This window comes from Oreochromis niloticus, linkage group LG7 (assembly GCF_001858045.2).
Source record: "Oreochromis niloticus isolate F11D_XX linkage group LG7, O_niloticus_UMD_NMBU, whole genome shotgun sequence".
In the NCBI taxonomy this organism is placed as follows: domain Eukaryota; kingdom Metazoa; phylum Chordata; class Actinopteri; order Cichliformes; family Cichlidae; genus Oreochromis; species Oreochromis niloticus.
Genome location: NC_031972.2, coordinates 23462783 through 23530646, shown reverse-complemented (window position 1 = coordinate 23530646; position 67864 = coordinate 23462783). Strand labels below are relative to the sequence as shown.

The following is a 67864-nucleotide window of genomic DNA, read 5'->3' as shown; positions in this document are numbered from 1 at the left end:
AAAAAGTAATTAATTATAGTTACTAGTTACTTCTTCAAAAAAGTAACTGCGTTAGTAACTGAGTTACAAGATTCTAAAAGTAATTAATTACTTGAAAAGTAACTATTACGTTACTTAAAAAAAAAAAGTTTAACCATGGGGTCCAGGGTATAATTGGCCATTTTTAACTACTTTTGATTTTCCCTACATTTCACCTTTAAAAACTATTTACTTTGTCTTGTTTGGTATTTTCAGCACAACCTCACGTGTCTGAATTTACAGTCATGTTTTCATTTCGACATACTGTATTAACACAATTGATCTAAAATCAGACAAAAAACATAAAATCTGAGTAGAAAAAGTTATATTTTTTCTGTAACAAAACAACCACAAACATGTTTAATGAATCATATTTCATAACTTTAAATGCAAATATAAATTATCAATTTTAAGATCATATGCACAAGTTTTGCAAACAACAAAGTTATTTGCAGCCATTTACCTTTTACCCTTTTTTTTATAACCATTTCGAAGTATTTACATGACAATCAGCTGTTCTGCATTAAATACGATGCCACACAAATTATTTGTGCCACTCCAAAAAAAATAATTTCTGTCCACTACAAAGGAGAACATCACAGCCTGATACCTGCAGGTCTGACAGCAGCAGGTGTATCACTCCTGTTTTTTACCTGGAGACAGCAGTCGCCTCATTGTTCTGACACACAACACAAAACTATCCACAACACTACACAATAACTACACAAGACAACACATGAATTACACACTCCAAACACGCTAAACGTCACAAATCTCTCACATCTCAAAACTCGCTCTCTCTCTTTTTCTGCTCTCTCTCTCTCTCTTTCTCTCACTCCTAAAACTTCCCCCACTTCCTAAACAACCAAATGTCATGTTGCCATTTCATTTTTGATTGGTCGACATGGTACATTTTTCCACCAACACGAAAGGGCTGTTTTTTGTTTTGTTGTCTTTTTTTGGTCATAAGCAGAGAGTGCTTGCTAGCGCTGTCCTTAGACAGTACAGTTGACCCCAATTTCCTTCGGGGTCAACCTTCAGGATCAATAAAGTTTTATTGAATTGAATTAAACGTGACGAAAGTATTCAGAAAAACCCCCCCACTGCGTATATATTGTTTATTATGACTCTGGTTTTACGTGGCCTATCGACACAATTTAAAAACTGGTATATATCACCTTGTTGCTTTGTCATCTTGAAGTGGTCATGTGGTTGGCTTACCACGACTACTTTATTCTTCCTCAGTCAAACAGCAGCACTCATGCGATTGTTTTGCCCCCTAGCTACAGGTGTTGTGCCAAAAAGTGATCGTCAGCCAGAAAGTGATTGCCGCCCGCGGGAGCGCGCGCAGCCGCTTAAAGCTGTAGCGCCCGGATTACTTACAGCTACTTCCGTGCAACTGATATAAGATGCGGTAAGCTGAACACAGCTTCAACCGTCTGTTTGTTGAAAAATAGTAACACGACCGCACCACATTTTCTTGTTAGTAACGGTAACGGCGTTGTAACGATAGAAATAGTAATTAGTTAGATTACTCGTTACTGAAAAAAGTAACGCCGTTAGTAACGCCGTTAGTAACGCCGTTACTTGTAACGCCGTTATTCCCATCACTGGTTGTTATGGTATGCTCATCAAGTCTGCAGAACAGGACAAGGCCTGCTGTCATCAGTGTTGGAGGTTAAATACTGCAAAATAATGTTGTAGTCCATCTACAGGACAATCAGCTGATTATTTCTCCCTTATTAATCATCTCAAAGTTCCATGTATGAATAAACATACATGCATGTGAATGCGTCGCTGCTGTCACAAATACGATACAGTTCTGTCAGAAAATCTGCACTGTTTAAACCTACATGTTACTTATGAGTGTTAATTAATTATACTGATGTTTATCGAAGCAAAGAGCCTAACTCAGACTTTCAAGTTTGACTCCAATGAGTGTCATTTTTTTAATAGAAATGGATCCAGAGACTGGCACGAGTAACTGAGTTGCCTGAACCTGCAGCTGCTGGTTGTGTTAGGTGGATCAAACTACTGAAACTTGCTCTGCTGTTTTGTTTTGTTTTTAGCATACCATACCTCCATAATAATAATCATACTCATAATCAACATCCATTTAATCAATTAGACTGCTTTTGGTGTTAATGTAGAATTAACTTTAAGGAACCAAAACACATGGTCTAGAAAACTGTATTCATTAGTTTGAGATAAACACACTTTTGGGTTATAAATCATTAGCTCAATTCCAAAGAAGTGCATATTTTCATTTTATTATATTATTGGAGTATTTTATGGCTTCTTGATTTAATTTTGCTCCAAATTTGATTAAAATCAAAGAAAAATTCACATAATAGCGAAACATAGGAGCTGAGCGGGCCAAGGGAGGGTGTCACTTGCTGCTGTAATTAAATACAGTGTTTGAACTGTTTTCCAACTTGTTTTCTTTAAAGTGTCCACGTCTTGTTAAGTGTGTGTGTGGACACTCATGCATGTGCAATGTTAACTGTTCCAGGAATCAAAGTAAAATGAGAGGGGGGAGAATCTCGAGCTCTAACGAACCTTAAGTATGCCCCGAAGGACAAGCATCCCCATGTCCCCTCCACATGTAGGCACACTTAGAGCAAAATAACCTGTAGACCATCAGTGAACCACAGAAAGAGAAGAGAAAAACCCGATGCCTGCTCAGGTTTACTGAAAAGTCTTGAGAAAAATTAACTTAACCAAAAGGCTATTGAACTCTGCAAGTAGACCTGGTTCAGAGACACATTGTGCTTTTCATGGTAATTCATATGCATTTTCTGTGCAACATCTCATGGAAACAGTTAAAATAATCACACACAAGAGCACTAAATCATACAAATATAAAACAACAAAGCTGAACCTTTCCTCCAACCAGTGATTTTTGTCTTTAACTAAGATAAACTGAAACTCCAGTTCATGTGTTGCACTTCTTCCTGCAACTTTGGCTGTTGGTAGTGAATAACTGTGAGTTTCCAGTGTGACTGTATACATATGAATTACTGAAAAACGAAACTCGCGTCTCTTAAAATACTCTGTGGAAATCAGGAGATGAATGTCTTGCAAAGTAAAGCTGTAGTGAATCTGAAAAGTGAAAACTGAAAATAGAGACCAAAATAAAAGTTGTGCCTGTTGAAATATGATTAAAGGTCAGGTACCGGCAAGAAGAACCTCATTTTGTTTCCTGATAGTTAATATTTATTTCACCTACTGGTCATTTGTAGATTTCCTAATGTCTTTTTTGCACTTGTAAGTTTAATACTATATACACATATAATACATTTCATAGTAGAGGCTTTTCAGTGCAATGATGTTTTAATTTATGTACATTCAGCCACTTCTTAAAGCTCTAAAAATTCATGGATTTAAATTTAGGCCTTGGTGTGTAGAAATAGTTTGCTTGTTGCTGTTGGGTGGCAGCATGTTGGGATTCCTAAAACTAAAAGCTTACCTGATGATTGAGGTTACTTTTTAAAATCTAATAAGTCAGCTTTGCAGAATGAACACCAAATGGGTCACACAGTGGACCTTGTGGTATTATTTAGGATGTTGCAAGGATTTGTAGTCTTGTACAGTCCCAAATGTGCCTTTGAACACGCATGTGTGTGTGTCTTTTGGTCAAGGTAGGAGTGTGTGAGTCACACTGTGTACAGCTGTGGTCCAGATGAAGGCCACCTGCTCCCTCCATTTGCTTAATTTTCCTGTTACCTCCATCATTTATCCGTTCTCCCAGACATACAAACAACCTTCAATTAGGCCCGTCTTGACTCGCTCCATGCCTTTACACACATACCAACCAGTCTCACAGCGAAATGCATAATAGCAACAGTCCACAGCATGAAACATGTTTTAAAAAATTAAATCAGTTTGAGTTAGAGATGCCAGCATTTTTTTTTTATCCTTCTATTGATCTTCTATTGTCTCGAGTCGACATCCTGTTTCAGTCAAGTTTCTTTTTCTCACTGCAGATCACAGAAAAAGCCACAAAATTTCCAATAAGTCAAATCCAGGACTTTCACCCAGGAGACTAGGGTGAACATCTACTTGGTTAAGTTTGATAAAAATACAAATGAAGGGCATAGGCAAGGAGACAAGAGACCGTTTCAGTTCACTGAAAGTGATACATTTGATTTAGGTTTTAATCCAAGCTTCATTGTGCTATTTGACCAAGTCTGAACCCAGGACTTCAAAAGTGATACAGCCCAGACTGAGATCCCAGACATAATTCTCCAAAAAATCATCCGCACCACCCCAGTTGACACCACTGTGGTTTCTGGCAAGGACCTAAACTTGTGATCCAAGTTATATTAGCACAGACATGCCAAATAGTGGATATTCAACTTGGCAAGGACCTTGTTTGACTAAACTACCCAAGAGATCTTGCATTTGAAAAAAAAAAAAAAAGAGCCAAAAGGAAAAATCAAAAAACAGCTTTAAAAACTGGTATTATTAGTCATATTTTGGTCACTTTTAATATACAGCTTTTGGTTCCCGGCTGTGGCCAGTCTGCATCTTCATTTATAACAGTTATTAACAACAAAGAAGTGTTATTACTTCTTAAAATTGTTTTACTTTGTAAGACACTGTAGCTGGTGCCAATTAACAGTATATTAAGGATTCGAAGTCAGCCAATCAGCTGTTTCCTATTAAATAATGTCTGTATGTTCATTTTGAATTTATTGCCAGTGAGATTAATCAGGAAAGTTGAGGTGGTTTGTGTGTTTGTTTGTGTTACAGATGCTGTGCAAGTTATTTTCCTCACAGAAAATGAACTGTGCTCTAAAAACATGCAGGGTGTTCCCCTTGTCTTTAGTGTGGATGGATATGGCTAAAGACAAATTTGGTTTGGTTTCTCGAACCACAGGACAGTTTGTTTTCTTTTGTTTACTTTGCCAGATTATTGAGAAGAAAAAAATGTTTCTTTGTGCTTTTTGTTACTGACGATAGTTTTTGGAAATCTCAGGCTTCTCTTAATCTTTTAATCATAATATATGACCTAATGATAAAATTCATACGAGCTTTTTAATGTTGAAAACTGTCTAACTGTCATGCAAAAGACTAAAGAGTGGCGAACACCTCCCAATTTTTAAAACTACCTACCCTATCTGGGAGGTTTTTTCTTTATACCAGATCATGCTGATGATTAACCTTGTTAATTGTAAGATGGCCCCTCAGGTGTTATATAAGTATTTTTCAGCTCTTCCTGTGTTTTCATGCTGCTGTCCAAACATTTAGAAACCGTTTTACTGGTATTAAATGCAAAATAAGAATATATTAAAAAGGTTGAATAACCAAACTTCTCAACATTAGCTTTGAAATTTTGTCTTTGTGCTATTTTAAATGGAATTTAGGTTGTAAATTATTTGGAAATCAATATTTTATTCAATTCTGTCTATTTTTTCTACATATTCAAAACAATGCATTTTTATATTTAAAAATCTATTAACAATGTTCATTTGCAGCATTTAAAGCTAGAAACTTGTTGTCACACATGTTATGCATTCCACCAAATTCAACTTTTCCATGAATACTTTTCCAGCCAGGAATGACTGGATGCCTGCGGTTTTCTTCTTCTCATTCAGCCACGGTGGTCGCTAAGTGGACCACACTAGGTGTGCATGTTTCTGTGTGTGCCTGCGTTTGGAGAGATCATGCGTTATGTGTTGTTGAGGCGTACCGCTTGCGTGCTTACACGTCTTTGTGTGTGTGGTAGAGGATGACATCAACCAGCCATATCAAATCTGAGAGTAAATATCTGGCACTGCTTTGCCTAATTTCCCCTCGTCAACCAACCAATCAGCCCCGAGTTTAGTCTTTGTCCTGATTGGTGGAAGAGATGGGATCTGATTTCCTGTAGGTAATGCTAATTGCCCAGCATGCTGTTTTACTTGGGTTTCATCATAGAATTGGTATTCCTAGATCAAGTCTGTATTTTGATCAACTGTTTTCTGTGCTGGCTCCAGTTACCTGAATAAATGTAAAACATTTTACTGGTCCATGACTTTGGCCAATTTTCCTTTTATACAGTTGGTTTAATTCTGCAAAGGAGGCAGGATGCTTTGAGTGCAATTTCCCTTTGTTCTTGCCCGTTCTATCACATTTCACATACTGGTTTAATTATCCTGCATTTAACCTTCCATACAGTCATCAGAACTTACAAAACATCCATAAAGCGTGGTTTACAAAAATTATGGTCCCTGTACGAACCGTGATTCGTTCTGCTTGTTTGGTGTCTTTGGTTTCATGTTTGGCTCAAATTCATTTTATAGTTTTTGATTTTGTTTATTCTTCTCGTGTGCAACACATTTCCTTGTGTACATTTCAGTAACATGGATAAAAATCATCCATCAGCTATTCCAGAAACAATAAGATCTCTTATTATTTGAGTTACTTTTTTTTTTTTTTTAGTAAATTTGCATATTTGATTGCATTTATTAGCTGAAAACAAAAGTTACAGACTGTTGCTTTTTGTAGTAAATGTTTAATGATTAAACATGGTCTTTTGTGAGGAGAAGAAATCAATAAAAGTAGCTGCTGTGTGATGCCAAAAGAAAGGCCGAATGACTGGACACATAGTTTTTATGAAAGCATATTAAGGCACCAAGTCTATAAATGGTATTTCTGTGTTTATCCCTGTTCTCCATTTCAGCCTCTGTACATTCCAGTCAAATGAGGCCTCCCATTGGACCCAGTCAGTAATCAGCCCACTGGCTGGCTGCTGCTGTTCTGTAATAATATTCTAATAAGCAGTGACTGGTGCTTTGATGAAGGTCTGCTACTCCTACTACTGATCTACTGAACTCACTCCTACTAAGGCAATTAAACATAGCTGAAAACAAGAAAATGGACCACCGGCTCCTTTTGCCTTTGCTTTCCCTCTGACCCTCTTTCTTTCCGTTATGCTTTTTGACTCAGTCTTCTTCCTTGTTTTACGCTTTTAAGCGTGTTTCATCATGCATCGCTGATTTCCAGTTTTTTCAGCTTTTTTTTTCCCTCTCTTTTTTTTTCTTTCCTTCATCTCTTTAATTTCATTTTTGTTATTGTTTCTCAAGTCTGATAGAAGCCTACTGCTGAACTGCTGCTCTGATCTCACTCCTACCCGAGCAATTAAATCAAGAGAGGCAACAGTGGGAACATGGACCACCAGTGGGAGAATGGAAGGACAGATTTCATTTTTTTTTTTAACCGCCTCTATTTCCTTTTAAAGTTTGTGATTAACCATTTTCTACAATTTTGTCTTTATTGTAAGCTACTTTTAAATTCTCTGTTATCCTCTCCCTTGAGCTTTGTTCAGGCTCCTCTCCTTCTCCATCCGTCCATCTGTCTCTTTCTCCGTCCCCCCTTACTCCACTTGATTGACTTGAGTGGGTGAAAGAGGACAATTTGTTCTCCCGCAGTCTAAAATTACCTGCCTGTCTGTTTGGATGTGGAGAAGCAAAGATGATTTCTCTCTCCCATCAGTGACCGCGGTTCCTGTCGTTCACATGAAATGTAAGTTGGCCTTCTCTTCGCACAGGTATTTATCTGAATAAACATTGAACCCTGAAATGATGTTAAAGAGCTCCAACGATAAAAGGACTCCACCCGCAACCTTAAAAGCACAGATTTAAATCAAACACTTATATACAATGTAAGTTACTAGCTCATAAAATAAGATTTTAAGTGCATTTGACACATTTTCTTCTTACATTTGTAAGGGGTCAGCATACAGTAGCAGATCATTTGCTTCCTTCTGTGCTCTACATCCTCCTCTGTAACGCCAATAAACCGCACATCCTCTCTCACCATACCATTGGAAATTTAGCAAATGCTCTATTATTCTAAATAATACCATGTCACTATACTATATCATACCCTATAGTACTACAGGGTATGATATACTACTTCCTCACTTTTAACTCTGTTCATTGATCTTCTGGGAGTGTGGGAGAGTCAGTAAGAGATAACCTTATCTTATCATTCATCATCCTCTAATGACTTTTTAGTGTTGGCCCAGGTGCTTTCACACACATTACTGTCCAGGTGATCATAAGAGATCATAAAGTGCTCTGGAAGTGTGTTAGGACATTTCACCAAATAAAGGCCTAGTTAAGGCAAGGTTTATAAAAATGAAGTATTAAAACAATACAGAGGTAAATGTAACTTTTCTAATTCTGTAATGTTCATTGAATGTTCAGATATTGGTGTATAGGAGTGTTCCTGTCAGCTAATATACCTCGTCTGTTATTTTTATGTCCTTTTAAACAATCTAACATGATTTAAACACTTTCCACAGAATGACTGATGGTGCATTTGAGAGCACCAGTAGTCCTCCTCTCTTGCATCCACACATCTGTGCAGAGTCTGGTTACTCATTGCTGCTGTTTCGTTGTTATACACTCGCCAACCACTTCATTAGTTACACCTCGTTAGTAGAAGGCAGAAACCCCATGTGGCTCTCCCATCCCATCACATCCCAAAGGTGCATTGAGATCTGGTTACTACAAAGGACATCTGAGTACAGTGAACTCATTGTCATATTGAATAAACCAGTATGAGCTTTTTGCCATGGGGCGTTATACTGCTGGAAACAGCCATCAGGAGATGGGTACACTGTGGTCATAACGGGATGGACATGGTCAGCGGTGATGCTCAAATAGGCATTTAAACAATGCTCTGTTAGAACCAAAGACTCAAAGAGTGCCAAGAAAGTTGTTATGTGATATATGTACCAAGGAAGTGTTGATATAAGGTTGAATAGATCCATATTTTTATACAGATTGTGACCCTGATAGGAGTTGCACCCAGTGTGGTCTTCTGCTGCTGTAGCCTTCAAGTGTGTTGTACATTAAGTGATGCTCTTCTGCATACCTGGTTCAAGGGAGTGGTTATCTCAGGCATTTTCACCTTAAATCACCTTTCCTTTCCATTGTGATGCTTTGTTTGAACTTCTCAATCATGTCTACATGCTTAAATTCACTTTTGCCCACATTTAAGCATCTAGCCGACTAGTTGTGCACATCCCTATTGATGTGCTTGTCGTCACGAGCAACTGTGAGAAAATCATAAAACGGCCTCTTCTAACTTTGACGAGCCCAAGCACAAAGTTCCTTTGGAGAAAGCTCTGCTGTAATACGGTGTCAGGATTGATGTAGATGTGACAGATGATGTACGTCTCAACTGAGGCTTAGGAAGGTGTGAGTGAGTACGTTTTGGTCTGATTCCCTGGCTGTGTCTGGCATGTGTTCAGCTCCTGTTTCACTGTTCTGTCAGCCCTCATACTGGGGGTCTGGTATTAAACAAAACAAAACAAACATAGCACAGATTCCATTGTGCATATGTGGTTTTTAAACTTGGCTCTTCAGGATCGTTCTAGATTTAATTTTACACATGCAAACACACTCACAAATATTCAATATCCAGATGAAATACCTTTTTTTTTCATGTTTGAAGGTGTATTAATACTGGCACGGCTTGGATTAGGAAAAAGACAGCAGACGGTCTGATTTTACTACTTTGCATTAAAATGCATCGTGGGCTTATACTTTTTCTAGCCCCCAAAGATCAACAGTTATTGTTTTTTGTGTGGTTTTTAAGGCCAGGATTTTGTGGCTACATCTTCCAGTCTCCAGCGTGCCTGGCCTTTTGTGCGGATTCTTCATGTGAAGAATACTTTTCCACCTCACTTGCTGTGCCGCTCGCCTGTTTTCCCAGCTCATTCTTTGGATGGGGAGTGTGTTTTTTCTTTGTCAGTGTGAACATTATTTCATCTCTCCCCCGGCCTGTGGAAACTGTGGCAAAGTGAGGTGACCTGAACTTCAGGCAAACGGAACATGGGCGTGTGTGCTTTTGTGTGGCTTTGTGTGGAATTTCACAATTATTGAACCTTTAAGTCAGTGTAAAATTTGCTGTTCTGCTTGATCTGTTGTGTTGTTGCTCTGTTGTCTTGTTAAGTAGAAACTGGGAGAAAGTGGTGGATGATACAAAAGCGTAATATATGAGGTCATAAAAAAAGATAAAAGAGTTGCACAGTCTCACCAGCTTGTGATTTTATACACATGTACATATGGGTAAAACTTCCATGGTATAACTGCCACATTTGCATTACTATGTGCAAAAAATGGCTCTTTAAAACATCTGAAAAACCAACAGCTCACTGTTCAAATAGTTTGCTAATGGTCACACCATGAAATTGCAGCAATTACATTTTTATCATTTTTATTATTAAGTAAGACCTGCAGAGACAACTCACGATCAGTAAAACTCAGACTTTCCCATAAAATGGACTTGATGACCAGCTACAGTTAGGTGACCATAAATAACGAAAACAACTGGCCATGATTATTCTATAAGGAGAAAACTACTACATCGGTTTTTTGAGGGGATAGCGTTTCATTAGGATACACTGGGTTTTAGTCATAAACAGTGCAGAATAGAATAGAACAGAATAGCCCTTATTGTCATTGTACATGTACAACAAAATTGTAGGTGCTCCACATCAGCTGTGCAGGAATAAAATATAAATAGTAGACAGTAGGAATAAATGGCAAACAGAGAAATATATATATACAAAAATCAGAGAAAGTCACACATTGGAGAACAAATGTGCACAAATGTGTGATTCATGAATATTATCTTACTTGATTTTGTCTGTAAGAAACATTCCCCAGACCATATTTATGAACAAATGATTAAGACTTGGCTAGAGAATTTAAACACATCCTTAAACAGAATATTTGTTTCTGTTCTTCTTCTTCAATAATAGTATTAACTTTGCTAACAGTGATAACAAAGAACACAACATGTTAACCTGAAAGGCGTACTCTTTAACCTTTATAAAACACATTCTGATGGGCGTTATCTTATCGCTCATTAAGAAAGACTTCCATCAATGCTGGAGATCATCACTCGCAGTCAAATTTCTTGGCTTCTCATCTTGGGCTGACAGATCTGAGGGCTACACTACAAAGGAAGTTCAGCACAGTCAGCCTTTCCTTGTGTTAGCTATCTGCCAGTCTGAGATAACGGATATCAGGAGTGTGATTATCAGCTTTCTCTGTTAAGCCGGGCTTTCTGGTCTGTGTGTGCTCATGTGACTTTTCTTCCACACAAAACAATCCATATGAGCCCTCCCTACTCCAATCAGAGAACTTAACAGATGATGATGGTGATAAAATTGCACTATAAAGAACATCAAAAAAATCTAAACATAAAATAGAGCAACAAGATTGATGGTGCAGAAAATTATTATCTTGGGGATTTGGGGAATTAGTGCACAGAACAGTAAAATAAATATTATTTTAACACTGAGCATGAACTTAGAACTTAGTGCTGCACATTAGAAATCTGAGACTTTAAATTGGATTCACTTAATTATTAAATGTTACTGATCTATAACTTAATAAAGGAGACCTGGAAATTTCTTTAGTTTGGTTCAAGATCAAAATTAAATACATTTTGATTGATTGATTGGATAGTGTTGGTGATAAATAACCTAATGATCAATTATCTCATCTGTGATCCAGTAGCTGCAGTTCTAACAGTGTAAAAGAGACTTAGAAGAAGACTAGAATCAAGCGTGGTACATTTATAAATTTCCTGCACTATCAACTGAATGCATGCAGTGACAATACAATGTAAATAATAAAAAAATAAAATCAGTTGGTTTTAACAGAGTACAGCTCAACAGCTTGCACGGATGTGTTCAGAAACAGTTGATTTAGCCAGGTAAAAAGAGCCACTTTTATGGTAACTCTGATTTCATCTTGACATAGCTCGCTAATGCAATAATCTCACATTGTAGGTGCTCCTTGTCCTCCACCTGCTCCCCCCACCATAGTAGTGGGAGAAACAGCTGTAAAAAAAAACACCTCCATGTTTTCATAGCTGTGGACTCACTCAGACCAAAGGGTGGCTGCTAGGCTAATTAATTTTTAAGCTGACATTTGAAAACCTTTACTGCGAGTCGGCTCCAAGCTAGCTGACAGCCTATCAAGGAAGTAATGAGTGTGGCTGCAGCATAAACTGCTGAACATATCAAAACTGACATATTTCAATATTTTCTGCTCATGCAGTAGTTTTTTGACAGTCAGTAGCAGCATCTACAGAACAAGCTCATCTAAATAGACGACTGGCCTGTTGTATATTTATTATGTTTGTTTTTGCAATGCATGCTTTTTATGTGACTTTATGTCATTTAGACCAGCTGTACCCAATCCCTGGGCCGGTCCACCCCCGAGGCTAGGGTGTGAAATTTATGGTTTTCGGGGTTTTTATCGTTATTTTTTCATCATTTTTATCGTTAACTCAGTTTCCCTGGTCTTTTCCCATTTGTTATGAATAAATCTGCTTTTTTTGGTACTGGTACTGGTTTTATTTTGTTGTATTTATCCGCGACACCTTAAAGGCCGGTCCGTGAAAATATTGTCCAACATAAACTGGTCCGTTGCGCAAAAAAGGTTGGTGACCGCTGACTGAGACTGTGAAGGAATTAGTTTAGCTTTATGTTTTGGAGTAGTTTCATATGCAAGACAGTTGTAGGCTTTGCATGCTAATCAGTCTACTGTCAGTGCATTTGATGGTGGGCTTTAGATGAGGGACATTCAAAAAATGTATTCTGGTTTTGCTCTTTTGCCAATTTTTTGCTCCATGACGGATCACGACCTAAATTTCACTCGTTGGGCCTAAAAATGAACAGAACACTGATAATTCATGGTTTTCCATTAGGTTATATACCTTGTGTTTGCTCCAAAGGATCTGTCAATTATCATTATTTTAAATTTGATGGCTTCATATGTAGTGCAGGGGAAGTGCTCGTTTTTTTATAATATTTTACGTAAATTTTAGATTAGGTAGATTTAGGTATCTGCTGATTGCAAAACGACTTTGTTTACAAAAATCTTTTCCCAGATTGTCAGCTTAAAAGTGTCAGGACATAAAATCTAATCAGATTTATTTATTTAGTAAAAAACGATGAAGCGCGAGTGTCTTAATGTGAGTGCTTTCGTGCCTGTGAGTGCATGCGTGTTATCTTAAATGATGTAGCAGGTCCTTGTTGTACTCCAAAAGCAAACACCTCCACACATTTCCCCTGAGGTCCAAATAATAAAGTCACCTGCTAATACAAAGTTTATTAGTCCAGAGAGCCGCCGCAGACTCAGAATCTTTCACGAGTGACGTGTTATTGTTTTTAAAGCTCTGTTTACTCTGCACAGCCCTTCAAACCTAGCCTCTCTCTGGGCTGTGACCCAAAAGGCTTTATTAGCTAGATGAGCGGGTGGCCAAATCTCAGTGTGATTTCGTGCGGGTGTCTGCATGCAGTGTAAGAAACTGTACAGCATTGCTCACTATCTATATATTTACCTCCCTGCTGTGTGTATTATTATACGTGTGCGTTTTACTGTGTGTTTCTGGCCAGCTGCTGTGGCTGTTGGTGTGATTCAATTCATCTCTTAAAATGTTTGTGGGGAGGTGATTATTGCGTTATTTGTTTGTTCCTTTTACAGAGTCTCCAGTGAAAACTAGGCAAGTGTTTATCTCAGCTAGCTATACTTTGACCTGCTGACAGATGCAATGCAGCACTACATTAAATATTTTGTTATTTTTAGAGCTTTAGGTGTTTTACTTACTTACAACAGTCTACATTTTAAGAAAAAACCACAATCAGACACACATTAAAAGAGTTGGAGACTTGTGGCGGGCAGTCATGCTGTCTTCTGAACAAGTTAAGGCCTCACTTATTGTTGTTTATATAAGACAGTAAGCCATGTATTGACTACAATTTTAATGGGTTTTGATGAAAACAGTAGCTTATTACTGTTGCTTTGTGACATTTCTGCACTGACAAAATGCCTGAAAGCTAACTCTGAAAAGCCTTTCCTAGCAACACGATACTTTGAAAGGTTTTTCAGGCAGTTTTTTGGCAGTTTGACATCAATACACAATAAAAATGTGGGTACAACAAATCCTCCAGCTGAATCCCTTCATATTTTGTTTGATCATTCTATGTGATATGACAAATTTTGGAAAAGATGAATACCACCATTCCCACTTTTAAGGAGCAAAGTCTATGTTAGTTAATTACTTACATCATTTCCCAGTTTGTCCATAACTTCACCAGATACAGGATATGGATGCTTTTCTGTTTTTGAGTCATCTCCATAATTTTCCTCATAAGCGCTTTGATCCTTTGCTCATACTGAGGCTGCCGGGTTGTGGCCGGCTCTGAACTTTGGATAGCTTTAGCTTTAGCTACTTTCCCTTTGTTAGCTTCTTTAAAATGTCCATATTCAGCTATATGTTGGTTTAAGTGTCTGATTAGGTTTGTTAGTGTGAATGTTTTCGCTCCGCTAAAGCAGTTTACTTTGGCTACTTCCACACTAACAACTTTTTAAATGTGCTGCTGTGAGTTGCCTTTGCCATTGTGCTCATGTTGTGTATGCCTGAAAAAGACCGGCTCTTATGCTGGTCTGTTTTTCTGTTTTTATGATCGACCTGTTGCTTGCGTCAAATGTGTTATGTCCCATGTGACACAATCTTTGTGGCAGATCCACCGGTCGCGCATCTCTCGATTTTTGTAACTTGGCCCATTTTACTGATATTGCAGTACAGAAGCTCAAAAAACTTTGCAAAAAGCACTCGACACAAGTCTTGGCTGAGTGGACGGTCACTGGTCAGGGCTAAGAACACTGACAATCAGCCAATTCCGGTTGTTGCACGCCCCAAATTCCTTTACTCATCATATCTGTAAAAACTGACACAAATGCACTATCATGAATCTGTATTTGCTTATTCACATGCTTCTTTTACTTTAAATTGTTGCTATAGGTCATAACAACAGCTTGAGCAAACAACCTCTGCTGTCATTTGTTGGGGGCGACTGTATCTGTGTTTACTCTGACACATTTGTGTTATCCTGCAGAGAAATGGAGAAAAAAAAGCTATTCTTCCCAGGCTAGTTTGGAGGTAAGCCCAGACGACATTCTTACTGAACTAGTATGGAATGCTTGATATAGAGATGAGGAAAGAGAGCAGGCTTTGGGACACAAGCGGTGACTCAGTATTTGCTGTTATTGTGGCCTCGTCTGCAGTTTCTTTTGCAGACTTGTTTGTGACCATGCGGGATTACTTGTTCGCATTATACTCGTTCATTACATCTTAAGTGTCTCATAAACTCAAATTGTTTCTCTGTACACAAACAAATACAACACAGACAAGTAATGCAACATTAAATGTTAAAAGAGACCAGTTCTGGGATTTCTCCTCCTTCTAACGTGCGTGCAGCATGTTGCAGCTTTTCTTCACTTAGACTCAGAGACAAAGGTTAAACACTGAAATCAAATTCTCACAAACCTTGTGTGTGAAATAGTGAGTCAAGACTTGCTAACTTTGCTAAGTCAATGTTTGCTCCATTGACAGATAATGAAAAACTGACTTCACAGGCACCCACAGTACCGGAGGAAACTTTAGAGTATGTGGGTACATTCGGGTTCATGTCAACACTGCAGTGAAATAAAGGATGCAAAGTAAAGTTCAAACACAGAAACATTTGGCCTTCAGTTCTTTCTTAATTCATCTGGCTTCAGGCTTTGCAGAAATGTATTCTTGTTGACTATCTGAGCTGTGCAGGCCTTTCAGAATAACACACAGTAATTCTGTTTAGAGTGACTTTTCTCTTCAGTATGGAGCACGTCGGGAGTGATTAAGCCCGCGTTGTGTTGAGTGATTTGTCCACATGCGGTCTGTTTTAAATGCTATAAAATAAATGCCAGATATTTATGATAAGATAGCACACAGTGACCTGCTAGAAACCACCTAACAAATTTAGAGTAAGCTTACACCAGATCTAAAGAGCTGTTATTTTTTTCTGTTGTACCTAAGCGATTTTATCTGTCTCTCTTAGGACTTTCTTTCTCTTCTTTTTCATGTCTCCCACCTTCCCTCCATCTTTGCATTTCTCTCTTTCATGCTCTCTTTCTCTCTGTTTAGTGGGTCAACATGTCCTGCCTCCTCTTCACATTAATTGTTGTCTTGCTGTATCACGCAACCATTCACAGCTGGGATCCATTAAACCTGTGTCTGTGTCTGTACGAGTGTGTGTGTTTACCAGGCCAGGGTAATTCCCCCTCTGTTTTTGATGAACAGGTTGGTCCAAGGCTCCGGGCTGAGTTCTGAAAGATGCTTCACACTTGGTTGACACGCTGGTGTTTGTAGTTTTCCACGCATTGCTTCTGTCTCACAAGCGTCGTGTCAAAGCGGCGGCTGGGAATGCTGGGAACTTGAGGAAACATGAATGTATGGTTTTTTGATGGCCTGCGGTTTATGTTTAAGTGGTGCACGAAACTAGCCTGTCGTGGGCTGCTTGTCCTGAGGGTAAGAGGATAATGTGGAAAACCACATGAAGAGACCACACAAATACATCTGCTATATGTAATATTTAATGCACTGCATTTTGGAATTGTATGTGCTGAAAATGTCTGCATGTTATTTCATATTTTTCTCTTTTTAATTTCATACAGCAGGAGCTTCACTGCAGCAGAAATCCAACAAACACAAAACAGAGGTAAACCCAAATCCAGGACAGATTCAAACTCACCTGAGCCAAAAAAAGACTAATGCCTTTTTTCCGTCAGTACCGGCTTGACTTGACTCAGCTTTTAGGGTCTTACATTATGTGAGAATACCTGGTACCAGGTACTTTTTATTACCCAGTTTGGCAGACTTCATCCCACAAACTGGCCAGTCATTGATGTCACTCGATGAGTCATGAGAGCGACTCCTTTATAGAAATCAAAACCGCCATTTTTGAAACCTGACAACGATGGAAATGGCAACACAAAACTCATCAGCATGGTTCCTGAGTCTGAGATAAAGCCATAGATCGAGCAGCAGCTATACTGTCGCCTAAATGTCCTCCACTGTTGTTTTTGTGTTGCATAACAATGACATCACTAATGTACTAAAAATCGTGTTGAATTGAGCCGAGTGGAAAAGAACTAATGGAATAGAAAATAATTCAACTTAAAATTCAGGGTCAATTGTCCATCTGTTTCTACCACTCTATGAACAAAAGTATTAGGCCACACCTTTTAATCTTTGACTTTGACTTTGCTTTGCCGGGTATATAAAATCAAGCACCTAGCTTTTCAGTCTGCCTTTACAAACATTTGTGAAAGAACGGGTCCTTCTAAAGAACTGACTGAATTCAAGTGTGGTATTGTAGTAAGATGCCACTGACTCAGTACGTGAAATTTCTTCCTTCCTTATTATTCAGTGATCACCTGTAAGTGGTTTTATTGCTAAGTGGAAGCATTTAGCAGCCACAGCAACTCAGCCACAAAGTGGCAGATCATGTAAAGTTACTGTGGGGTTGCTGAGTGCTAAGCCGAATAGTGTGTAAAAGTTGCCAGTGCTCTGCTGACTTAATGGTAAATGGTAAATGGCCTGTATTTATATAGCGCCTTTATGGTCCCTAAGGACCCCAAAGCGCTTTACATATCCAGTCATTCACCCATTCACACACACATTCACACACTAGTGATGGCAAGCTACATTGTAGCCACAGCCACCCTGGGGCGCACTGACAGAGGCGAGGCTGCCAGACACTGGCGCCACCGGGCCCTCTGACCACCACCAGTAGGCAACGGGTGAAGTGTCTTGCCCAAGGACACAACGACCGAGACTGTCCGAGCCGGGGCTCGAACCGGCAACCTTCCGATTACAAGGCAAACGCCCAACTCTTGAGCCACGATCGCCCGACTTAATGACTGCAGAGCTAAAAACTTCCTGTGGCATTAACTGTTAGGAGGCCTGGGTCGTTGACCCAGGGTTTTTGAGTTTGTTATATTGTTTATAATTTCTAGTCTTTGGTTTCTTTGAGTTCTGTCTTATGGTTTATGTCTCTGTCGTCTCTAGTTGCTCTGTCTCCCCTGTCAGCTGTATCCCCTTGTCTAGTTCGCGTCTCTGTGTATCCTTAGTTGCTATATCCCCGTGTCCAGTCACTGTCTGTGTCTGCCCTGGTCCCACGTCTTTGTTCCCTTTGTTATAATGCCTGCCTGTGAGTCTGTGTTATGTTTCCTGTTTTACTTTGAAAGTCCATGTCTCATGTTAGTGTATCTGGTTTTGCGCTCCTTGTCTCGTTAGTCCTGATTTGCCCCAGTTGTGTTTCCCTCCTGTTGCCCATTCCCTGATTGCTCCCTCTGTGTACTTAAACCCTGTGTTTCTTTGAGTCAGTGTCGCGTCGTCCCTCATGCTGTGTGTATCTCCCTGTGGCTCCCTGTGTGTGTTTTGTTAGATTCTTTTCAGTTTAGGTTTTGTAGATTTTCTTTGTTCAGCAATAAATCTGTTTTGAGTTCACCGTTTTGTCTCCGGAGTCTGCACCTTGGGTCCTATTCCTGTCTGCACACAGCCGTAACATGACATTAACGTCAGCACAGAAACTGACGGGCATGGCTTTCCATGGCCAAGCAGCGCTTGTAGGTGTAATACGTGGTCGCATTGTGCTTTTGTATAATGTCCTGCGCCATGACCCAGGTTTTTGAGTTTTTATTTCATTATAGATTTTCAGAAGTGGTTTTGTTCTATTAATGTTTTGGATTCATTGTGCTTATGAGTATTAAATCCTGTTCTTCAGGATTGAGTTTTTCAGATCCCTGTATTATGTTCCTATTGGATTTTTTTTTTTTTTTTATGTCTCTAGTTTAGTTATAAATGACTTCAGGTTTATTAGTTCCTTTCCTGTTCCCTGTAGTCTTTTCTGTGTCTCCTAAAAGTTTGTCATGTCTTCTAGTTTCTTTACCTTTCTGTCTTTGTGCCAAGTTTTTTTTCCCCATGTTCTGTCTATTCCTGTTTTATTTTGATGTCTGTCTGTTCCTTGTATCTTCTGTCTAGTTCTACTTCCTCTGTCTCGTCATCTGTAATTGGCCCCAGCTGTGCTCCCACCTGTTTCCTTTCCATCATTATCCTGTGTGTGTATACAGTGTCTTCCCTTGCTCTATGTCGTGTCTCTTTGACCATAGACCTTAAATATAAGGAGTAAAAGTCACAGAGGAAAATGGAAAATTTCACAGTGCATGCAAATTTGTTTGCTTTCACAATAAACTGCTGACTTACCAGTATGACTGATCTGCAGCTGGACGTTTGTGAAAATTAAGCTGAAAATGGCCTTTAAAATCTACTTTTGTACACCTGTCAGGCTGCCAATGATTGTATTTATAATCAAATACACTAATGTTAGTCTCAAGGGGCTTCTTGGTTTTAGAGAGACACTGTCTGAGAAAAAAGTTTGGTTTTTTTAAAGTTTTTTTTTTTCAATAACTTTATAATTGCAACAAAAATAGGAAAGTACAAAATAATAACTAAACCAGCCAACTGCAGAACAGTCACATGTGCTATTTCAGTTATTTATACCTACTGCTGTAATTTTGATAGGTTAATTGTTTATAGGCTATGTTACCGTCATTAACGTAACATTAGAGAAGACATACTTATCTGATTTGTTACAGCAGGTAAACAAATTAAGCTCAATAAAATAGGCATATAACAAACATGTTTGATAAGTCGGCACAGTAAGGCTCCGTACATATTAATTTTGCCTTAAAATTGGTCTTTGGTTAGTAAAGGTCGTCGAACTGTGTCATTTTGTTTCGATTTTAGTGAAAGTTGCGCATAATGATGCCCTAAGGGGTCATCGTCCCAACTGTGCTTGATGCAAAGGTCATTTTTGTCATTTTATGGGCACTTTTCTCATTTTCACAAGAATCACTGCTCCTTCTAAAAGTATTGGTCAGATTTTAGGGTGACTGCATTCATTTCTCCAGGATATGACTGACTGTGAACCTCTTGACTCCTCAGTAGTTTTTAATTCTCATTAGTTCATGCAGTACAGCCAGTGACTGTTATTTTATTTTTTCTATTGAGTTAAGCAATGCTTGTGCTAATAGATGGTTTCATGTCCACTCATAATCAAGGGGCAGAACTATTAAATGCATTATATCATCATCATCATGATCTTGAATGGGTGGTCGGTTGAGACTCAAAGTAGGAATATCCAGCTGTATAATATTCTCATTACAGACCACGGTTCTGCTTCAGTTTACTCACAGCTTACACACTAGAATATTTATCTTCCTTAAACACATTATCAGATTTGCCAGAATTACACAACATTTTTACCTCCATCCAATTTCAATAAAGTCTTGCTTTCCCTTCATTTACCAACTATTCAATCCCAGTCCCACGTTTCTAAAATCTTCTAAAAGTCTTTATTTGATGTTCAATCTAAGGTTTCTTTTAAACTCACACAGGTATTTGGACAGAAACGGATACGTGAGATGAATTTTAATCACAAAGACAAAAGTTCTTGGCCTCTACCAGTTGGCATTAAGCATTACACCGACCAGATGGTTCTCTAGATTTGCATATTATCACTGTCATATTCTGCCAAAAGACATGCACGTTTACCTATTAGTCAGCCTACATGTATGCGTGTCTGTATGCGTGTCTCTTTTGCGTGTTGCACTAGAGAGGAGCTGGATTTCAAAGATTGAAAACGATACTTAATCAGGGCCCTAACCCTCATTATTCACAAGGATGGATGTGTTGTAAAACATCATTTTCTACTGTACATGCAGCTGCAGTATTTGTGTACTCAAAGTGATACTTGCTACAGATGGATGTGTATTCAGATGTACCTTATCCTCCAGCAGCCTTTGAATACACATGAGAATTTTTTATAAATGGCACTGTGTAATGAAAACTGACATTTAGTTATGAAACAGAATCAGCCAATCACCATTTAGTGTTAAACTGATTATAAAATATTCAGTCATGCCTCAACCTTAGCATAAAATATGCATTCAAATTCCCCGCTTAATCCATGCTATACCATTCTGCACAGCTGTGTGTCGAGCATTCATGCTGGGAACATTAACAAAGCTGCAACAGTCACTGTAGGATTCATCTGTCACCCCCATTTTCAGCTCTGCTTCCATTTCGCTTGAACAACTTTAAGCTTGTGTTCAAACAGGAATTAGGAGGAAGACCACATCAAAACCCTGTGGGGAGCTTCAGTGGTGCGGCGGTGGTTGGACATTTGATTCGCCCAGCTTTGTTAAATTATAGGTCAAACACACCTCAAGGTTTGTGACCACAACCAATTCAAAGGTGGAAACCCCCCGGAGGGTACCTCCCGCACTGTAAATAACACAAGCCTGAAATTTTTCTTTAGCTGTCCTTGTACAACTGTTTGTGGAACACTGCAGTAAAACCTCTGCAGATTCATGTGTTTAGTAAGGTACCTTATTCCTGTGGTGGAAACAGAGAAACAGGCAGGGAGTCCTGTGGTGTTACGGCAGGATGGCATGATTTTTTGTCAATATTTCCCAACCTTGATGGTAATTCATTGTCTTTATCCAGTTTATATGATAACCCTCATGACAATATCTACAGGGGAATTCAAAATATTTAAGAAAAAATATGAGGAGAAATATTGCTTTCACTTTGATATTAACTAATATCTGTTTTTAAATTTCTTTAAAATTCTTGCCTTGCTTCCCCTGTGCCCAGAACACCACTGGTGAAAAATATTAATCTATTTGATTACAACATGTTACTGTTACAATATTATTGCAATAAAATCCTCCCAACAAGTGTCACATCCAATGCAACTGTGAGCTTGAGTTCAATTAATGTTGCTCGATTGCCTGCGCTTTTTTTGCCTCACCAGTTACTGCTGCTAATTAACAGCATAACATGTACAGATTTTAACTGAGTACATCAGTCCCTTAGAGTCCAACTTTTTGAAATGTGTAACATTCAGATCAGATCACAGATCACAAGTTAGATATACAGTATATTTAGGTGGGTTGATTAAAAGCAAGTGTATTAAGGCTAAAACAAATTAAAGAGCACTCTCTATATGAACTTTACCAATTATTGAGTGTGTAGAAGAGGTTGAGTTCCTCTTTTTCAGCCACTGCTGTCAGTATCTTCCTAATCAGCCCAAAAGAATGATTTATTGTTTTCATTCATGAAAATCATTTTCAAATGTGTTGTTTATTTACACTGCATTGTGTCATTCTTGGAAATCCTGGGAACTGGCCTGAAGCTACTGCATAACCAGGCTAGACTGTGATGTAACACACTGCATGTGGTTAAGAAAGGAGTTTGAAGCTGGCTTTTCATGGTTTTATTCCACCAAATGTAAAGTGAACAGATCATGAAATGCTTGTGGCCCAGACATCTGTTGTTGTAAACCCCACCCTGAACTTGTTAAGACCCAGTCCCTGCAGTTGCTGCAGATTTGTATATTCTGTACCTGCTAAAAGCAGGTATCAGAAGACGCGTATATTAATGTTATCATAAAGCGATGGACACACTCAGGTAAGTTCTGCTTTAGTGGTGCTCAGTTGGCACTAAAGTCTAAATGCAGTGTAAGGAGGCGCTCGTTGCAACTGCTGTTTATTAGAGTTACTGTTTCCTTCATGTCAGCTATAAGCAGTCTGGCCATTCTCCTCTGATCTCAGGGATCAACAACGTCATCTTTAAGCTCTCTATTTCAGATCATTCTCTGTAAATCCTAGAGATGGATGTGTAGGAAAATCCCAGTAGATGAACAGTTTCTGAAAAAGTTTAGCCCCACTAACCATGCCACATTCAAAATCACTCAAATCACCTTTCTTCCCCAATTAGATGCTTAGTTTGTACTTTGCGTGATCAAGATGTGCTACTATATATTCTTACATGTATTGCTTTAAGGTAAAATATTTGGTAAGTGAACAGTAAATTAAATGGTTAAGCAGTTGCTAATAAATACTGAAAAGCATCAATAAAGACATCAGGAGTAGCACTTTAATTAGATACTTAAAACAATGCATTGTAGCAAGGCAATAAAAGTATGGAAATATGCTGTAGCCTGAAGCCACACTTAAAAAATGAACATATCATCCTTAGTCAGCTTTTGCCTTTTTCTTCTCTCCCCGAGGTGCCTCATCTTCTACTTTTGAAGTCTTTCCTCAGTTCCTGACTCATATAGAGGGCCAGAGTTTTAAAGCCAAGGTAAGATAAACTCTGAATATAGAGTACATCTGGCTGGAAGAGCTTTGCTAGTAAAACAACAGGAGACAGAAAGGAGAGAGCCAGTAAGATGTCAGGGCAAGGGTAACTGCCAGCAGAGCAGGATGAGCAAGACAGGAAGCTGATTAGAAAAGTATAGAGTTTACAAAAGATGACTAGAACATCGGCCTACGTAGAAACGGGGAAATGGAAATGTAAGTTTTTAAAACTTCCATCACATTGCTTTGAGATTGGATGCCTATTATGTGTCATGTTTTATGTACAATCTTAGTCAGGGTGCCATATATGAGCTAAAATGAAACCCAGTAATGGGGATTTCTCTCCGTATTCACGGACAGACAGGCATCTGGTACAGCATATGAAACTGAAGCTTCGAACAAGCTGAACAACAATTTCCTCTGCATAAACCTTGCCAGCACATTTTTATTCATTTATTTATTTAACTTTCCAGCTGTAGTTTCAAAACTCCAGTAGCTTCTACCGTGTCCGTTTTTCTCTGTAACGTCATCATTACATACATCTCTGTACTAACTGTGACATTTGAAACCCTTTAATTACCAAATAATAATTAAAATGTGGCTTAGTACTTTGTGCTATGCATACAATGGCAGATTACTAACGTTATAACCTGACAGTCCCAACACAGGCACCCTTCTTTCCTCGCATGTTAACGTCTGCGCTCCTGCGGTTATGCATTGCTCTTTTAAGTGCAATGCATGCAATTCAGCTTAAGCTAAAGTAATGTGACTTTAAAACATTTTAGCCTGTGCGACACAGGCTAAAATGTCACAATGTAAATGCCAGCTGTGTCAAAAAATATTAACACATATTTCAGGTTAACAAAACACATTCATGTCTGACTTTAATGCCTTTCTTATTATGGAGTCGGTCCATGCGTAGGTTTTCCTGTGCTTTTGGGTGTCCTCCTCCTTCTTTAGCGTTTTAGGATAGGTAACACTTGTAGGTGTATGCTGCCTCCAGAACAAGTTTTACCTTAGTTCCTACAGTCTGCACAGTACAAAATAAAATCATGTTTTCATTAAATCCTGATTTCAAAAGTATCATTAGCTCTGTTTTATGTCCCGATTTCAGTAAAGCTGCACAAAAGTTGCAATGAAATAGTTTATTTAATCTGTTAGCACTTTGGCCATGGGAAATGAAAGAATACAATCAAAAACAGATAACAAGAGTGACTCATAACATGTTGAGTTGGGATAGATCTGCCTCCTCAAAGGCACATGGAAGTGGAACCTGCAAGCACCGCTTGTTAAATGTTTTTTTTTGACTATGTGTGAATAACCATTGCATGTGTGTTTTGAATGTCGATTATGTGTGTCATTTTCTTTTAGTTTCTTGTACATATACCAATATTTGATGGGATATTCTGGATTACAGTGTGTGTGTGACCAATCCGATGCATTTCATGCAAAAAAAGCCCAACACTGTAGCGCATGCCATATGGAGGTTGTTATGATAAATGACGTTTGTGTTGTTTTGTTTAGCTAATAATACGGGCGCAGCCTTCTTAATTATTAATTATATGTTATTCATGCTGATGTTTAAAGTTCAGTTTTGTTGCTTGTTCATTTAGTTTTTATTTATTTCCCCTTTTCTGCCAGAAGATCAAATAAAGTCTTAGAGTAAAAGCCACATTTCTGGTACTCCTGCCACTTTGAATAGTTGCAGAAGCAAAATGAACAAATCTCCCTCTGGTTCACTTGAACAGGTTTTCCTTTCCAGTGAAGTTTGGAACCTTCCTGAGACTTTCTGTTTAACTATAGTTCAAATTAACAAACGAACCCCTAAATAAAGATTCTGCGATAATGCATAACAATGAGTTTTAAGTATGTTCATGTTTTTGTTGTTTTGTTTTTTTTAAGAGATAAATTGTTTTTCTATGACATACCAGCTGTGACGTTTAAAAATCTTCTGTTTATCCCAGTTTACTGTAGAGCCTTGCAGATGAAAGTCATTTCATTATAAACAGTTAGGCTGGCTGGATTAGCGGGGATGCATCTGACGTCTTGAAGACAAATGGACGCGAAGCCTGAAAGCGCTGCTTGTTAAATGTCTCTGTGACTGTGCACAAATGTGCGTTGTGTGTGTGTGTTTTTGTGTTTTGATTGTTAATTATGTGTGTCGGTATCTCCTTGTAGTTTCTCGTACATTTTCCAGCATTTGAGGGGATATAACTGCTTGTGATATAACAACTGTGTGTGATGTAAGGTCAGGACCTCATCATCATCATCAGCGGCTATCTGATGCGTTTCAGGCTAGAAAAGAGCCCAACACTGTAGCGCCTGCCATATGGAGGTTGTTATAATCGAAAGCAAAAGAGTCTGCTTGTGAACGCAGGTTGCGGAGACTGGACTCTGCAGGAGAAGAAGAAGCACACACACACACAGACACACACACTGAGATACTAAGGATATTGGACAGTTACCAGAGAGAATCAGAGATAAGGAAATTGAAGAGTCTCTTTCCTCTGTCCCATTCGGGTTGTTTTCTCTCTAAGCAAACAGCCGGCAGCAGCGCAGTATTTAGGAGCCCTTTATGAAATAGTCCTACATCCTTTACGGGACACACAGACAAACACGCACAGGTTTCTGATAAAATCGACTCTGACACATGTGCAACAGAGGTTAACTAATTCCAGCAAAATGACACTTCCCGCCAAATTCAGCAGCTGCATACTCAAAACACTTTAAGCTGCTGGCGGTCCCCAGCGGACGCCACCAGAGTCACAAGCTATCTAGCATCTGGATCTGAAAGTGACCAGAGGGGATAGGCAAAAATGCCAGTCTAAATCACCACTGTTACTGCACCGTGAAGTGACAACAAAAGGTGGGTGGTTAGTCGTCCCATTGCAACTTGAGGTGATAGATTAGAGAAAAATGCACACATGCTGTAAATGCCTACATGCGGGACACAATTTTACAACACATGGGAATGCCTTTTTTGCACGCGCTCACTCTTGTACCCACACGGAGTCTGGGCACAGTGCTGTGAGTGACATTGTGGTTGCCCCTCCTAGTCTTGTTCTGTCATAACCACCGTTTTGGCCTCAGGAAAAAAGTCTGTGAGCCCGACTGCACCAGACTCAGGCTGCAAAAGCCTCCAGTGACTGCGGTTCCTATTAGCTGGTCATCATTTTTGACAGACTAATAAAGCCAAGCCTTTCCGGAAGGGCTTTTATTTTTGTTTTAGGCTTTAGTTTTGAAGTTGCTATTGTCCACAGTTCCTAGACAAATATGGGCAAGAATGTAGCGTGGAAGAGTTTTATTTGTTAAAGCTGTGGGAATAATGATTTGTGAATGAGGGTGCGAGATGAAGGGGGACACCCAGAGGGCATTAGCCAGCCTAGAACACAATATAGCTGTCAGTTAACACACCAGCTATGGTGAAGTCACCTGAATTGCCGGCCTTTAAAAAGGTTAAGGTCCGACTGCAGTTAATATGGGAAAACTGTTGTGACGAGGCAAGAATGTTTAAAAAATGGTATAACAACTTCACAATAGTCATATCAAAACAAAAAACCCAAAAAACTGAACTCATTACTGATATTACACTAAACTGTTACACATGACTTTGGTTAGGATTTCAAAATGTGTGATTAGCAGTGAATGATTGTGTCTCGTATAACCTCAAGGGCTGGAAAGCACCATACTAAATAATTAAATATTATAAATGTTTGTTGGACACTCATCGTTGCACGCCCTGTATGATGGCTGGGATTGGGGACATGGGGCCAGAAGCTGTTTATTGCTTTCATATGGAGCCAACATGTGTTTCACATTTGCCACAGGATTTTTTTGTGTGTGTGTTTTACTGTGTACACTCACGGTACCATTGAGACATCATCGCAGTACCTCTACTGCACTGCTATCATTTGTCAGGAAAACTAATCATCAGCTGCACTATATTGTTTTCTCCATGTGTTGCTCCAGTATAAATGGATTACAGAGTTTTGTAACAAATGGGTGCAAATCAGCTTTTGATGCGTTCAAAGAAAAAGCTGCAGCGAAGCCAAAGTGTAGAGTTCCACTGCGATGTGTGTATCACCTACTCAAACATGGCTGTGGTTCCTCCATAATTCGTCAGGCTTCTTTTGATTATCCTTTGCAATTTATAGTGCGGACAGTCGGTGGGATCTCTGCAATGCTAGTGATACACTGGCACGGAGCATGTGCAAACTATGACATCAATGAGACATCTTCTACAGCGTTGAAAGGCTAAGCGCATCGCTGAAAACCTCATCAAGGTTCCTGTGTGCTCTGCACTGGCGAGGCCACATCATTCATATGCGCACATGTGTGCACTCAAACACACCACAATCAAACCATCACAGGGCTCATCTTCTCCATGATGAGCCTTCTGTGAGGCCCAGCAGGAATATTTTTGGTTGGCATTGTTTTATTCTCAAGCTGGAGGGAGATAAATGGATGAAATTATTTTCTCAGGGCCATGTTCCACTTAACCATGTGAGATTAGTGGGTTTACAAGTTAACTCAAGGCTTAACCCTGGCCATTTGGTCTCTTGGTGGTGGTTTGTGCTGTTACAGATCATATAATTATGGCCACTGCATAACTAATCTGATTCCAAGGAAGTCGTGTCAAGACTCTGTTCCTAAGCCTAACTTTGAAGAATTTTTTAAAAAGTTCAGGGCCAGATTGGGGCCGTGTTTGCAGTGATGCCAATTCTGTTCTGGTCTGTTGTGATGAAGAGCTGAGCAAGCTCGATCTACGTCCCTACCTGAGCCTCAGAGATAGGGTGAGGAGTCCAGTTTGGGATGGACTCCGAGTGAAGCCTTTACTCCTCCACAGTGAAGGTGGCTGGGGAGAGAGAGGTCTCGACTTCTCTGCTTAGGCCTCTGTCGACCCAGCCTGAATAAGCAGAAGAGGATGGCTTCACGGAGAGAACACTTAATAATAATTTTAATATTAATTAAGATCTGAGTCTAATAAATCACAATTTGTCACAAAATCAAAATAAATGTTGGGTAAAGTTGTTCTTCAGTCTAGTTTAAAATGATGACAAACTGCCCTCACAAGTAATTTTACTGTATAGTTCTGTTGTATTCATGTTTGAAATGGAAAAGAGTAATGCCTTGCTTTCATTACAACCACTCTGATTTTTTCCCTATGGTTGACTTTTTTTTTCCTCCTAGTTTTTTTTAAATTTCTGTCACTTGTTTTTTTTTTCTAAAAGAGGAAAATTGGACTGTTTCTTTTGAATTTCAACTTTAAAATTGACAAATAAAAGCTTTCCTCTCATCCTAGTGCTTTAGTATGAACTAGCTTTTCTGCCATCTGACTTATTGCTGCAGTCAACTGTAGTTTGCATGGAAGACAGCCATTTGTCTGCAAACACTCACTAACCGATTACATAAAGTAAATTTTGTGTCTTAGAGCTGCAACCAGCATGTTTAAAAAGGTGCAATCTGTATTCCATTCCTGGTTTGCATTGGACTTTTAACAGTTTCTCTTCTGCTAAGCAGGTAGTTGGCAAGTGTTTGCAGACAAGTCGGTATCTTAAATAAAAACTACAGGAAATCGCAGAACAAGGTTTTGAGCGCAGCACCCAATTTGTCATAATTTTCACCCGTCAACAGCCTCCAACCTTGGGTAACCACTTGCCAAACAGTTGGGGAATACACATTTTTCCCAAGCGATCTGTGGTTGCTGGTGGGCAATGACTGGTTTCTTGGCCTGAGTGACCGGGGCTTTAAATTTGGGGGGTCAGTTGGCAACTATCTTTAATTTGACATGAATTAACACCTGTTGGGGACATGTCTTTAAGTAAAGTTATCTTTGCTTCTGCCTTTCTCTAACATACTTATGCAATCCTTGCTCTACTCTGCCTCTTCTCACTAAAGACAGCAACACTGTGCTGACATGAGATGAGGACACTTAGATTAGAGAACCCTAAAAGGTTGATTCTGTTCATCTGGACGCAGCGTTTTCAGTGGGAGAAATTTTTTGTCACTCATCCAAGTAACTTCTTCAGTCTCAGCTGACTGCAGGTTTCCCCAAACTTATAAACAGTACATTTGCACAATGACAGAAGCTAGCACCACTGAATGAACAATGGGCTGTGAGGTCAGTTCCTTGATCATGACCATTGATCAACAACCACTGATCAAAGTCCAGCAAAGTAAACGAAAACCCTTAGTGATCCCAATGTATCAGGAGCATCGGAACAGCTGAGACGGATTTTTCTCTAAACGCTGCAACTCTGTGGTTTTTAAACCCCAAAACACGATGTGCCAAAAAGTGGTCCACCCCAGGATTGGGTCCCCTGACACAAACAGAGTAATATAGTGTACGCTGTTAAGTGCCAGGCAGATTGCCTCGATTTATACATCATGATTTATACTCTGACGAAGCGGATGACACAACACAGAAGAGCTACCTCGTCAGGCCAGGACTCTGCAGTCTATTCACACCTACAGGCCAGTGGACACTCTTTCAATGATGAGGATGTACACATCCTGGATGGGGAGCAACGCTGGTTTGAGTGGGAAGTCAAGGAGGCCATTTGCGTGAAAAGGGAAAGACCATCTCTGAATCGAGGAGGGGGCCTAAGGGTACATCTTTCGCCATCTTACAATGCTGTGATTGCAGCCATTCCCCAACTCTCTGTGAATGGTACTCATGGCCATTGATCAATGGGCTTTGATCAGTGGTTGTTGATCAATGGTCATGACAATTTGGATATTAATGATCAAGGAACTGACCTCACAGCGCATTGTTCGTTCAGTGGGCTGGTTTCAGTCATTATGCAAATGTACTGTTTATAAGGTTGGGGAAACCTGCAGTCAGCTGAGACTGAAGAAATCACTTGGATGAGTGACGAAACGTTTCTCCCTCAAAACGCTACGTCCAGATAAACAGAATCAACCTTTTGGGATTTACTTACCTGGATGACTGAGCATGCATCAAGAATTAGATTAGAGAACTTCTTTATCTGTTCATTTTTCTGTAGGCTCAACAATGTGGGCTTCACTATGCCATCCAAACACCTGAAATGGGACATCCAAACATTCATATTAACAGTTCTTACTAACAAAGTGTCCAACACTGTCACATCAAACTTCGTTTATTCTGACTCCAACTGAGGCAAACTATCAAACTTCATCCTGGTTCAAGGGGACACTTGGACCCAACAATATGTGTAAATTATCACGCATGACAAGTTTCAAGAGTGTTCCCCAAATGTGTTGATTTTCTTGGCTTGTGTGCCGTGAAATAGTTCAGGAGCCTCCAAGAATGAGCTCAATTGTAGCAACAGCCAAAGTGAGCTTAGCTAAGGGGGGAGTAATTGAGAACAAACTAAAAAAAGAAAGCACTTAACTCCCACTTTCACAGTCACAGAGATTTTCAAGTACATGATGTCATTTTAGCACAGTTTGTGAGGAATAATATATTATATATTGTGGGATTATATTACATAGGTGCCATTAGGTGACAGTATATTCACAATTCAAGCTTCTTGACTAGTTATGTTTGTTGCCAATGGAGGAAAACCGATAACATTGAGACAGAAGCATTTGCTCAGGATGCTGAGTAAAGGGTAGATATTGAACAGAGAAATCTTAAACTCACATGGGAGGAGAAAAAAAATGCCCCAGGTATATTTATAGTCCATCAAAGTACAAAATAAAATACAGTTTTCGATAAAATGTTGGAAATATTGAAGCATTGTACAAGTTCAAAATATTCAGATTAAAAGAAATAGATTTATGGAAACTAACTGATGGACGTTTTTGCATTTTACAGTAGGTCTTTGCTCATTTCACCATTAACTGTACTGTGCCACCTTTTTGTTTTTGCTACATGCTTGTGTCTCCATCTCTTCTGTTCTGCAAGTGAAAGAGCGCTCTAAGAGTGGTGCATGTTGTGTTGGGTAGACGTAAGAGACATGCTGCCGCTTCTGGCTATTTCTGAGTGATAATTTTATATATGGTGATTTTTTTCAACAAGGTTGTGGTTAAATACCTGTAATACCTGGAAATGCCAGACCTCAGAAATGGGATAGCCTTAATTTCTCCTCCTCTTCTGATTAGTCTGATAGTGTGCTTGTTTTCTAAAGTCATTGTTTACAACTGGGGGCTTTCTGTTATATTAAAACATATAATGGCAAAATGGAAGAGGTTATATACTGATGGTGGACTTAGTGTAAAATTATTTGTTCACTTAAATGACAATCAGTTTCATTACCAAGTGAGATCTGTTTAGTTGTTATTTAATGACAAATGTAGTAAACAAAATATCAGAATTTGATTCACAGTGCGTTTCAATGTGATTTTAAGTATAAGGCCCAACGAGACATCAGTGCAAGTGAGGGAGGCCATCTTTAGGTGAAAGCTTTATTGTAATCTGCTACATTCTTCAAAAGACTGAATGCTCTGGCGAACTCAGCAGCACTATATTATCTATCAACCATGGTGACAGGTGATGCTACAGCATTACCTGCCAGTGGAATCAGGTCACTAGTGTTTATTGATGATGTCACCGCTGATAGAAGTAGCAGGATGAACTGTGAAGTGTTCAGGGCCATAGTCTCTGCTCAGATTCAATCAAACGCTGTGAAACTGATCAGACAGTGCTTCATTGTGAAAACGGATAAAGCACACTGCAAGAGCATCGCAGGACTTTCTCAAGGCAAAGAAATGTCTTCAATGATCAAGTCAGTCACCTGTCTCAACTCAGTGGAGCATATGTTCTTTTTAAAACAACAATACAAAAATGAAGACAAGGTGGCTCAACAAAGGCCTGATACAGCATCTGAAATAAGGAAACATCTGGTGATGTCCATGTTTAGTAGAGTTGTCAGTCACTGCAAAGGATTTTCATCCAAGTATAAAAAACCCCAATTATGTTTACTTACTTTTGAACATTTAAAAATGGGGGATATGTGGAAACAAGGTTTATATTTCATTTCACGCACATCTTGATTGTCTGATTTTAAAGTCCATTGTAGTGGTGCACAGAGGCAAAACAACAAAGAAGTTGTCTTTGTCCAACAAATTACTGGCCTAATTGTATGTTTAATACTGTGGTCCTTGATTCATGTAGTACATGATGAGGAACAGAGACAGCGTTACAAATACAGTGACCTTGTATATGTTTGCCATTACCTCTTTGTGAGTGTCTGGTATTGTGGTGTCAGAATGGATTAAATACATCAGCCAAATACAAACGTCTCCGTTCGAACTCTACTTTGGAGTTCTGTGTGGTTAGAAAACAAAGTGAGAGTGATATTGTGATTTTAATCCTTTTGATGACACTTTTCTACATGTGAATCCACTTGAATCGATAGCAGATGTTAAAAGCATTCTCTATCATAACAGCTTCAGATTCTATGTACCGCAATCTTTTCCCTGCAATCTAAACATGACATTCAGCTAAATCCTTTGTAAATTAGCAAATGCTTTCGAGCAGAAAAAGAAAGAGTTTGGCAGTATTGTTGCTTTTAAATGAAACCAATATGATATTCACATAAAACACTTATGTTTCAGGTGTCGTGTAAGAGTTCCCTAACAGGTCGAGGAGTTCTTTTACTGCTTTCTCTGAAGAGCGGTTATAAAAAGGCATGAAACTAAATCTATAGTTGTAATTTCACCGCTTGTTCATTTAATCGTGTCACTTAATAATTTCAACATATTAAAATATCAAAAATCAAAGCCAGCAAAGGCGATGGTTATTGTGGTTTTACCATATACAACCAACCAATAAATTAGTCTTTATTTGATCCCATGTCGGGGCCTAATGCCCTGCATGTTGACTCGGCTGTCAGGCAGCCAGTGATCAAGGACTAATAGAGCCTTTCTGCTGCCATAGCCGCTTCCAGCGACCCTGGGTCTCAGGCTGAATCGCGCCAGTGGAGTTTGAGGAGACAAGGCCAACAAAAACAACAAATATATTTTCATTTGGCTGCAGGCATATTCCTCTGGAGAGCAGGGGGTGGGGGAGGGAAGGTGAGGAAAAGGGAGGAGAGGTAAAGCAGAGCAGAGAAAGTAGAAATAAAATGGATTAAGTGAGGCTGATCTAGAGGATGAAAGAAGAGGACAGGAGAATAATTAGGGGCCTGTTCTGGCTCTAGCTCTGGAAAATGTTTCATTGGTTTATCAAAGACTTGACTATTAATACAAAATACATGTTTACATTCTTGATTTTATCTTCGTGTAGCAAATGCATTAAGATGAAACGCACTCTGCTTGGCGTGACTCACATATTAGGACTCTTGTGTTAAGATGATTTTTCCTAAATGTTTCTTGCTTCTGCTGACAGGCTTTGGGTTTACTTTTTAATTTTTAAAAAAAATTTATGTCTTTCCCTTCGTCTGCCTCTCCTCACGCTTTCCGATTTGATATACAGAGGCCTCACCTCAGTGCAGGCCAAGGCAAATGTTTGAGCCACCTGTTGCAGGAAACTTGAAGCCCTCTGGAGATGTTAAGACGCTGGAGCAGAGGCTGCGATCCAGGTACAGGTCACCTCTGAACCTGTGAGCTTGTGTCAAGAAGCAAGACAGGAGTAAATGAATGATGTGATGATGCAGATGAATCAGATTTACAAATAAGATGAAATTACACTAGTTTGTTTCTTCTATAATTTGTTGTTTATGCAGTTAGCTTAAAATTTTGACATAATTGTCAACACAATCAAGTATCAATCAACACAATCTTCAACAAAAGACTAAAAAAAGTCTACAAATGTAGGCAAGGTGGAGTGTGGTGAAGGGTGACAGAAAGAGCAGTTGCTGCTGAGAGTATCCATAGCAGTACCTTTTTTTAAGTTTGTCTCTTGGTGCTTCTTTTTACTGTTGCTGTCTCCTGTAGGCAACACCCTAAGTGTGGATAAAAACCATACAGAACCCAGTTTCATAAAAAATCAGGAGTTTAAGGAAAACAGTTTTATTTTAAACATCAAAAAGAAATTTGTAAAATGGTTTTAGAATTTTTTTTGATGCTTCAGTTTTCGTGCGACTGCCAAATTTTGATAAATATTGTGTTTCTCCAGACTGAAAAAACATCAATATGACCAAGATATGTAGTCACTGCCCAACCGTACTAGACTAGGCGAAACCAAGCTATCCAATGATCGTCATTATAACGAACTTTGATCAACTGGTGTCTACTATGGACACGTACTCCTGTGTCTGGCAACTAATGAATTCTCCTTCTTTCTTTTCTACTTTGTTTTGGTCCCTATCAAATACTTAGACATGGCAAAAAATAAGAAGAAAGAAGAATGTAATGACTCAGCCACACTTCAGTAAAAATGGGACAGCAACCTCATTGTGACTAGGAAAGACCAGTGGTTGCCAGGTGATTGCATTAAATCTTATTCAGGAACTGACTGAAGGTAGTAACTGGTCACCCAAAAGTTGAGCATGCAACCTCGACCTCTTGGCAACCACTTCAGTTTGCAAGATGATTGCACAGGTGGCCAGGTGGAAGGCAACCAGCCTCCAAATAGTCATGGTCTGACTTGGACTGACTGTACACATGAACCCAACCGTACTCATCTGAGATGCATCTCTTTCTGAATGGGGAGTTGATTCAACTGGTTGACAACTCGTTGGGGTTGCATGGCGCCTGTGCTATTTTGCAGTTAAATTGCTGTTCTGTGTCACTATTTGTGGAAGAATGTTGTTAAATCTCTGACGATGGACTTTTTATATATATAGACAACAGTCTCAGTGATTTATCACAAACAGATTGCACGTAATTGCCAACTCGACCACATACAATCACAGCTTGATAAGACTGTTGCTTAATTTATTTGCTATTTTTTTGGATCTGGCTGATGGAATGACCACAGCAAATGCAAGAGACCATACACTGGTTGTTTGTGACGCTGCTGTCAAAGTCAAAACATAGGGAGACATGATAAGAGTTAAGAAAAAGAATAATAAAATTAGAAGATTTGAGTAAGAAATAAGATAAATAAAAGTAATACAAACTCATTCTGATTTAAAAGCCAAGGAATAAAAGTGGGCTTTCAGACGGGTTTTAAAAGTGTCCAATGTTGGGGAGGTCCTGATGTGAAGGGGCAGTTTGTTCCACAGTTTAGGAGCAGTCACAGCAAAGGCCCGATCTCCTCTGTGCTTTAATCTGGACCTCGGCACAGCGAGGAGCAATTGATCCGCAGACCTCAGTGATCTTGCAGGAGTGTACCAATTTAAAAGATCAGAAAGGTATGAGGGTGCTAACCCGTGCAATGCCTTAAAAACAAATAATAAAATCTTTAAATTAATTCTAAAACTAACTGGCAGCCAGTGTAATGATGCCAGTATGGGGGATATGTGGTCTCGCTTGCGTGTGCCAGTTAGTAACCGTGCTGCAGCATTTTGGACCAGCTGTAGATGGCTAACTGATGACAGACTACTACCAGAGTAAGGACTATTACAGTAGTCGAAGCGAGATGAAATGAAGGCATGGATAGCTCGCTCAAAGTCTCCAAAACAGAGAAATGGCTGCTGTGACAGTAAACAGCTGAAGCATGTAGACCAAAGCCAAAGGATTATCGCAGAAGCAGGCTGGAGCTCTGACTCCCTCCTATTATCATCTTCATGCACCAAAGTTGTTTTGAAGACTGCAAGTGGTCGCAGACCTGGCCCACATCTTCAGAGCAACCATTTCAGAGTCAACCCAAGTTCACTGCACACAACTGTAATAATTTTGGTCATGTCATGGTCTCCAACTGCTGTTTTCCCAAGGGTGACTGTAGCACAAAACAGTGTCTGCTATTTGCTGCCAAGCAGCTGGTGCACCGTTTACACTACGTTTCTCAGTTTTTTTTTCTCTTGAATAACTGTTTGTCTCAAACTGTATTGGTGCGAGTGAGACTTTAATGCTGGGTAAAGTCTCAGTCGAATTATAAAGAGGCTACACAGTCTGTAGTGTTTTGGGTTTGTTTTTTTAATTACACAGTAAGTCATCTATTTCACACATTTACGAGTAATTTAATTAATTAATTTGCAAAATATAGCTTTGAATCAGCCTGGATGCAAAGGACTGAGTATCTGAGCTACAGAGGACTCAAAGGTCGAAAGAAAGAAATAAGGTATAACAAGCTGAACATAAGAGGTGGAGAACGCCTGGTTTACCTTCTGGGTTCCAGGAACTCCCTTGGACTGCTTCCAATGATTGCCCCTTTGCCCCCCTCTTGGTCCTCTTCGTGCCTGCAAATACCCCCTTCAAGTCACCCCCCCACCACTGCCCTCCAGTTCCAGATTTTCTTGCTCCTTCCTCTCACCCACTCACCCCCTCTCCTCTCACCCTTTGGCATCCCGTTCAAACTGCTGCCCTCTCAGCAAACATCTCCCCTCCTCCCCACAACTGGGCTGCTGTAAATGCCCCCAGGACTGAGGTTCTTTCAGTTATTCACCTCTGCTCCAAACCCACGTCTTTCTCCGATTCCGAGCTTGCAACCCCTCTCTTTCTCCCTCTCTCTCTCTCTCGGTCTCACCAGGATGTAAAATATTCACAGCTGCTGCTGCGGTCAGGTAGCACGGCCACAAGACTCTCTGAGCAAACAGAGGAGCTGTGAACGTGTGAAGCCGATGGTGTACGTTTCATTTGAGGTTCGACACAGGTCCGATAGATCCCGATGTAGTCAAAACAGAAACCGCATACTGAGCCTCGCCACATGCCTCAACAAACCAAGCTCTAACCAAACATACCCAAGTACAACACTGAAAAAATGACACTGCAAACAGCTTTTAGAAACATGTCAGGCGCACTGCAGAAATAGGAGAAACGATACGTGGCTTGGTGCCGCTGAACACAGTAACTGAGATATCACTGAGGTTTATAATCAGTGTGAAACATCTGTCTTGAATAAATGCCTCGCTTTTAAAGTCTAGCCTCGTTATGCATTACGGGCAAAGGCAAGAGCGCATTAAGTCATGTTAGAGTTGCAATAAAAATACATCAAGCTCTCTTCCAAGAGGTCTACACATGTTATATATGCGGACTCGATTCCAGGTTCTCTGAATGAAGAAGTGTACAAATTTGTGTCAGATATCCAAGTTCCAGTCCAGGTTTCCTTGTTCAAATATGGACTTAAATGAGATGTTTTACATCTCTGAAGCTGTACCACCAAATAATAAAGACATCTTGGCCTGGGAATGCCAGCCCTTGAACTTTATGAGGGAGGGCGAAAGGGGGAAAAGAGGAGGGGTATCGGTGTCTTGAACACATTTCAAAGTAATTGTACTTGATATGTCGTTTACAGAACACCCAAGTAATCATATAAACAAAAGACTAGATGCCCTGGGAGGATGAAAGGAAATCTGAATCTCCCACTGATGTATCATACTTACTCATTTTTTGACATGAGTGTGAGACAGCGAGGGATTCCTGAGCACAATAAGAGGATCGGGGACCTTTTTAGTAATAAACACAGTGGGATGGACGGACTCCGGTGGATTCCTTCATACTCACAAATTAACTTACACACACACACAAAAACAGATGGCAGAGGGCTGAAAGTGATGGATGCAATGTACAAATTAGAACTGCTACAGGCCCGGGGATAAGGAGACTGCATGTGTGCGCGTGTGTGTTTGTTCTATGTTTGATCCTGCACCTCAACCTTACCCAGGCATGACTTACGTTTAAAAAACATTCCAAAAAATAAAAAGATGAATTTGAGGGAAAATCGCAGGACCCGGACAGCAACAACACGAGAAAACAAGTTAAAGAAAAAGTGAGGGAAAGCAAAAGAAGAATAAAGAAAACATGAGATCATAGTTAATTAGAATCAGGTGATAAACAATGGAGTGATATTTACGTTATACCATATGCCCCGCTACATGTGTCTTTCTGTCTCAAGGGATACAGTAACAGGTTTCAGACACGTAAGGTCAAGAGGAGGCTTTTCCCAGCTGCTAGACCACACTGATGCACACACACGCCCCTGTCCAGCCGCCCAAGTGTGTCGTCCATTCCTAAAGCCTGTTCTGTCTTTGTTGTTATCACATAAAAGACAGTGTTTATCCTCCAGGAAGCCATGTTTGCCATATGTACTTGTAAGGGAGAAGATTTTGCAGCGAGAAACGAAAACCCCTGAGCTAATCAGGCAGGTTGTCTCCTGGGCTTCTCTTCAAAATCCTAATCTCTTACAGATTCCTGATTCACGCCTTGGATTTAAAAGCCCTCCAGTGGCTTACTCTTGTTTGTTACAAACCCTCATTATTTTGGCAGACTCCAGTCAAGTATTGTCTTACTTAGACACGAAATGCTGCGCTTCTTGATCTCTGAAATATTGACTTCAAAAAGCATTTCATGATGGATTCGTCAGCTTTGAAGCTTTCAACGTCGAACTGTTTAATCACTGAAAGCTCCAGCCATGTAAAGTCCACAGAGCACAGAGCATGTTTATCTTACTATGGTACACCAAAACTGTCTGTCCAGAAACTCCTCCTACACTCACAGAGGAAGCTCATAAACCAACCCTGGCATATACACTTTATTGCCAAAAGTATTCAATCACCCATCCAAATTATTGAATTCAGGTGTACCAATCACTTCCACAGCACAGGTGTATAAAATCAAGCACCTGGGCATGCAGACTGCTTCTACAGACATTTGTGAAAGAATGGGTCGCTCTAAGGAGCTCGGTGAATTCCAGTGTGACACCTGTGCAACAAGTCCAGTCATAAAGTTTCCTCGCTACTAAATATTCCACAGTCAACTGTAAGTGGTATTATAACAAAGAGTAAGCGATTGGGAACGACAGCAACTCAGTCACAAAGCGGGGTCAGCACATAGCATGCAGAGGTTACACGTTTCTGCAGAGTCAATCGCTAAAGACCTCCAAACTTCATGTGGCCTTCAGATTATCTTAAGAACAGTGCGTAGAGAACTTCATGGAACTTCATGGAAAGGGTTATCATGGCAGAGGTGCTGCATCCAAGCCTTACATCACTAATCGTAATGGAAAGCATTGGATGTAGTGGTGTAAAGCACACCACCACTGGACTCTAGCGCGGTGGAGATGTGTTCTCTGGTGTGACAAATCACGTTTCTCTGTCAGGCAATCTGATGGAGGAGACTGCGTTTGGCCATTGCCAGCAAAACAGTACTTTGCATTGTGCCAAGTGTCAAGTTTGGTGGAGGGGGGATTTTGGTGTGGGGTTGTTTTTCAGGAGTTGGACTCGCCCCCTTAGATCCAGTAAAAGGAATTCTTAATGCTTTTGCATATCAAGACATTTTGGACATAAAAACATGGATGGGCAAGTTTGGTGCGGAAGGAGTTGACTGGCCTGCACAGAGTCCTGAGCTCAACCTGATAGATTTGGGATGAATTAGGGCAGAGACTATGAGCCAGGCGTTCTCATCCAACATCAGTGACTGACCTCACAAAATAGCTTCTGGAAGAATCAAAAAATCCCGTAAATGCAGTCCTGAACCTTTTGGAAAGGCATCCCAGAATAATTGAAACGGTGCAATGTTCACATGTGTGTAAAGACTTTCGCAATATAATGTAGGTACTGAACACCTGAAGCTTCTTATTTTATGAAATGTTACAATGCCATTATGTTGCCTGGCAACCACATCGCAACAGCCGAAAATCACCAGATTTTAGGATTTATGCACCTCAGAGAACATTATAGCATCTATTTAAATTACACAATAATATCTAATTTATATAAAAACTGTTGAATATTAAGATATCTGTGATATGACACCACCATGTGACCGACTGATTAAAATCTAATTATATAGTAGATATTATATGAGAAGTTTACTATCTGATAAACAGCTGTGGAAATGAAAGTGGAATTTGTAGTTATAAATTAATTAATTCAGCCTACAAAATCACCTTTTCCCCCAGCATATCATTATATTAATTTTTTCTAGGTACATGTTATTAAAATGTGCAGGTAGCCCAAAAGGCGTGTATGGAAACATAATGTAATAAAAAAGTTATTACATCTTCTTGTGTTGTATAGGTATAAAATTAATAGAACAATATTAAGCATACCAATTTTTTTTTTATTAATGAGAGTGGACAGTGAATGGTTTAATAATCCCTTAATTATATATAGAAGTAATTGGACTTTGCTGTATAGAAATATGCAAACAACAGCTACCCAATCTAGTTTTTAGACTTTTCTCAGTGTTATTAAGTATATCAGTTATCCAATAGCACGGGCAGCCCAAATAATACTCTAGCATGGGCATGCACAGGTTTATAAAATACATAATTTATTTGAACTCACTGACTTTCCTCTATAAAATTTGTTTTAGTCTTGCAAAAGTACATAAAAGTCTCTGTCTGCAAACACAATCATGGGTTCAGCAACCAAACATATTAGGCCCCAGTGTCAGCCATTATGATGTCTAAGAAACCTCCGACCAACGGGCTAAAACCACCTACTTGTACCCTTTATACACCTAGGACATTGTATCATTTTATTTTGATAACTATACAATTTAATTTATATTCCCACAACTTCAATATTCCGTTCTTATCTGTATTACAAACTGTATTGCGACGTCATCCTGTTGCCTAGCAGCCACTTATTAACTCACTAAAATCACCTAATTGTAACGTTTATGTGCCTAGAATATCTTATAAAAGCACTGTACCATTTTTTTTACAACAATAACAATTTATAGAAACAAAACTTGATTATGATTTATGACTCCATCATGTTGCCTGGCAAACACCCGACAACTGACTAAAGACATTTGTGTTATATTAGAGCTGAACCTGAGCTGAACAGTGCCACTTAAACTTAAACACTCAACGTGATGACTCTGTGGTGGCATCCGTCATTTTTTTACAGTGTTATGTGTTGGAGCAGCAGTTTATCAGCAGCTGAGAGGAAGAGGTTGGATAAACTCATCAGGAAGGCCAGCTCTGTTCTGGGATGCACCCTGGATCTAGTGGAGGTGGTGGCAGACAGAAGGACTCTGGCCAAAATAAAATCTCTGATGGACAGATTCTCCCACCCCATGCATGTAAATGTTGCTGAACTGCAGAGCTCCTTCATTGACAGACTGCTGCATCCTAGATGCATGAAGGAGCGTTTCCGCAGGTCCTTCCTCCCTGCAGCTGTCAGACTGTACAATCAACACTGCTCCCAACAATCATAGATGTTCACACCAGCGCTGTAACTTGCACTAATCAACCGAACTACTACTACTGTTATAACTTGCACATTATGTTTCTCAGTTTATATATATACTAACTTATTGGAAGTTACATGTCTATTTTTTAATGCACAGGTACAATACACAATCTGTACTTTTCTAATTATTCTAAATATTCTTAACTATTTAAACATCTTTCAGTATCCTGCTCTGTTTGCACACTACAACCTGGGTTTGCCACTTATCTGTACTTTAATTTGAATAACTGTAAAGTACTCTGTTTTGGTAACTATTGTCCAAGATGTAAATATGTAAAAATTGTATGTGTTTCTGTTCTATGTCCGGTGTCCTGTTCTGTTTGTATATGTGTTTTTCTGCTGTTACAACCAAATTTCCCCTTGTGGGACAATTAAAGGATTATTCTATTCTATTCTATTCTATTCTATTCTATTCTATTCTATTCTATTCTATTCTATTAAGTATATAGGCTTGCTAACAACATGAACAGACCAAATGATATTGTAGCTATCATGGTTAGTAATAATGAGCTAATATATATGCTATAGCAATAGGCTGGATCAGTCAAAATTCAATCATATCCTTTATGTTTGTATTCATTTTTATGTTTTTGTTGTGTATATTGCAAAAGAACAAACAATAATCAAACGCTGAAAATAAAAATAACCAAAGTCAGTCAGTCAGGTTAAAGACAAATATATTCTTTGTATTTATTCAGGTTTAAATGTATAGTATTCAAAGAGAAGCATACATGGTAAAAAAAAAAAAAAAAAAAAAAAAAAGACAAGACAAGACTTTGCCTTTTTTGTATTTTTGTTGGGTTTTTTGTTAAATATTACACAAAATAAATAAATTCAAAGAAAAAACATGATAGTTTTAGACTTGCTGCTGTGTTGGTACTTGACTAAACACAACACAACCTTTTTTCATTTTTTCCTCCACCCATCTCATCTTTTCTTCTCCTCCTATCAGTCAGCTTTCTGCTAATACTTCCTCTACCTTCTCCTGTTTTCCCCCATTTTTTTCCTTTTTTGCCATTTCTTCCCCAGTCACTGACTTCACACGTACACAAATCTAAAAATGTGAGTTAGCGTTTCACATTTTGGCACAGAAGTCATTTCTTTTCATATTTTTACCGTGCCAGTGTACTTTATAACTTAAAACAGAAAATAGTATGTACATTGTATAGCGATATATCTTATTTCTTTCTTTAAAAATAGAAATGTCTTTATCCAACTGTGATAAAATGTCTGTTTGTTTCCTTTCTTTTCCTCCTCAGTGCATCATACTGTTCAGACTTGAATCTGTCCAATGAAGCCATCACTTCAACTCCAAAAAACGTCCAATAGCCTTTAGTCTGCAGAGCTCTCCCTTGGCTGATTTGTCCAGTCATCGCTGTTCTGGCAAAATAGGCAGGAAGTGAGTGGCTGGGTTTTTCCTTCGTGTCTTCCTTCCTTTCATTGGCTTTCCCTTGGGGTTCAGTGCGACAAACATGCGCTTGTCCTTGTTGAGCCACTGAGCTGAAGCATAGGTGTTATACTTGTTTTCCTCGATGCGTTCAATTAGACGGCAGTCTGGGCCGTACTCTCTCTGTGGAGGAGAAGCAAAGAGTTTAAAAGAGCTGAAGAAAAAGATAATAAATTATATTTAAAGTATATTAGTATAAGTTGCCTTTTTAAGATTTTCTCCACTGATGAAAACCACCTCTTGCAGGTAGCCGGTGGCTTGAAACTTCCCACTGTACCACATGTGTAAGTTCTCAGTCATGGTTAGTTTTTACTCAAAAACAGTAACAGTTTTTTTGTTGTTGTGTTCACTCTTACTAATTTTTGTTTCAGTGGTTCTTCAGGGCATCGTCAAAGCACAGCAATAACCTGGAGTTCTTGTGACAAGATCCAATAACAAATGGTCAGCCATTGCTTAAGAACAATCCCCAGCGTAATCTCCAATTTTAAAAAGTCAGACGTAAAACTTGAATAGTTGTCAGTGTTGTTTGTGTGTCAGTAGTTTGGCTGTGTGGTGGTGGGATAGGTTGAGGGCAGAGAAGTTATTGTGACTTCTCGATGGTTCGGGCTTAGTGCCGAGCAAAGAGCATTGTGACACAAAGTTTGTGGCTTACATTACCGCAATGGCCACCCACTGGTAAATGAAGAGAAAATGATCTGAGAGAGCTGCATTTGTCAGTTTACTGGAAGCTGCCCTTCTGCTTAAGGCTAACAGCGCTTAAACAGCCAGTTAACTGGATGCAATTGATATTCGCAAGCAAATATGTACTTGCTACACACACACAAACACACACTAATGGCCAATATCTCTCCTTCGCGCGCTCTCTCTCTCCACCACAGCTGTTCAAATTGGTTCCAGAAGTAAAGCTGAGTGTTCCCAGAGCAAAATGAAAATATTTTACGAACGCTATGCAGCTTTTTAAACTACACTGGTACGAGGTACAGTTAAATATCGCGTGAGTGAATGATGTAGGAATATAAGCCTGTTCACGGTCACATGGTTAAAAAAAGTAAGTAGTAAATCGGTAAGCTTTAAGATGAAGGCATGTTCAAAGGCTAAGGTTAGAGTTAGGCAAGTAGCAGCTATAGTTAAGGATCAATTGAGTCTCAAAATAATGGTGTTAATAGGCAAAAGAATCGTTATAGTAAGTACAGAAACGAACGTTAAAGTAGTAAAAGTTACAGGCGATCATAACCTGTGGTGTCACCTATGTGCTTTAATCTGCCAATACAATGAAACAATGAATTCAATTGATTAGCACCAGATAAAGAAGTCACTGTGTAAAACCATCAAGTGTAATCGAATGCCGGCCCTTCGCCGCTCCGCTACTAGGGCTTGTGTTGTGCCGCGGAGAAGACGTCATGGGAATTCAGTTGGAGGCCATGCAACAAAATGCCTCTTTTTATTTTCTGTCTTTTCTACCGTGTGTCATTTCATCTGTTGTGTGGCTCCTCAGAGACATGCTGAAACTCAGGTCTTTCAAAGTAGGGAAAAGAGGGGGGTGGGGGAGGCAGAATCGAATGAGGGAAAGAAGGGTGAGTGAGACAGGACAGATAAAACGAGGGCTGCTCTACCCAGAGAGACTGAAGCAGAACAGAGAAACTGAAGGATTGTGTTTCCTGTTTCTGAATGGAGTGGAGAGGAGAGGTAGGTAGAGGAGAGTAACTGTGGTTCCTATTTCTGGAACAGTGAGTCGTACAGCCTTGTCCATTGTTTTATAAAGCATTCAAGAAACTTCAAAGCCACAGAACCACCACTTTAGAGGGAAAACGTCCTTTTACCGATTTTTTTTTCACTATCATCATCAGTCGAATTTAGCAATTGCAAAAGTGCAGAAGTGCATTTGCAAAGAGTGAAGCAGATTTTGAACTAACAAGGCGTAAATCTCTTAAAATGGACCTTGTTTTCTGTCATGTACTAAGGGTGACCAAAAATTTCAAGTAATGAATTTGATGTTTGTGCAAGTAATCTGCTCAACAAGTTTATTATTTAAGCTCTCAAGCTTAAATAAGCTGAAGCAATTGAGTTCTTGAGAAACCGTGGTTAAGAATTTAATCCAAACCAAGATATTAGCTTCATTATTCAAAGAAGGATACAAAGCTTCTCTGAAAAGAGAGACACCCGCTGGACTACAGAGCTGCATAGGACTCTTATATATATTGTGTAATTTGTACAACACTCGGTTTCATTTTTTCTACTCTTAGATCTGTATGTCATGGAGAGGGTATATTAAAAGGGTGTTCGCACCCATCTCCATCCACCTGCTGTTTAAACCCTCTGTTTGTTAGGAACAATCAATCACCAAGGCCTAGAATAAGATAAATAAGGATGTTTTTGGACTGAGAATAAAGCTATCCTCTTGGACTTAGGGAATAAAGCATATTAAATAAAAACGACAGGTCAGAGAGTAAAACAGCGCTAAAACTTACCGCTCCGTACAGAACGCCATTCTTCTTGATTGCCAAGTAGTGGTTACTTTTGAGGCCCTTGATAGCCACCACTCCCACATCCACTGATTTGATCTCCAAAACACCTGGTGGAGCAGGGACAGGGAGACAAATAGGGAGTCAACTTTTGTGTGGGTCATTTACTCAGATAGAGTTACATTCTTACAACCACATATTTTTCTATTTATAGTCTGGAACAGGACCCTGAACAGGTTCCAGTTTCCTGTGATGATTTATTTACTTTTTATTCTGTCTGTCTCTAAAAGCAAAAGTTTTTCATTACATTACATTTATATGCATATGTATGTCTGACAACTTAAATGACTTTAATGATATAGTAATTACTTTGGAATAAAGCTCAAAGTTTCCCATCAATTTTCATGCAAGTGTTAATGTTACCAAAGACAGTATGAAATGGAGAGACTGCATCAAAATATCTGCATGCCTCTTAAGGCTGCTATAACATATCTATATGTTTGTTAATTTCAGGGTCTCCTGCACTGTTTTTTTTTTTTTTATTTCATATTTTCCCACAAGTGAACCCCAGTCTTGTCCCCCTCCCTTTCTTTTTCCTTCACTGTGTGACAGTCATCCCGGTCTCTTGCCCCCTCCTCATCAGCTGGTTAGCTTGTGGGCTGTATGCTCTGGGACCAAGGTGTTAGCCAGGAAAAAACATTTCTGCATTCTATGTTTGTTTTTCTGACCAGAGGAGCACAGGCAGGCTGGACGGAGCAAGGCTTTCTGCCTGCCAGACTGGCAAGAGGTAAACGCGTTTGTATCAGTTTTCAAGCCTGAACCAATTACTGATTTAAGCTGTGGTTGCCAGCCCTTCCTTCTCTCATCCTAAAGCCAGTTACAGCGGGCCATAAAGTAATCAGGAGATGAGGTGATTAGCCGAGGGGGGTAGTAGGAAGTGGAGGCTGGTTGCAGGAACACTTTAGACAGAAAAGAAACTTGGATATTCACCTGATCTTTAGTGGTAAATAAACAAAAAATGTAAATGCAAATTTTCATGTGTCCCCAAAATCTGGTTGTGAGACACTTAAAAAATATTCAGTGTATCTCAACTGCCTCATACAGTAGCTGCCTTTTTACCAGATGACCCTTCACTGCCCTTAACCCTCTTCTCTTGTACTCAGACTGAGATTTGCAACTTCCTGCAGGCTTTTGATTTTTATGAAGGTCAGACCTGAGGAGATTTATGGGGTTATGTGAGCCTCCAGCTCAGAATTATACAAAATCTATATAAAGAATATGTCTTTCACTGACTACGCTGCATCGCCTAGTTGGTCTTTGTTTTCACTGGACAAGGATTTGGAGAATGTTTGTGATTTTTTTTTAATGATTTGTGGCCTCGTGTTAAATGTTGTGGCTGATGCATTTGTCCCTCATGTGGTCGATTTCAAGAACTTTAAGAAGAGTTTCGTAGCTCCACGGTGCGTCATGCAGGCTTGCTGTGTGAAGTCCATTACTCACACAGGCATGTGCCACAACACAGCGCTGATCTATCAGGTTCAAAATGTTCCAGCTGACATTTCTGAGCTGTGATCCATTAAAAAAAAGGGATCTGTCTGTGCTGCGCTACAGGCTGGTCCACCTGTTCAAACCTTCCTCCTTCCATTTGATGTGGTTTGTCTAAAACCAAAAGCACAGGGCTCTTTTATGGCCCCTGCGCCAGTTACCAGAAGCAGCCCGTCTGCCTGTGAGTGAAAAAGCCTGGCTGCAACAAAAGGCTTAAATTGCAGTAACAACAGTTGGCAGTAATGCAGGGAGATGGAGAAAAACAGGACCTGAGCTTGTGTCGGGCTAACGTTACCTCTGCTGTCCTTAAAGCTGCATTTTATTATTTTACTCTCTCACTCAACACCTTGTCTTTTTTGGTGTCTTGTTAATGTGTATTTTTTATTTTTTCTGCTTTCCCCCCCTCTCTCTCTCCTGTTTCCCTCCCTGTGTCCCTTGGATCTCAGCCCAACATCTTTATGAATTATGTTTTAAGTGCAAAGGGGGAGTTTTATGATCTGGCACTGAAAGCAAAAAAAGAAGAAAAAAAAAGCACAAAGTTTACTTAATTTAAAAGGCATGGTCATTTGCTGCTATCAACATTTTTTAAAGAACTACCAAAGGCAAACACCTGTGTGTAACAGGGCAACATTTCAACTTTCATAAGAGCGAGCCAAAATGGTCTCTGCTTGTCAAGCTGTAACTGACAGAGCTGGAAGTTCAAATAAACACAGCCCAGCCGTCTAACAAGGAAGAAACTGTTCATTAACGACTCCATAATGACCTTAACCATATTTAATTAACAGATTTTTTTGATTTTTTTTTTTTTTTAGACAAATCTGAGCTCACGAGAGCAGGTTTCATGCATTTTAAGCCATAACGATTGCTATTCATAGTAGTGGTTAGGATCGTGACTGATTGAGATTTTTGGTGTTGCTGTAATTTTCCACATTGGTGTAATCCATTGTTATATTTGTTGTTACAATGATCTATGCAGTCTCTCTGACTTATAGGAGAATTTCTCAACCAGATTTCTGTTTAAATTTGGCACCGATTTCAACCAGATTTACAAAGCAAAAGAAAATCTGAAGAAGTTTTAACATCTGCTGCTGTTTGTTCATTTGAAGTTAACCCTAGTGGACCGGCTATAAATCAGCCACCAACCGAATGATGATTAAGGTGCTATGACATAATTAGAACAGGAACGAGCAAAGAATGAGTTCAAAGCTTAATTTAGCTTTTGCATTATTTCACATACAGGTCAGCAGTCACACTGAGCTTGTTTGTTTCCCAGTTAAGTGAAAACTGTAATGACTAGTGCACTGACTTCACAGGATAAAATCACTGGATGTATGACAGTGTTTACTTTTTAAGGTAAATACTTTTGAAATCAACCAATTCAAAAACAGCTTCTTTGCAGAGAGACATGAAACCTGAACTCTGCTAAATACTTAGTACTTATATGTTAATACTCACTTACTGACTAAGCAGCACAACAGGACTCACTCTTGCATTACAAAGTCAATATTCCAGTGAGCAGTGTAACCAAGTGCAATAACAACTCAGCTGTTTTGTATTATTTTATAATTGTACTGAATTATATCATAGTAATGTATGCTAAATATGCAGGAACCACCAGGACTGCTACAAATTTCATTGTAATTTGTTCAACAGATGTGAAAATAAAAGTAAAGTCCAATCTAATGTAGTCTAATCTAAAGATTAAGCATCAGCCTGAGATGTACACTCTTCTATGATCATTCTAGCTCATGCAGATCAGCACGGTCACACAAATATAATAAAAAGACACACTCTCACACAGGAGCGCGCACATTCGCAGACCTCACACCGACCCCTGTTAGGCCCCTTTTTGGAAACGTGGTCAGTTAGACTCCAGCTGATCCCAAAGGTTAGAGGAGGTTGTGAAAATGTTTCCACTGTTTATCCAGGGGCTTTTTGAAGATTATACTGCAGTTGTTCACTTCGTGACCTCGACACGGTGACCAGCTGTGAGCGGGTCTACTGCGTGTCTACAGCTCGGAGAGGTCTTGCTCCTCGTTGTGAAATATCGTCACTTGCGGAGCAGTTTGTGTCATGAACTCCCCTCCGCGAGCAGAGTGGAAACGATTTTTGTTCTTTTATTCTGCGTCCAGTGCTCTGCTCTGAACCTCTGACTTCACTATTTTTATTCCAGCATTGACTGATTTCTCTCACCCTTTTTGAGATAAATGTGACATCCAGGAAACAAAATTCTCATGAAGACAAAAAGGACCCTATTATGTATTTCTCTTAAAAAAAAAAAAGATTTAATAGGAACCTTTCATGCGTTGAGGTCTAAACAGTAAGATCATTTTTCTCTTTGAAACAAGCAGCAGAGTGACTGACGACATTTCATATTCACAGTGACATGAGAGTTTACATCCAGGCAACCACCAAAGACTCCAAAGCAAAGAAAATCCAGTGGGAACACATGCAAAAGAATTCAAAAAGGGGAAAAATGGACCACCAAATCAGATACGAATTGCTCTATTTGGTCACGTAAATAGAGAAAATGTCTTTTTAATTTGGCTCGGCCTTTGAGGCCACAGTTTTATCAGGATTAAACAATTTTGTTAGCGTTAGTTATTTCTCGGAGTTTGAGCGGACTATTTCCGTTTCTTTATGAAGTCCGAAAGAGAACAAACATCTCTCGGATGTGCAGATTGCTTGGTGAGAGCTTGTGGAGATGTTGGGCTGGAGCAGAAACTGCTGCATGTTGTGTATTTTGGGGAGCACTGAGGTATTTGTTTAGACTGATGTGGCTGACAGCAGTATCTTCTTGTGCTAAGTGGCCACATCAAAGCACGCCTAGCTGATGGATTACATGAAAGAGGGAACAGAGGGCTGTTTCTGATTTCCAATATGGCCAGAATTTTTCTACAAATACAAGTTTTTTTGTAAATTGATTTCTTTTCATATTGTGTTCTGCACATATTTGATTTGCGGTCTAAAAATCATATTAAATAAATTATGTTTGGCCTTTGTGACATTTAATGTGTTTTTTCTCAGTTCCTTTCATTTTCTTTTTAGCCCGCGCTCACCATATTAGCTTACTCTTGCCCGGGCAATGGTTTTATATCCTTTCCTGACTGATGCAGTCACATCAGCGTGTACAGAAATGGGCAAAACTGCACACTGTTAAACCTTCATCTGATTTCATTGGCCTTGGCGTGATCGCGTGGGTGAAAAAAGCCAACGGTCTAGCCAGGAGATAACATGAAATTTGCAATCACTTGCAATCACTCATGCTTAAGAGCGGCCAGGAGAAATTCGCAATGATGTTAACCGCGATTTGATTGAGTGGAGAACCACCTGAGAAATTGTGATTCCTTAAACGCGGTTTACTTTGTAACATGATAGAGCGCCCGTGCTGCCAGCTTCTGTCAAGAACCATTCACAGGCCTGACACAGCAGGAGTCGTGTTTTCAGGCAGAGTGCTGTGATGGTCGTCTGCATTTCACACATTTTTCATTTACAGTTCAGCTGCCAGTGCGGTGTTGCCCAACTGTTGTGGCTAGAGTTGTTGTTGATGGACTCTCAGCTTTTAGAGATCTTCTTATATTACACCACAAGTATTACCCACAATATCATTCAGCTTGTCACATCCTCTCTCTGCTTTGCTCTGTATTGTGTTCGTTTGCACATGTATTAATTTTGTACGCATTCAGTACGCACACACTTAACACACACACACAGAGTAATGAGCCGGCATTCCTGACGGCTCTGTTCAAACAGCCAGACTGTCCAGATGCCTCTCCAGTCTCAACTCACAGCACTACCTTTGATGACTCCATTAAGAGGCTCAATTTTATGCAGTGTGTGTGTGCAGCAGGGTTAGGGGTGAGCTGTGTGTGTGTGTGTGTTTGGTTGGGGGCTTCTCCTAAAGCACGTGGTGTCTATATGGCAGCAGCCCTGGATGTTATCTGCCACAGATGCTATTCTCCATCTCCCACTGCTTTACTGGCCATGAATTCAGCCTGTTCACAGGCACCAAAATGACACTTTCTGCATTCGGCTTCATCTGGACATTTTACAACATCGCTGCAGGTAGAAAGAGTCTTGTAAAAATACACTATAAGGCAGTTGTGGCGTTTTACAATTTCTCAAAGAAGTTTTCAGAGGAAAGGAAACAAAATTTGCTTCACATCTTCAGATGTTGAAAATCTAAAACTTGATGATATTCAAGGTGATACTGCATGACAAACAAAAGCCTCAAATCCTCATCTAACCAAAGATCTGAAACAAATTAACTCATTTTTTTCTGTCAATTAACCACTCACATGTCTAACAGTTTTACCCCTGCTCTCCTAGAAGTTCTGCTACAAGAGGTCACAGTTAATGGCTCAATCACACAAAATAGGACAATAAGCTCCTTTAAGCTTTGAAAAATTTAATTGTCTTGTGATTGCACTGAATTTTTTCACATTCAGTCACCAATTCCAGTTTGTTGCTGTAATCATTTTCATTTGCAAGGCGATTGGATTGGTTTCCTGATAGGTTTCCTCTGTCTAAACAGTGGCGATCCAACTCAGAGTGATTGCAAAGACTCTCGAACAGATTGGCAAAGGGTTGCAAATAATTGCCACGTCGCAACAAGTTTGAGTCATTCTGCAACAATGAAAACAACTCCTCTGTGATGTGTCTGTCTGAAAGAGGGGACTTGACTCAGCTGGTTGGCAACTGGTTTTATTCTGGTAATATTCCTATATAAATACAAGATTGCTGAGCACCTGTGTCATTTTACAGTTAAATCCTCGTCCTGCAGCAACTGCATACGTCACTATTTGTGGCGGGATTTCTGAATTTATGCTTCAGGTCTATGAGGTTCTAACTGGACTCTGAATGAAAGTAGTTAATGTGAATTTCTGTGTATGGAGACGACAGCAGATTGGAAACAAACAGTAATAGACTGGCAGCAAGTTTTGATGATTTATAACAGTTCAACAGTACAACACATGGCATAGCAGAATTGTCAACTTGACTTAATTGATTTAATTGCAAACTGATGGCAGGCTGATTCAGCCTGACTTATGTCTTATCGCCATCTCGATGTTCCAAAGGTGCTTTGAAGACCCCGAATAATTGTGTTCATGCCATGGTCTCCAACCACTGTTTTTCCTAATATGACTGTGACTGAATTGATTCTGGGCTATCTTATAAAAGAATAATAATTTTCATGCCATTTTTGGCCATTTGTACAATTTTATGATGTTAAGCTCTCGACATGAGTTTGCTCATACTTATTTCCATAAATGACATTAGCAACTTTTCCATTGCTTTGATTTGTTATTTAAACAACAATAAACTGTTTGCTGCTACAGCATCACTGAGATGACTTCTCAGATGCTGTCAGTTCTTCCATATTAATAATATGAAACTCTGCGTGCTGGTAAAACTTAATGACCCATGGATGCTTCCAAAACGTCTACCCAATCGTTAAATAAGTCTGCATCGCAGACTATCATTAATTCAGCGTATTTGTAAACCTTTTGCCAAATGCATGGAAATAAATAATTCATCCTTTTTATAGGAGTACAGAAGTATGAAAGGTTATCAGAGAATCTCTTCCTGCTTTTCTCTCTCCCAGTCTCCAGTATATGTCAGATTGTATTGTTCAGCAATCATCCACAAAATATACACAATGAGAAAGGTTTTGCGGATAGTAATGGACTCTCGATGTTTGGCCCTCTCTTCAGTGAGCTGGAGTGCTCCAAAGGAGCGGAAGATCTTACAAAAACACAATTTGTTGCTGAAAGACTTTTGTTTAAGGTGGTGCCCAACTGGGTTTGTGGCGGGACTGACTCGGTCTGCCTTCGGAAATCTGGCTCTTCCATCTTGTTGTAGCTGACACATTAATCGACAGGGGAGCAAATTTATGGGAAGATATCAAGTGGTGATGACAGGAAGTGTGTAAATAGTGATGGAAGACAGATCCTGTCATTGTCCTCAGCGACTTTTTGCAAAAGAACAAAAAAAAAGTTAAACAAAGACAGCACTGAAATAAAAGGGCTATCTTAACGAGAAAATTATAATAAAAGTGGAGGTGTTACTGTCAGCATGCATGCGTTTCTATTCCTGAGGCATCCAAACATCAGTGAATGCGTTAAAGGACACTCGTAGGCTTATCGGTGTGTATGAGAGACCCCTGAAAAGTTTGCACAAAAGAGTCAAACATTTAACTCTTATTTTTTTTCTGTTTATTACGACAGGTTTTAAATTGTCTAAATCAGCTCCCGGGGGGTGTTCTGCACCAAGGAGTCTAAATATTTTACTATACGCTGTAAAAATGTGCTGATTTGGGACATGTATCCCATTAAAGACACACACTGTGGACATTACTGTTACCCACATTATCTCTGAGCAAACACAAACTCTGATATGACTGTGTCACATAAAACGGCTCTGAAAGGATCCCTTTGCTGTTGCTGTGGTGTGGCTTGGATTATTAGCCAGCTAGCTGGCAAGCTTAAAGAAGTATTAGAGCGAGTTTCCATCATCAAGTGACGATAAAAGGCTAAATGAGCTAAATTGATCAAATATGCAGATGGTTGCATTCAGTTTGATTTTCTTGACGACAGCAACAGAGAACCAAAATGCACGCAGATTGAAATGCTTCTTTCTGTTACTATGAAACAGGTCTGAAGCCTTTAAGGTGAAAGGTTTTAGAATACAAACAGCTCTAATTGCATCTGAGAGTATGAATGGTAGTAAGCATATGCTTAATGAAGATTATCAGGGGGCCTTGGAAAAGTCTCTCCCTTGTAAGAGATCCCAAAACGTTTATTTTTTGGCCTCGCTTGCTCCGCAGATTAGAGTAAAATGAGTCATAATTCAAAAGTGACATGATTTGATCCAGACTCCCGCTGCAACAACATCACGGGGAAGATGTGCAGTATGAAACCAAAAGAATTTATCGCAGTTACACACCCACAGGAAGACTCTAACTAATTTCACTGATTACCGCGAATAGTTTTTCCATTATCTTTGTGTATAGCCAATCAGGGGCACCCTTAATGGCGTCCTGCATGTAAACAACATGAAAGTTGTAGCTGAATTAAAGGTCAGAAAGAGGAAGGTAGTGTGTGTTTATTGTATGTTTTCAGAGTACAGCCGAATGTAATTGTTGATGTTGGCTCTTAAGAGCACCCGTTTTAGTTTTTCCTGAACAAGCTCCTTCAGTGATGTTTGCGCGCCCTTTTTATTTACAGCTGCTGGGGAGAAGAGTCCGTGCAGATGTCAGAGTAACTTTAAATGAAAACCAATGCTGACACTAACCTCTGGTACTTCCAGTACCTCCTCATAACTCTCTTTTATGGGCCACACTGTTACCTTTTCCCATGAGAACCCTAAACACGCTCATCAAGCATCCCATCGAAGGCAGATCTCAGGACTTGTTACATTTGTATTTGGCTCTCACCTTGCTGAATCATTCAAGCTTTATGGATGCAAAGTACAGAGATGAAGAAGTGCATGTGGTTTTAAATATGTACACGTTTATTCCACAGCAACAATCTGCAATGTTGCATTTCTAATCGCATTTTTTTTCCTTTTTTTTACAATACACAGTGCAGCCTACATTGCTTTGATGATGTTTTAATAGTCTAGATTTGCTAAAGTTATAAAAGTGTAGTAAAATATATTTTAACATTTTCCTGTATTTTCTAAAACTGCCCTAAAATAATTCTAAAAGTTGAAGAGGACTCTGGATCCCAACGGCAAAACAAGTTATTTTGGCTGAAAGAAGATTTTAGCTTTGGCACTGACTTCACAACATACACAAAAATAATATTTGGATACAAATGCATCATTCCAAATACAATTCTGTCTCTTGCAGACTTGTTAATATAAAATTTGGCTCTTTGAGTTGCAAAAAATCTGGCATTTGCAGAGTACAACCAAAAGTGGTACAATACTTGTAGTGCTGACCTTTCCATTAGCAGTGCTTCCTGACTCAGGTCAATAGGTAGAGGTCAAACAAGAGGGGGCAGACCCGTGTAATTATCCTGGCCAGGGAAATCCTGGTCTAAATCAGAATGATGTCCAGAGAATTAAGAGTCTAAAATTGTGGTTTGTTTGATTCTCCCATGACAGCGCAGTGATTAATGCATGATAAATGTTAACCAGAAGTGTGTGTGTGGCAGCTTTTACGATGAGAATCAAACCTCCAACTGCTGTCACCTTGGCACCGTTTAGTCGTAACTGAGCTACTCACAAGCACAAGTCTGCAGTCCAACTGCGAGCGCATGTCCATTTATTACACTGTGTTATTCGTTTGTTTGTAAACAAGATGTGACAGTCTGTGGACAAAATGGAGGGAAGGAAACAAGGACGGTCTTGTTTCTTATGGTCAGCGGGAGGATGGATGCTAATGACATGGCAGCCCCAAAAGATTTCCAAACTGAGACCAGAACGCTTCATTTCAAAAGGCCTTATGAGGTGAGATGGATAAATGGGCGTTTAGAACATAACACATCAGAACGCACGATTCTCTAAAGCCTGAGTGATGTGCCGGCCTCGGCTCTGACAAGATCATTAGAAAGGCTCCGCTGCGGAGGAGTGCCGCGACCCCGGACCAGCAGCTAAAACTTCTTCATCACCTCTGACACTGTCTAATGACACTCATTTGCAATCTGACTTCCTGAACATTAGCAGACGATTAGACTACGATAACCACGGCAATTAACCCCCGCGGTAGTTTTTCAATCTAATGCTTTCCCGAAGAAGTGTGGCATCGGGTAGTCGCACACCTGATTTTACACTCTGGAGAAACTTGAGTGCACTGTTTTTGTGCAGTTGTATTATATAAGATGCTGCATATAGAGAAAGTTTGCTACATTATTTCACATAGGCCATATGTTTCTAATAGCCAGAAACCAGCATCAGAGCAGTAATCTGTCTAAAAGTCTGTGTTTAGCTTCAAAAGTATACCAGTGTAAATGAGCAATGTTATAATCTGAGGTATAAAAATAAACAAAAAGTGTGTTCAAAACTTGTGCACAAACACACCAGAGCACTTCTGAGTAGGACCAGTCATACGCTGTCTAGTATGTGAAAAACCACATCCATGATCACCATTAGGGGAATAGAATTGAAATATATTCTGTTTGGTTTAGTTTGAAGGGTACAATTTGTTCTTTGCTTATTTCAGAGTGCATAAAAAATGGCAGTAAGTGGGAGTGTTAGCATAAGCATAAATGCTGCTCTGCTCACGAGCCCGTGTGCAGTCATGCTATCTGAGCACAAGCACCTGGACGTGGAGTATAGTTTGATGCTGGGCAGCCACACGCATTATTTAATCACCAAACTCTCAGCCATGTCTCAGTCTACAGCATGTCGAACATCTGCACTTACCATCAGGTGGATACAGATTGATGAAATGCTTTCTAAATATACCGCCAAGACAAAATATGGCCTGAAAGGTTTAGCCTTCACGACCGAGTTCCCATATTAAGATTCCCTTTTCTCCCTGGAAGGTTCTTACCTATTTCCTAAAACAATCAAGTGGCAAGAGCTGCTGAAATTGATGGATTGTGCCTCTAATGCCATGACCTGATGCTATTATAGTTAGTGACACGTTGCAGCCTAATGGCTGAGCTCTTTCTGTGCATGTGAGTAAAAAAAAAAAAGTGTGTACATATGTGTGTGTGTGTGTGTCAAAGAGGTCTGCAGGCGAGGGGAGGGAGGAAGAGACGCTAATTGAAATTCCTTCAGCCATGTCTGGCAGAGCCTTGGTGTCTGAGTGGCACACACACGCACACATATTCACACTGGCCCTGGCCCTAATAAAAGTGGGCTTTGCCATATGGAGGCCATGTGCAAGACTGGCCTCTCTGTGCTCAAGCGTGTGTCTGCATCTGTGTGTGTGTGTGTGCGTGCATGTACTCAGCAGGCGAGCCTTGTACAGCACCAGAGCGTCGAGTACAGATGCATGCAACCCTATGACATGTGTATGAAGGTGTGTGAGTGATAAAGACCAGTTTAGAACAAGTACACAGACACTTGACATCATACATTAGAAGAAAACTATTCAGTAATGCAGCGAACGCCTGTTCTCTAATAATAAAGATATTAGCTCGTGTTTTGGACATCACCCATCTAATTCAGTGAACTGGCAGGCAGACTGTGGGCAGGTAAATGTGGGAGCAATGTTCTGTTCTCACTCAACAACTACTGTCAGTATGTCCTTAGGCCATGCAGTTATTCTGTGCCGCTCGCAGGCCAAAAGACTGTGGCAGACTTGGAGAACTTCCAGATGTGTTTAACTAGAAGATAAAGCCGCACACTACAAAATGATAACAGCTGATTTTCTGTTCTGGATCAGTCATAACTGATTATGATGAGCCTTGCAAGTCGTTAAAAGTATTTAGATTTGCTGCAGTACAGATCTGATGCTTTGGTGAGATTTGCATGATACCATCTGGCTATTTAGCATTTTTTTTTAGAAACCAAAAATAGGGCTTTTGCCATAATTTGTTTTTATTTTTTGGGGGGCGGTTTTTTTTTTCCTGCTGTGCCTGTGGATTTTGAAGTTATCGTTGCATTTGTATTATTTTCCCTCAGAAACCTAAGGTGCTTTTAATATACTGGTGGAGTTTTGAGTTCCCAGCAGCAGAGGAACTGTGAGTGTGAAAGAGAAACTGTGTGAATGTGAGGCTGAGTGATGCTGACAAATAAGCATGTGTGCTCAGTGACCCTTCTCGGGATAAATAAAGGTTAAAATCATATTTCCCTGCCTGCAAAATGCACAACCAGGAAAACAAAAAAAGGGGGAGCAGGAAGCGTTTGGTTATTGCTTTATATCTGAGTCAGTACAACCTCATAGTTAGCATATGCCCACCACTATTATAGCAAGAGCACAATAGCAGCAAGGAATAAGAGTACTTGTCATACTCCCCAGGGGTTTGGTAATAGCTGTGTTTTAGATATTTCCTCAAAGAGGAAGAACTTTCTCTGGGCAATTTCTAATTGGTTCCAGTGGATCATCGCTCTTTTTTATCTGCCCGGTTTACTTTTTTTTTTCCTCTCCTCTCCTGCTCTTCTACTGTCATGCTTTTCTTTCCCAAACTCTTTGTAGTCAGGCAATATGCCTGCCTCTACACATGGTGAAAAGGCTGCAGGCGCGCAGCTCTGTTATTTGTTCTATTGCCCAGCTACCTGTCTGGAAGTGCATGGGTGCTCACAGAGCGGAAACAAGGAAACATCAGTGGCCACAGATAAACATGTGCAATGAAGTGGAAGACAAGCAGTGCGGCTTTTGCCACAGATGTGCCACTGACAGATACTAAGGTTGCGTTTGGCTCTCTTTATATTGCCTTCAAAAAGTCTAAAAAGAAAGATCTCATATCAGGATCTTGAATATGAAATTGATTTCTGACCTTCATAAGTTGCTGTGTGTGTGGTTAAAAGCTGTTTGCACCAGAAAGAATCAGCTGACACATTAAAGACAGATGACTTACTGTATGGATCGTCCTTGTTTCCGGTGCCGTTAACCTTTCCCTCCTCGCCAATGCGAAGGTAGAATTTCTGGGAGGAGAACAGTTTCCGCCAGCGCACGTCCCCTTGTAGATGCTTGTAGCTGCTTCGCACGTGCCGGCCGACGACCGTCGCGGATGACGATGACACATTGGTCGCCCTTGGCAACCTTGCAGAGGATGCGTGAAGCGGTGCGGGTGATGAGGAGGGTGGCGGGTATGAGATGAGGAAGTGAGGAGAAGTCCCTCCTGGTGCATTGCGGCCGTTTTTGGAGGAAGCGGACAGTGGGGAGGATGAGGACGGTCCGAGCAGGAGAAGCAGGAGCAGCAAGGTGAGGGAGAGGAGTGAAGAAGGTCTACGGCAGGGGCAGGAGGAGAACCAGGCGGCCGGTGCACCTTGTGTCACTGTCCATCTACACATGGTAGTGGAGCTGGGAGAGCTGTGGATGTGCTCAGGGGCTGGGGCATGCTGAGCTGGTGCAGGGAGAGGGAATGAGAGTGGGAGAAACTCCCCCCAACTAAACCTCCTCTGTTTGGGAAACCCCAGCCTCACTGGGACTGTAGGTGTTAAAACCTGTAGAACAGCTGGGGTGAAGATGGTGCGACTTGCTGTGGCAGATGTAGGTTGATCAGGAATATAAACGTTGCTGTAGCGGGGGGTAATGGTGAAGCGTTGTGGCTGACGCCGCTGTAGTCCCCCGGTGCTGTTTATTCCTCACAAGCGCCACAGGAATGCGTCAACAACCATAACTCAGATCACCTCACAATGAGAATTACTAAGCGCGCTCCTCGGGGACCTCTCGCCTCCTCCTCCTACCTCTCCTCCTGACACTGACACTCTCTGCTCCTGGTTCCACAAAATTACTCAAAATCCCATTTTAAAGTTCACATCCAAAGACAAAAACACAAATCATCAGTTCATTCACACAAACACACACACGAACACATGCGTCCCAGACGATTTATCCCCCCTCAGTCCTGGCAGAAGGAGAAGCAGGTTAGGAAAAAAAGATGGCAAAGTGCTTAGTAAAAAAAAAAAAAAATCAAATAAATAAAACAAGGAAGAAAAAAATAAAATTAAAATGCTGTTTCTTATGAAGTGTCCACGCCACCAAAAAAAAGGAAAAAAAGAAGGCGTCACAGAATCCAGACTTTCTTCTCTTCTTTCTTTGTTTCTCTTGTTTTGTCTGAGCTGGTTTGAAGTTACTTGAGTGTGTGACTGACCCCGCGAGCTCTCGTCTTTCTCCCCTCTCTTGTAGTGCGTCTGTCAGTGAGCTGAGCTCCCTGTCTGTCCTCTGTCCTTGCCTCTCAGAGTCTGAATGCTGGAGCGGTGCGTTGCCTCTCTTCTTTCCTCCCGTGTGTGGCTCCCTCTCCTTTGGCCCCCTCCCTCTTTCCGTTGCCTCTCCCTCTCTCTCCTATCTATCAGTGGTGCTCTCGCTGGATATTTGGCGTTGACTGAATCTTGTCTTTTCTTTCACCTTATTTATCTGCTGTAGTTCCCCAGATGTCATCTCTTAGTGTAATTGGACGTCTATTAAAACCACTCGGCTTTGAAGGGCTGTGTGCATTTATGTGTTTGTGCGGGAGAGGGGAGCAGGGGGTGGGGTGTTCTGTTCCACCCTGTTTTCGCCTTCCCTCCCTCTCCCCCATTTCTCTTTCTCCTCCCCTTCCCAGACCACTAGTTGAGCGGAGCAGGTCAGAAAGAAGGAAAGAGAGCCGTTCATCTCTCCCTCTCCCAGGTTTTTGGGAGTGTCATCCATCTTTCTGATCTTACTTTCCTCTTGATTAGAAGCACTTTTTTTAAATTTACCAAACCATCTGAAATACTAAACGCTGGCCAAACTTCACTCCAGGGTTGCCTGAAAAGAGCCGTCGAATCTGTTTAACAATCAGCTGAAAATGATCAATTCATTGATGTATTTCTGACTGACTTGAAGCCAAATAATGACATCCGTGTCTTCTTTTAAATCGGCTGAAAAACTTGTGATAAACAGCTAATTTTCCCTTATTGCATCTTCTTTACTGGCACTTAAAAACTCTCCTCCCTCTATGACACATGATTTCCTGACAGTGTCACAGACTTTCTCTTTCTGATTTAAAAATGCAAAAAATAGTTATGAGATGAGTCAACGTTCCTCAGCTGTTTTGACTAGCACGTAGCAATTTCTCAACCTCAGTCACTTAAGCCCCTGAATCTTCTGCACACCTCTCTGTGTTTGGGTAATCGCTGTACCTTACGTGCGTTGCTGCATTTTACCTTTCAAGAATCTAGGTCTGCTGTCTGGCTTCAGCATTGTTTAATTTCCTATTCACATTGTCAGACAACAACCATATCTCCTCCTCTTCTTCTCTTCTTCTTAGTTTATCTAGTAATATTGCTGTAACAGCTCACGCCTGTCAATGGTATGCTGCAGACATATTTGACTTTTAAACAATTCCATTTGGGGATGGATCAGTTGCACAGAAATAACCGTGTAAAGACGACCTGTACACTTACAGTCAGCCAGTGCTTCCCTCTGCAGTGGTAACTCCAGCTGAGAATGGACAGATGTTGGGCGCTGCCAGCAATCTGTCGTTCATGTCAGCTTTACAGCCTTGTCTTTCCCGCTGAGGTCCCGACTTCGCAGGTGGTGAAGATTGATTTGGTGAAGGCCAACCACTGTGCAGAATGTCATGATGAAATGACGATCAATCACTGCATAAATTTAGTGTGTATTCTTAAGTAATAGGCAACAGAGAAAATCCTGCACATGCACAGCGTTGTTTTTACTTTTTTCTTTTATGGACTTTACAAAGTAAGAGTGCAACTAATTATTTTTCATTCATGAGTTTGCGGGCTAATTGTTTTCTCAAATTAATAAATGATTTCATATATTAAATGGCAAAAAACGTTACTAATTGTTTTCAAGCTCAGTGTAGCTGCATGTGAACTCCAGACAATGTTGGGAAATTTCCTTAGGGACTAATAAAGTATTCTGATTCTGATTCTGAACATCAAATTGGGGTATTGTTCACAATTGGTCGTCTGTCTGGACATACTTTGCTGAAGATGCTGGTTGGGTGAAATGTGCATTAAGAAGCATTACATTCCCTCATGGTTGAAAACTTAGCAGACTAGCCGCTGACCCCCTGACTGAATACAAGGTAATCAATAGCTGCAGCCCTAGAGTACACATCATTCCCTTGCAACTAGTTGTCAGATGGTCACCAACTGGTCTCTAGGCCTGTGTGACTGAGGCTTACGAGGGAGCCTCCAGGGTCAGTTCTATCTAATATTTGTGCCCTCATTTGCAGCTTCACTGGGTAAAGTTGGAAAAAGTTGAGTTATGCAGTAGATTGCCTCGTCTTACTGACCAAGCAAAGTCCAAAAACCATAAACGGTTTACTTTATTTAGATAAAATAACAAAATCAACCAACTGTTAAACTCCTTACTTGGACTTTTTGCACATGTATGCTGTTGGCATCGTTCAGCACCGCGGACAGCACTTGACAGTGTGCTATTCCAATCTGTTAATGCTTTAATTGAAGGATGTCACCTTTGAAATCACAACAGTACTTGCTGCCGTTTAACTTTTTTTCTGTTCAGTAGAGATTGAGGTGACTCTCTTAGGAAGATGGAGAACAAAAAGATATCCCACTGATGGAGAAATTCATCGACACAGTAGAAAGCGGAAGAGTCCCAGAAATATGGTCTTAATTGATGTGATGTAGCGTGCCAAGTTATATAACTCGTTCTTTCATTTAGGGTCTATAAGTCTCTAATGGTGATACAGTTATAAGTTCTAAACAACACATATTAAAAAATGTAACTTGCATTAATAATGCTTAACTGCAGGAAAATAGCAATGTAATTAAGTGTAACTGAATTCTGTTAAATCAGTAATACAACTCTACTTTTATCTAGTTTTAAAAACAACACCATTAAAGTATTTTATGTCAGTAATAATCTTTCTTCCTGGATGCCTTTTGTGAAGATACTGTGCACTTGTAATTGGCTTTAGGGGCAGCTGTGAACGCAGAGGACCTTACTGTAAGCTGAGCATGCTCGCTGTGAGCCAAACTACTGCAAAAATGAATTAATTTGGCCTTCTGCAGCAAGTGTGGGAAAACTCTGAGGGAAAATAATGAGGGAAAAGAGAGAAAAATGCCAAGAGATAGAGCAAAAGAGGGAGAAAAGGACAGAAAACATCTGGTCAGTGGCTCTGTGGTTTGATGTTGGGGTGTAGATTGACAACACACAATGCACACATTCCACACACACACGCACACACACAGACACACACACACAGAGAGTATGTTTCTGAACCCTCTGTCATTGCACTGATGTTTTTTAAGCTGTATAATCACTGGTCTGTGGTAACGGTAAGCACAGCGCACTAATGAACTAATAATGAGTTACCGATCAGTTTCCGACTGATCTCTTCATTGCATTGCCCTGCAGTCTCGTTGTTTTGTGTAACCATCCTAACAAGACTCAGATGTTGGAAGTCAGTTGTCCATGAGGGGGAAAAAAAATGTTTCATCACACCAGAAAACAATTTTCTGGATTGAGTGAAGCACCACATATTGGAATTTTTTTTCTAAACTATTTAGGAAAGCTGCAGGGGTTTCCCTCTCTGGAGCTGCTGTCATTCAAATATTGTTTACTCTACTTCAAGCAACATGTGATCCCAAGATTGTTTTCATTCAGCGCAATGAATTTTATAGTAATGGCAAATATATATTTCCAAATACTGCGCAATACATAGCATGATCCCGCTGAAAAAATAACTATCTGTCGTCACCACAATCGCAGTAAGTCTTGTATATTTTAGTCATATTGTAAAAGCAGTGCTGTGCTAATGATGAAGTGTTTTAGATGTGGCCACGTTGCTCAAAAAAAATTTTCTTCTCTTGTAGGAAAGGAATTAGTTTCATTGTCTCGTGGTTTTGGCTAAAATTTGCGTTGCAATCTGAGGCCAAACTTCAAAGTCCCGGAGAGCTGAAGAGCAGATCTGGGATCAGCACCCAAAGCTAATGGCTGTAATCGTATTTATTCCCAAAGAGCTGTGTGGATTTTAGAACAGCTAATTTGACGGGCTTTGCAGACTCTCGCCCACATGAGCTGACACTGGTCCCCTCCGGCTCCGTTGGTCATGCCTTGGATAAGTCCTGATTGCTCATGCCCAGGAGGAGAAAGCCATTACGGACCAGAGGTTTGGCTCACTGATTCTAATTGTTTCATTGCGGTTGAGCTGGTGGCTTTGAACTCATTATGGTCTTCAAACTAACTCTGCAGAAATGACCCTCGCATTTAACTTTAATTACAAGAACATTAAAGCTGTTACAGATAAAAGGAGGTCTTGCGATAAGCTAACTTACAGATAAACTACGGTTGCGACCAAGCTGCGGAACAGATAATTCTCAGCGAATGCAAACCATCAGTGACAACTTTAATAATCCCAAGCACTTTGATTACAATCTGTTTCAGCAATCGTTTGAAACGTGGGCTCGCCATTTTAAGCAAATCAAAGTCCACTTTAAAAGCTTTATTGCCCCTCCCACTGAGCGAAATATTTTTGCCATTTAGTTGCAATGAAATGCGAACAAACATGGATCAGCAGGTTAACTGCAGCAACGAGAAAAACACGAGTAAACACTTATTTGTCAGCCAGTTTGAGAAGGTATGCCAGACTCCTGAGCACAGACACACGATGTTCAGATCGCATAAACAAAGACGTTCTGAGACAGCGACTTGGAACAATAAGGGTGTTTTATGATTCACACACCACAGTATTTCCGATGGTCTCTTGATACTGTAATAATAAGTAAGTAATAATTCCCTTCAGATAACGACACACTTTAAAGTTCTGATGATCTGGTTTCTGTCATTGACTGGAATGTTTTATTGTTTAGAAATTAAAATATACAACATCATATGAGCCACACATGAGAATTTTCTTGTGAAGGGAGAGTCTTTGCCTCGGAGGCCTGATTCAGCTCACCATTGGATAAAGATATCACACATTTTTCTCTAAAGGATTCTTGAAAGAGATTCTACAGCCTATTTCACACTGGACTGAAAAGTCTTCGAACACCCATTAACATCTGGCTTTTGTCTTCTTTATGAATGAGTACAATCTGCAGTTAACCAGCAGGTCAAATGGCTTTGCAGTATTTATTTACTCCAGCTCCGATTGCAAAAATAGAAACATATGATGATGCTGTCACCTCTACTGGTAACTTCAGCGACTCTGTGATCTCAGCCAAAAATGTCACAAAACAGACAGAAAGGAGAAAACATTCCCTAGAAACCTCTTGGTGGTGGGATGCACTACCATGAGGGTTAAGAATTTTTGAAAAAACTGATACGGATCAGACAAAAAGGGTAACAGCACTAAGCTGTGAGGCTCTAACAGCAGAACGAATGGTGGGATCCTGACACCTGCTCCAGTCACATGGCAGCAGCTCAGTACATTTAGGCATGTAGAGGTGGTAGAAAAGGACATGCTGAAATACAAACTGAACATCAGAATTAGCGGTGTGCAGGTCGATACTAATACTGAAAAATTGAGTCTTCCAATACCAGATATTTATATTCTGCAATCGATTCTCATATTAAAATATCAATATTTTAGTAAATTGTGGTAAATTTGTAGTTTGTCATTAACAGTAACTCGGTTGAAAGTAACATTCATATTGGGGTCGTCTAAATGATGGTAGGAACTACTTCTTCTCCCGCCTTTCAAAGCCATATGCCAAATATGGCTTTAAAAATGCGTCATGGCTCACGTGTTCTCGGTCACTCAGTTTACAATAATGGCTGATCACAAACGGAGCCAAGACGCGGTTTGTGACACATGTGTCAAAACCACAAACCTCGTCAAACACAAACAAAAGTAAATCATAACACGGAATTTGATGATGAGATTATGATGAGGCAAACTGAAGGGAAGGAGAGGGAAGGTCAGGGACAGGGAAGGTCCTTTAGTGGTGCTGGCACTGTCCAGGTACAGAGCCGCTAACCACGTGTAGCAATGTTGCTGAATTTTGAAAGGTGACTTAGGCTTGTGTTGATGTTTAAACAACGGATATTCCCTGCATCCTTAAAACTACAGCATGCCATTTTTTTCAAATTGACATGAATAAATATGGTTACAAAATATGTAATGAAATAAATACATGCTACAATAAATACCTGTGTGAGCTAGGTGTCATTAAAATATGCAGTAAAAACAGCTATTATAGGCTTTAAAGATAAAAATACATATAAATATACATACAACTCAAAAATATTTCATACATATACAAATGTTTTCAGCCAGCTTAGATATTTTGTTAGCATTTCAGTCATATTGTGTGGCAACTACTCAATATTTTCCTTCTGAAAAATTAATCCGAAATGAGAGCCTTTATCGCCTTTTTTGACAAAAAAAATAGTTTTTGTACATGTTTTTTTTTTAATATTTTATTAACCACCTGTTCAATTTTACCATTTACTTTTGTTTAAAACAATTAGCAAAATGAATATGGGAGAAAATGTTGTTTTTTACTGGATTTTTAAAAAGTATAAATATATTTGTTATTTTAAAAACAGTTTCCATTGTTTTTAGGCTTCTGGCTAACATTTCTGTCTGGCTCAGCAACTGTTTTCACATCACTTGACCTAATTTTCAGCATTTCCATGTGGACAGAAAGTGGAAAATCCCTGTTTTGCAAAATACCCATGTAGGTGTGGACATAAAACACCCACATTATAAAAGTGACGACGTCTTCAGGTGGCAGACTTATGATTTGTTACCAGTCGGTATAAACAACTGAGAAGTGATCTGATACAGGACTTCTGTTCTTCGTCCACAACTGTCCACTAACAGTAAAAAGGTGATATTTTATTTCTTAGGGGCAGAAAAGTATGACTCAATATGAAGTCAGCTAATTATAGAGCTAATTATATATTTGAAGGAAAGTGATGCCATATTTTAGTTTTCAGACACCAAACATCCCATCTGTGAACCAGACATACCCCTCTGACATCTGCCTTACAGATAATATCCATACACCAGCAGCACTGATGCCATTATAAGCCCCACTGTCAAAAGAAGAGCACTGACAAATAGTAACTTCACAGAGCACGGAGCAAGTGTGCGCAGCAGGTGTTGGGTGTTCCTCCTCAATCGGAAGTATCCGTTGCTTCATTTGTGTGCTGGCTCGCTAATGTCAGTATAAACTTCATTATTTAGCATCGTCATTAATGTTTAATGAGGTTAATGTTTAATGAGCATGAAGAACTGCTGTCAGTGGAAATGAGTCAGTCGAACTTTAGATAGATGAAACTGGTCCTGGTTTGTTATGACACAACCTTTACGAGTGAAGAAGCATTAACAGTTTAGGAAAAAGCGGACTCCGCTTTGGAGCACTTTCAGGTTTTGAATGTGACGTCACAAAATCTCATCAGATATGTCTGCAGCCAGTTTCACACTTAATTTATCACATATTGGTTAAATTATAAACTGTTATTCTGTATATCAGCTGGTGCCGGGTCTGGGATTAAGTTTACATTTTGAAATGTAAACCCAAAGTTTGAAATGCTGCCCAAAGCACTGCTGACAGCTTCTTCGTCTTGTTTTAGGAGCTGGGATGGCTTCCATATTTTAATAATGTTACCTACATGGAAGTAATTATTGTGTGGCCCACGCAGGAGACTGAAAGCAGTCTGAAAGCAGGAATGTTAAACACAACTGCCACTGGAATTGTAAATCTCATGATGCATTTGCTTTGGTAGCGATGCTCATTTCCATCACTTGACCGGCTGTTCACTTACTGGCAGCCAACTCAGTCGATGAAACGCATTTTGTGATATGACTCCTCATTTATAATTGTTGCATATGCACGAAAACACGGCTTGAAAGACGTGTGTGCCATTTCCGATGGAAAAGAGAAGAATTGTAAAAACATACTTGATGGGGCCACATGCCCACCTTTGTGGAAATTTTGATCGATGTGTACAGACAACACAGACGGTGAGGCAATGAACGCGAGGCTGATTTTTTCCTAAAACCTTTTTTTTTTTCATTTCATTTCACTTTCAAGGGAGAATCCCTAGAGCTGGAACAGGGGAGCTTAATTTTGATATTTTAAAAAATGGCACTGTAAGATAAAAACTGAAAAAGGAAACATTGGCATTGAAAAAAAAAATGCTGATTTTTGTTAAAAATTAGTTAAAACGAACTGTTCTTTTACATTTACAGGTTTGTCTGTTTGATTTTTACACTTAGAGTTTGCTATACAGTTTCAATTCTGTGGCACTCTTTTAGCATGTGTGAGAGGAGCAGAGTGTTGTAAGTCTTGTATGTCATTTTCATATAATTTGCATCCTGCTGATGCCTTTTACAGTTAAGTTTTTGTCTTTCGATCCAATTTTGTTTGGTTTTGTTTTGGGGGGGTTTTTTTTGAAAGCTTCCTATGGCACTGTTCTGGCTCCATAGAGTACCAGATGTTGGGTCATCGTCTAATCCTGGAAATCCTGGAAAATGAATTCAAAAATTTGTAGAAGAGAACTTTTCTAGGTGCCTCATAGAGACCGTGATTCATTATACAGGTGTAGTGAAGTAGATTCTGGGGTAGGATCTTACGTGATGTCCACGAATGCACCACTGACATCCACACCTTCCCAGCTGACAATTAGCAGGCTTATAAGAAACA

At 39.9% G+C, this 67864-nt stretch overlaps 1 protein-coding gene across 1 annotated transcript; it reads right to left on the bottom strand.

The window, feature by feature from the left end:
* Window positions 1-42179: 42179 nt before the first annotated feature.
* On the bottom strand, window positions 42180-62646 carry fgf10a (fibroblast growth factor 10a). The gene is made up of 4 exons (XM_019362001.2): window positions 62583-62646; window positions 58168-58896; window positions 45155-45258; window positions 42180-42809 (listed from the first exon to the last, which is right to left on the bottom strand). Exons 1-4 carry the CDS (start codon window positions 62644-62646, stop codon window positions 42609-42611), a joined length of 1098 nt encoding a protein of 365 aa, XP_019217546.1. The 3' UTR covers window positions 42180-42608.
* Window positions 62647-67864: the final 5218 nt, after the last annotated feature.

Coding starts and splice junctions, on each gene's coding strand:
- fgf10a (XM_019362001.2), bottom strand. CDS start 62,646: ATGGTTACACAAAACAACGAGACTGCAGGGCAATGCAATGAAGAGATC. Junction 58,897..62,582: donor GATCAGTCGGAAACTGATCG/GTAACTCATTAT, acceptor GGCGCTTGTGAG/GAATAAACAGCACCGGGGGA. Junction 45,259..58,167: donor AAACAAGGACGATCCATACA/GTAAGTCATCTG, acceptor CTGCTCCACCAG/GTGTTTTGGAGATCAAATCA.